This window comes from Acipenser ruthenus, chromosome 48, assembly GCF_902713425.1.
Source record: "Acipenser ruthenus chromosome 48, fAciRut3.2 maternal haplotype, whole genome shotgun sequence".
NCBI lineage: Eukaryota > Metazoa > Chordata > Actinopteri > Acipenseriformes > Acipenseridae > Acipenser > Acipenser ruthenus.
This window is the reverse complement of record NC_081236.1, coordinates 3,844,125-3,907,335: the sequence shown is the minus strand read 5'-3', so window position 1 is coordinate 3,907,335 and position 63,211 is coordinate 3,844,125. Positions and strand designations below refer to the sequence as shown.

General features: G+C 43.0%; 1 protein-coding gene across 7 annotated transcripts; it reads right to left on the bottom strand.

Annotated features, from left to right (window-relative positions):
* Window positions 1-24,861: 24,861 nt before the first annotated feature.
* On the bottom strand, window positions 24,862-51,789 carry LOC117407873 (zinc finger protein 79-like). Of its 7 annotated transcripts, none has more exons than XM_059014675.1 (5): window positions 51,506-51,789; window positions 44,912-45,004; window positions 36,775-39,058; window positions 28,525-29,035; window positions 24,862-28,191 (listed from the first exon to the last, which is right to left on the bottom strand). In XM_059014675.1, exons 3-5 carry the CDS (start codon window positions 36,919-36,921, stop codon window positions 27,572-27,574), a joined length of 1,278 nt encoding a protein of 425 aa, XP_058870658.1. In that variant the 5' UTR covers window positions 36,922-39,058; window positions 44,912-45,004; window positions 51,506-51,789; the 3' UTR covers window positions 24,862-27,571. The 7 variants fall into 7 exon arrangements, with proteins under 7 accessions (XP_058870658.1, XP_058870659.1, XP_058870655.1 ...); XM_059014676.1 differs by having other exon boundaries at window positions 28,525-29,032; XM_059014672.1 differs by having other exon boundaries at window positions 38,456-39,058.
* Window positions 51,790-63,211: the final 11,422 nt, after the last annotated feature.

The following is a 63,211-nucleotide window of genomic DNA, read 5'->3' as shown; positions in this document are numbered from 1 at the left end:
TAAACTTTTACAATTTTTAGGAAATCAAGAGCAAATACCTTTGAAAACCACCCTTGTAGTCTTTACTGAAAGCAAATGTTTTACTGTTTATTTAATGTTGTTCAGGTTGTCCCAGGTGTTTAATGCAATCCTGTAGTTTTTGGTTGCAGTTTTAAACATTAAACATAAAGGATGATGAAAGGATTGCCAGCAATATATTTACATCTTTATTCATTTAGGTAGATTGACAATCTGCAAAAAGCTGGACGGGCTGAACAACCCGAGAACTACAAAGGAGATGGAAGGAACAAAAAAAGCAAAGGAACTCATACAGAAATGATGGATTGACAGCATGACATGAGGAAAGATGATTTCACCTGTCTAGTGCAATCTTCCAGCACAGAAAACCTGTGGTACATGGTAGTACTTCCTGAGTACACATGTGAATGCTTCTTGTTGAGGTATTTAAAAAGTGTTTCAATGTATGCATTTATTACAAAAATATGATCAGATGAAATGTTTTGGTAAGGAAGATTTTCAAACAGTAATAGTTTAGAGCATAAAGTTTTGCCAAACATTGAAAATGTTTTCTTTCTACATTTGAAGCAATACATAAGTTAAAATTGAGGTTCTTAAAACTCCAGTAGTAAATTATCTTTCAAGCTATATTTATTCAGCTTTTTCCATATGAATATAAATGTTTTAATTGTACACCAAATAATTCAGTGATTATTATCAGAGAGGTTACAAGATATTTCTAATGTAAGGTATTGCACTGCACTATAGCTTATGTAAATTAGTGAATCTGATCCTGTTTAGTATAATACCTCCTTTGACAGAAATTGGCCCATCTTTTTTTTGTTTGTTTTCTTCAATTGTTTGAGTTAAATTTCAAGGTCATTTATTTTTGTTACAGGTTTTTGTAAGCATCTCCACGTAGCTTTTGAGGCAGCTAACCATAAAGGACTTGAACTGAATGACATGCAAGAAAAGGTTGTCCAAAAAGTTGTTCAACAGGGAAACACATCACAGAGCAACATGTGTTTTGTGCCTAGTTTGTTTTCAAAAACATATACTCACCAAAATGTGCTCATGTATAGCTGCAAGCCATGGAAACACAGGTCATAAAATCTGGCCAACAGTACCTATAGTCTCCCTGCCTTAATTAGGGTTGAAGTCTGTTCCTGCCGACACCCTCTTTCCCAGGATCCCCTTGTAATGAAACCTCAGTCTCAGTGGGTAAATCTCCTGGTTGAATGAATGAATGAATAAATAAATAAATAGTCTCTGTAAAGTCGCTTTGGTTAAGTGTCAGCTAAATGACCAAGTAATGCATTTGTATAAATTGCATTAAAAACTTCATACCCCTATTGGTTATGTAATCTTCAGTTGGATTATTTGTTTTAAAAAAGCTTAAGTCCCAATATATTTAAGATTTGAAATTAACTATGCTATTTATTTGATATACAATGATCCGGTCCTCCTTCATGCTATGTAATAAAATGCATGTTTGACTGATAACAGTTATATTTCATTTGTAATGCAAATTAGTAACTTCCTGAAATACTGTATATGCAATGTTTAAAGTAAAATAATACAATTATTATTTATTTTATTTTTGTTACTTACTGAATTTTTAAAACAGCTCCAATAGAAGTTTGGAGCCTTTTGATTAAACAGATCAAATGAACACAACGAATGACAATCAAGACATTCTGAACATCTGTATTTTATTATACCATGTGTGATGGGGGAGAGATCTGTGCTGACTCTGCTGGCGTGTTCATAGTGCTGCAGGAAGGGGGCGGCAGTCATCCAACAACCGCCTGTCAGTCATGGCCGTGACACGGGGAGGTGGGAGAGTGTGTGTGGACTCTCCCTCTCTCTGAATGGCTGGGAGGCGGGTTGTAACAGGGCGAGCAGCCCTGTACATTGTTTATTTATTTTTAGATCGGGGTCTCCCCCTCCGCCCCTGTGCAGTGTGTTTTTCTTTTGTATTTAGTTTTATTGTATTATATTTATGACGGCGTAGCGCCGTGTTTTGTTTATTTTTTAAAACGTGTCCTGGCAGAGGCGAGATCAGTGCTCGTCCTCTGCCAGGAGTAATTAATTAAAACTCGTGCAGAAGGTGGCCATCTCCCGAATGAATTAAGTGGTTTAATTTGTTGCTAATCGGGAGATGGTCACCTGTTATAAAAAGCCTGCAGCTCTTTAGATCGGGGTGGGTGTTTGGAGTAGAGAGACGGAGAGCGAGAGGAATTTATTTGAAAGAAAACGAAACTAAACATACAGGAACAGTGACAGCGACTGCCCAGCCTGACCTGTATGGTTTGTTTATTATTTATTGTTTATTTTGTGTGCGAGATTTGTGTTTGTTTACTCTTTTATTTTGCTCGGTGAGCGAGTGTTTTTTTTGTTTAAATATTTTATTTATTTTTGGTTGCATTAAATAAAACGGCGCCCGCGCCACTGCATCATACCTTTTTGTTTTTGTTGTCCCTTCTTCTGCCGTGACGTCAGACCAGTCAGCCATTCCTGCCACACGTGGTGTCCTGCGTGGGATCGCAGCGCCTCCAGGACGCAGGCAGAAGTAGGGTACTGCATCTTTTTCATTTTTTTTTCGTTTTTTTGATTGTGTGGAGAAAAGGAGTGAAGAGGAGGATGGGAGGAAGAAAGATGAGAGGAGGAAGAGCTGCAGAAGGCAGCAAAAGGAGCTGCAACAGCGGCCACCAGGGGTTGTTGTGGTGGAGGAGTGGTGCCCTGGTTGTGGGGAGTTTGGACACACAGTGGCCATCTGCCCCACCCAATACCAGGGAGAGGAGTGGGCTGCCCAAGCGAGCCAGGACCAGATACCCCGGGGGAGACCCCAGAAGTGGGAGCTACCAGCCGCGGCCACCAAGCGGGAGAGCAGCTGGGATGCCATCCTCCGGGCGGTCATGCATGACTACTGGTGCCCCATCTGCGGTGAGCGGGGACATTCTCCACTCAACTGCCCTCTCCTGTCAGAGGGGTGCCTGCTATGCCCATTCCCACCAGCAGAGGGAGAGTGCCTGCTGGTCCCACCACCACCTGAGAGAGGAGACCTGGAGAGGGAGACTGAATGTCCTGCGCCTGAGTGGGAGGAGCCCGAGCGTCCTGCGCCTAAAAGGGAGGAGCCCGAATGTCCTGCGCCTAAAAGGGAGGAGCCCGAACGTCCTGCGCCTAAAAGGGAGGAGCCCGAACGTCCTGCACCTAAAAGGGAGGAGCCCGAACGTCCTGCGCCCAAGAGGGGGGAGTCGGTGCGTCCACGGCCCAAGAGGGGGGAGTCGGTGCGTCCACGGCCCAAGAGGGGGGAGTCGGTGCGTCCACGGCCCAAGAGGGGGAAGGCCGAAGGTCCACAGCCCAGGTACCTGCCAGCAGAGGGGGAATACCTGCTGGTGCCGCCTCCATCTCCATGGGAGAACTGTGAGTCACTCCCACCTCCGCCAGCAGAGGGAGCATTCCTGCTGGTTCCACCTCCACCGCCCTGGGAGGACTGTGAGTCGCTCCCACCTCCGCCAGCAGAGGGAGCATTCCTGCTGGTTCCACCTCCACCGTCGTGGGAGGACGACGTGTCGCTCCCACCACCAGCAGAGGGAGAATACCTGCTGGTGCCACCTCCGTCTCCGTGGGAGGACGACATGTCACTCCCACCACCACCACCGCCAGCAGAGGGAACATGCCTGCTGGTTTCCCTGTTGCAGCCAGAAGGGGAGAAGCCCCTGCCGCCTTGGCAGCCTGAAGGGGAGGAAGCCCTGCCGCCTTGGCAGCCTGAAGGGGAGGAAGCCCTGCCGCCTTGGCAGCCTGAAGGGGAGGAAGCCCTGCCGCCTTGGCAGCCTGAAGGGGAGGAAGCCCTGCCGCCTTGGCAGCCTGAAGGGGAGGAGCCCCTGCCGCCTTGGCCGCCTGAAGGGGAGGAAGCCCTGCCGCCTGAAGGGGAGGAAGCCCTGCCGCCTGAAGGGGAGGAAGCCCTGCCGCCTTGGCCGCCTGAAGGGGAGGAAGCCCTGCCGCCTTGGCCGCCTGAAGGGGAGGAGCCCCTACCACCTCGGCCAGAAGGGGAGAAGCCCCTGCCGCCTTGGCCGCCAGAAGAGGAGGAGCCCCTGCCGCCCTGGCCGCCAGAAGGGGAGAAGCCCCTGCCGCCTTGGCCGCCAGAAGAGGAGGAGCCCCTGCCGCCTTTACTGTCAAGAGGAGAGGAGCAGGAGCTACCTCAACCTCTACCTCCACCACCACCATTGGGAGAAGTGGAGCTCCTGCTGCCGCCTTCATGGCCAGGGGCTCCCCTCCCGCTGTCGGCATCGCCTAGGGTCGCCTGTGTCTCCCTTGCATCTCCTAGGGTTGCTGCCGGTCCTGCGTCGCCTCCCGAGGGTCCGCTGCCGTCGCCTCCCGAGGGTCCGCTGCCGTCGCCTCCCGAGGATCCTCTGCCGTCGCCTGGGGTCGCCAGAGATCCTGCTTCACCTGGGGTCCCTACACTGTGGTTGGAGCCCCACGGAGGGGAGCTGCCGGCCATTAAGAAAGGGGGGGAGGTCAGGAGACCAGCTCCCCCAGCCGCACTTTCGCGGCAGGAGAGAGTGTGGAGGGAGCCCCGGAAGAGGGAGCTGCCGGCCACGAAAAATTGGGGGGTGCCGGAGATTCCACCATGGCCACCCCCCGGAAACAACTTTCTTCCCCCTCTTCCGGGACATTGAGACTGAGGGGGGAGGTGGCCGTTGGGGCCATGTGTGCTTCGCACAAGGGGGGGGATATGTAACAGGGCGAGCAGCCCTGTACGTTGTTTATTTATTTTTAGATCGGGGTCTCCCCCTCCGCCCCTGTGCAGTGTGTTTTTCTTTTGTATTTAGTTTTATTGTATTATATTTATGACGGCGTAGCGCCGTGTTTTGTTTATTTTTTAAAACGTGTCCTGGCAGAGGCGAGATCAGTGCTCGTCCTCTGCCAGGAGTAATGAATTAAAACTCGTGCAGAAGGTGGCCATCTCCCGAATGAATTAAGTGGTTTAATTTGTTGCTAATCGGGAGATGGTCACCTGTTATAAAAAGCCTGCAGCTCTTTAGATCGGGGTGGGTGTTTGGAGTAGAGAGACGGAGAGCGAGAGGGATTTATTTGAAAGAAAACAAAACTAAATTTACAACATACAGGAACAGTGACAGCGACTGCCCAGCCTGACCTGTATGGTTTGTTTATTATTTATTGTTTATTTTGTGTGCGAGATTTGTGTTTGTTTACTCTTTTATTTTGCTCGGTGAGTTTTTTTTGTTTAAATATTTTATTTATTTTTGGTTGCATTAAATAAAACGGCGCCCGCGCCACTGCATCATACCTTTTTGTTTTTGTTGTCCCTTCTTCTGCCGTGACGTCAGACCAGTCAGCCATTCCTGCCACACGGGTCTTGGGGAGATTGTTGGCCCTATAAGATAATGATCTGCTGTTTCCTCAGGTCTGCCTTTTTAGACGCGCTGGATGTGCGGAATGTGCTGGCCGGGAGCAAGGATCAGCGGGGAGAAAGAAGCCTCCTGATAGAGAAATAGGGAGAGCGGGGAACCTTTGGGCAGAACCCCAAGTATTGAATAGGCAAGCATAGCGAGCCGGGAGAGTAGGACGGAGATCCGGGTCGTGCGGGTAGCGGCGACCGGGATATCGTTGCCAAGGGCAGCACCTTTTTCTTTGTAGGTTTATTACTGTGTTTTATTTTCTCTTTCTTTGGCCTTTTGTTTTCATTGTTTTGTTTGAAGCACCTGCGAGTGCTACTGCCCGATCCCTGGTTTACCAGACTCCTGGTATTCTCTGTTGGTTTGTTTACCATTGTTGGGAAGCAGACCACGGACCCACAGCGCCATCTGCGGGCTAAAGAAACCAAATACCTCCTCAAAACGAACAATAAAACTGGGCACCTGTGTGGTGACTCCAAATACACCTGTCTGTCTCTGCGTCAGTGAATTACCCACCACCCTTCCACACCATGTTTCTGTTGAACAAACATACATAGAACAGAAAGTTTACAGACGAGAGGAGGCCATTCGGCCCATCTTGCTCGTTTGGTTGTTAGTAGCTTATTGATCACAGAATCTCATCAAGCAGCTTCTTGAAGGGTCCCAGGGTGTCAGCTTCAACAACATTACTGGGGAGTTGGTTCCAGACCCTCACAATTATCTGTGTAAAAAAGTGCCTCCTATTTTCTGTTCTGAATGCCCCTTTATCTAATCTCCATTTGTGACTCCTGGTTCTTGTTTCTTTTTTCAGGTCAAAAAAGTCCCCAGGGTCGACATTGTCTATACCTTTTAGGATTTTGAATGCTTGAATCAGATCACCGCATAGTCGTCTTTGTTCAAGATTGAGTAGATTCAATTCTTTTAGCCTGTCTGCATACGACATGCCTTTTAAACCCGGGATAATTTTGGTTGCTCTTCTTTGCACTCTTTCTAGAGCAGCAATATCCTTTTTGTAACGAGGTGACCAGAACTGAACACAATATTCTAGATGAGGTCTTACTAATGCATTGTAAAGTTTTAACATTGATTTCAACACTTTTCACAATATATCCAAGCATCTTGTTGGCCTTTGTAACAGGGGAGATCTGGACTGACTGTCTAGCACATCCGTATTACTGCAGGTAGAGGGCAGCAGTCTCGTGGGATCCGCCTGTCGGCCATGGCGATGACACGGAGAGGTGGGGAAGAGGGTGTGTGTGCTTTCAATCTCTATGAGTGGCTGAGGGGCAGGCCTTGGGAGACTGCTCGGCCCATAAGAACTGGCTTGGTTATGTGCTCGGATGGCCGTGTTGGGGGAAATACAGTGTCGCTGGCAGAAGAGGCCAGAGTGAAACAAGGAGCAGGCGAGCCCGGCTGAGGGGACAGCCTTTCATAAAAAAAAAACTAATTTTCACAGAGCAATATAAATAAATATGTACCCGAGGGGACGTGTGTAGAGGTACGGGGAACCCAGGCCAACCCCAGTGTATAGGCACAGCTGAGTGTAGGACGGAGACCCGTGCTGACCGGCTTAGCGGCAGTGGGGGCACTGCATAAGCAGCACTTTTGTTTGTAGTTTTATTACTGTGTTTTATTTTCCTTTTTTCTTTCGCCTTCTGTTTTCATTATTATTTTTGAGCACTTGAAGGTGCACGGATTGGGATACCTGTGTTGGTAACCCCGTGGTCCTGGTTTACTGTCGGCAGTATCCAGACCACAGACAACAGCGCCCTCTGCGGGCTAAACTAAATAAAAAAATAAATAAGTAAAATAAATAAATCTGGGCACCTGTGCGGTGTTTGCAAATAAAATCTTCTGTCTCCCGTGTCAGTGAATACCCCCACCCTTCCACATGTGGTGTTAGAAGTGGGATTCACTGGCACTGCCTAACCCAAGCAGTGCAATAGCCAAGGGAGTCACAATGGACCCGCAGCAATTCGCCGCAATAATGGACCTCCTGCGCCAAACCCTGACTGAGATAGGGCAGGGGAGTGTACGAGCTGCTGCGCCCGACCCAATGCTACGGCGGCCAACAAAAATGACGGCAGAGGATCGGCCGGACGCTTACCTGGAGGTGTTCGAGGGGATGGCGATTTCTGCCGGATGGGCCCGAGAGCATTGGGCTAGCTACCTCCTGCCCCATCTGACGGGGGAGGCGCAGGCGGCAGCGAGCTCCCTGGATCCGGTGGCAAGGATGGAGTACCCCACGTTAAAAACTGCCATCCTCAACCGCGTGGGTGCTACTCCAGAGGGCTACCGCCGCAGATTCCGGGAGGAGAGCTTTTCTGCGGGGGAACACCCCAGGGCCATCGCGCACCGGTTGCAGGATTACGCACGGGGATGGTTGCACCTGGGAGCCACCACCACTGCCAGGCTGGTGGAGGTAGTGGTGGTCGAGCGGTTCCTGCAGTGCTTGCCTCTGGAACAGCGGGTGTGTGTGCAACAGCAGGCACCCGCCACCCTAGAGTTGGCGATCCAACTGGCAGAGCAGTACCAGGCAGCGGAACCAACGCCCGCTAAGCTGCCTGGAAACCGCGCTACACCAGCATCACCCCCTCTACTGGCCCCAGGGAGGGTGAAGGGGGGGAGGGGTAGCAAGGTCTTTGGACGGAGTGTGGCGGTGGGAGCTCCCGGCCCGAGAACTGGGGCAGAGTGGGGTCACCCACGGGCTGCTGCGGTGTTGGACCGGGGTCTCGCGCGGCCACCCTACCGACGAGCCCCTTTGATGGGTCCTGTGTTTCAACCTCCTGCTGAAGCTTCCTGGTGAGAAACCAGTTCACTGATGTGTGGAACAAGCTGGGAGGTGAGCCACATCGACCGGGATTGCCCCGCTATGGGATGTGACGTCATTCGACCAGGTAAGACTGTTCCATTCCATCAGTCACTCCAGCAGACGGGTTTTGTGATTCCTGTGTCAGTGGATGATCTACAAACCCAGGCTCTCTTAGATTCAGGGTGTAGTCAGTCCCTGATACAAGAGAGCTTAATCTCACCGGGGCATAAGCAAATAATGGGACAGGTGCATATAAAATGTATTCATGGGGATGTGCGCACTTATCCCAAAATGTATGTAAATCTGAAAATTGGCCAGCAGGTGACGCGAGTACAATTGGGTTTGTGTCCTCGATTGCCGGTACTGGTAGTTCTGGGATGGGACTGCGAGCTAAGAAAGAGGAAGTAATTGGCGATTGGTGAAGAGACTGGGGGGGGAGGCCGCAGAGTCAGCGCAGGGGTCTGGCTCTGCTGCCTCCGCTCAGGACCGACCTGATCCCGAGTTGGAAGCCATGGGTGCTGATTTTTTAGCTTGTTCCTGTGACTTCTGACTTGAGAAAGGGCATGACGACGTGCTGAGCAGGCTCTTTGACCAAGCAGCGGTGGTTAATGGTCGTGTGGTCGAGCCCAGATGCGCCGCCACGTACCCTCACTTTGAAATTGATCGAGACCTTTTGTACCGTGTTGAAAAATTACCCCAGACGGGGGAAGTGCGTCACCAGTTGCTCATTCCTCAGCCCTTTAAGGAGGATTTGTTGCAGCTTGCTCACGCTATTCCCCTATCTGGTCATTTGGGAAGGGACAAGACTAAAGCGAGGCTCGTGACACGGTTCTATTGGCTGGGGCTGGATGGTGACGTCAGACGTTTTTGCGAACGCTGTGGGGAGTGTCAGAAAGCTAGCCCTAGAGCCGTCCCGCGAGCTCCACTGGTGCCATTGCCCCTAGTGGAAGCTCCATTTGAGCGTATTGGAGTAGATAAAGTGGCACCGTTAGAAAGGAGTGCGGCAGGATACATACACCTATTGGTCATTTTGGATTATGCTATGCGTTATCCAGAGGCCATTCCCCTCCGAACTGCGTCTGCTAAATCTGTTGCCAACGAGCTTGTGAAGGTTTTCTCCCAGGTGGGGATCCCCAAGGAAATACTGACCGACCAAGGCACCAACTTTATGTCCCGGCTAGTCCGTGGAACATGTAAACTTTTGGGGATTAAGACCATTAGGACCTCAGTTTTTCACCCTCAGACCGATGGTCTTGTGGAGCGTTTTAATAAGCCCCTCAAAAACATGTTGCGCAGATTTGTAAACAGTGACGTGCACTACTGGGACCAGCTGATTCCTCCCCTTCTCTTTGCTATCAGAGAGGTACCCCAGGCTTCCACGGGTTTTTTGCCATTCGAGTTGCTGTATGGACGGAGAACCCGGGGTGTGCTCGATCTGGTCAGAGAGATGTGGGAGGAGCAGCAGGACAATTCAACCAATACTGTCCGGGATGTGTTGGACCTGCGCAAACGTCTTGAGTGGGAGTGGGAAAATGGGCACATGACAATTTGCAGCAGGCTCAGCACAGACAGGAGACCCAATATAACAGGGGGGCCCTGTTGCGCACGTTTCAGCCGGGGGATAAGGTGCTTCTGTTGTTACCCAGCGGGTGGCAAGGACCGTTTGAGGTTACATGCCGGGTTGGGAAGGTGGATTATGAGATCTGCCAGCCGGAGCGACGGAGAGAAAAGCACATTTACCATGTAAACCTGTTGAAGCCTTGGTTACAGCAGGAGGCTTTGTTAGTGGCGCAAGCAGATGACGTCACCGACCTGGGACCTGATCTTTCTGTGTTGGCGAAACAGGGGTCGGTACAGATTGCAGAGAATCTGACACCAACACAGAAATGTCAGGCGCGGGCGCTGGTGGTGGAATTTCCTGATGTGTTTTCTCCCGTCTGGGGCAGACTCGAGTAGCCCATCATCACATTGAGATTGAGCCGGGGGCGCTAGTTTGTCAGAGGCCGTATCGCATACCTGAGCGCAAAAGGCAGGTAGTAAAGGCGGAGATTGACGAGATACTCAGACTGGGTGTAATAGAGGAGTCCCAAAGTGACTGGAACAGTCCGATTGTTTTAGTGGATAAGCCGGACGGGTCAACTCGATTTTGCATTGACTTCATGCGGGTTAATGAAAAATCGAAGTTTGACGCTTATCCCTTGCCCCGAGTAGATGAGTTGCTGAAGCGTCTTGGCACGGCTCATTTTATGACAACACTGGATTTAACGAAGGGGTACTGGCAGATACCCCTGACCCCAGAATCCAGAGAGAGGACAGCGTTTTCGACTCCCTTCGGGTTGTACCAATTTAGGACCATGCCCTTTGGGTTGCACGGAGCACCAGCCACTTTCCAGCGGATGATGGATTGCATTTTGCTGCCCCATCAGCAGTACGCCGCTGCTTACATAGATGACGTGGTTATCCACAGCGAGGACTGGCCGAGTTATCTGCGTAAGTTAGCGGCAGTACTGTAATCCTTGCGGGAGGCTAGGCTCACTGCTAACACAAAGAAATGTGCCATTGGGAAGAGTGAGTCGGAGTATTTGGGGTAGCGGCCAGATCAGACCGCTGATTGCTAAGGTGAAAGCCTTGGCTGACTGGCCGGTCCCTACAACCAAAACCCAGGTGCGATCTTTCTTGGGACTAGCGGGCTATTACAGGAAGTTCATCCCGAGCTTCGCCACGCTCGCTGCTCCTTTGACAGACCTCACCAGGAAGGCTACCCCAAATACGGTTCAGTGGACGGAGCCGTGCCAGAGAGCCTTTCTCGCTTTGAAGCGAAGGCTGTGTAGCAAGCCAGTGCTATGCAGTCCTGATTTTAGTAGGAGGTTCACCCTGCAGATGGATGCGTCAGAGACAGGTCTCTGGGCAGTGTTGTCTCAGGAGGTGCGGGGAAGCGAGCATCCTGTCCTGTATATCAGCAGGAAGCTCCTTCCCCGCGAGATAAACTATAGTACCATCGAGAAGGAGTGTCTCGCAGTAAAATGGGCAGTCGAGTTACTCCGGTACTACCTCCTGGGGCGACACTTCACCCTGGTTACAGATCATGCCCCCTTAGCATGGCTTCACCGGATGAAGGATAACAACACCAGAATCACGTAGTGGTACTTGGCCCTGCAGCCCTATGCCTTCAGGGTAGTCCACCGAGCAGGGAAACTGCATCAAAACGAAGATTTTTTCTCTCAGGAAGGCATGGGGTTGTAGGATTTTCGAATGGACCGGTGGTGCCATTCTGAGGGGGAGGATGTGTAACAGGGGAGATCTGGACTGACTGTCTGGCACATCCGTATTACTGCAGGTATAGGGCAGCAGTCTCGTGGGATCCGCCTGTCGGCCATGGCGATGACACAGAGAGGTGGGGAAGAGTGTGTGTGTGCTTTCCCTCTCTCCGAGTGGCTGAGGGGCAGGCCTTGGGAGACTGCTCGGCCCATAAGAACTGGCTTGGTTGTGCACTCGGGTGGCCGTGTTGGGGGAAATACAGTGTCGCTGGCAGAAGAGGCCAGCGTGAATCAAGGAGCAGGCGAGCCCGGCTGAGGGGGCAGCCTTTCATAAAAAAAAACAACTAATTTTCACAGAGCAATATAAATAGATACGTACCCGAGGGGACGTGTGTAGAGGTACGGGGAACCCAGGCCAACCCCAGTGTATAGGCACAGCTGAGTGTAGGACGGAGACCCGTGCTGACCGGCTTAGCGGCAGTGGGGGCACTGCATAAGCAACACTTTTGTTTGTAGTTTTATTACTGTGTTTTATTTTTTATTTATTTTTCTTTCGCCTTCTGTTTTCATTATTATTTTTGAGCACTTGAAGGTGCACGGATTGGGATACCTGTGTTGGTAACCCCGTGGTCCTGATTTACTGTCAGCAGTATCCAGACCACGCACAACAGGGCCCTCTGCGGGCTAAACTAAATAAAAAAATAAATAAGTAAAATAAATAAATCTGGGCACCTGTGTAGTGTTTGCAAATAAAATCTTCTGTCTCCCGTGTCAGTGAAGACCCCCACCCTTCCACAGCCTTTTTTATAGCTTCCCCACATTGTCCACATGAAGACATTTATGAGTCAACATAAACTCCTAGGTCTTTTTCATAGATTCCTTCTTCAATTTCAGTATCTCCCATATGATATTTATAATGCACATTTTTATTGCCCGCATGCAATACTTTATACTTTTCTCTATTAAATGTAATTTGCCATGTGTCTGCCCAGTTTGATGTAAGACCATGCTGTGGAAGCCTATCTAGCAGTGCTTGTCTGTTTTATGGGGTTCTTTTCACTTTGATATATGTCATCAAGGAACGAAGAGACATTTTTTTCAGGAGAAGACCGTCTCCTTTCCACTTCATTAACAGACACCTTGTGCCGAACTGCTTTGAAACTTTTGATGTTCAAATCTAGGAGTGAAAACACATCTGCACTGTATCAGTTCTCCACTGGTCTGTGTCAGCTTTTTAACTGTTTCTTCTTCAACTCTTGACTGCTCATTTGCACTTTTACTACCTTTTCTAAATTTCAGAGGAAGCTTTCCTTTTTGTGAACAAGGTCTTCCTCCTTCAGACACATTATCCTCAGTATTCCTAAATTGTGTGTCAGTGGAGCTTTCTCTATCATCAAATATGTTATCCTTTTTTTATGGATTTGAGTGCTTTATCTTATCACTAATTTTTTTTCTTCTTTTAACTATGTCTGAACTCATTTTCTTTGTCCTCTTCTCCTTTCTTGGATGCTTTCCTCTGCTGCCTTTTTCTGCATTACCTGTCGTAGCCTCTCGAATTACATTTGGTTTACCACTATTCTGTCAGGTGTTGAGTGCATTCTCCAAAGTCTACACTGTTTCTCTTTCTCTGTCCTGCCCTCATATCCATCTTCCCTCAGCCTCTTTATAGCACCTCCACCTACTTTTCGGTTTCCACATTTATTTTCCTTATACAAGAAAACATATTTTTAGAAAAAATAACATTTTCAGTCTAACCACCAACCAGTAAACACACAGACACACACAAAACATAGCTCCACTAACCCCAGATCAGTACTCACACACACACACACACACACACACACACTGCTGGGCTGACCCCAGATCAGTACACTGCTCCACTGACCCCAGATCAGTACACTCACACTGCTACACAATACCCTATACTGCAGTCATTACACATCTAAAGCAGTTCATGTTTGGCAGTGAATAAAAGCTTTTGTTTCTTAAAAGTGACTGGAGGTGCTAATTTGAGTCAAGCGTCGGACATTTACCGTGGAGCCTCATGTGACCGAGTCAGACGATGAGAGCGCAGTGACGCATTAAAAGGGAGCATACCGGCATTTGAAAAGCACAACCGCATTTGAAAAGCACAATCTAAATCAAATCCATATTTGGTGTGACCACCCTTTGCCTTCAAAACAGCATCAATTCTTCTAGGTACACTTGCACAAAGTCAGGGATTTTGTAGGCATATAGTCAGGTGTATGATTAAACAATTATACCAAACAGGTGCTAATGATCATCAATTCAATATGTAGGTTGAAACACAATCATTAACTGAAACAGAAACAGCTGTGTAGGAAGAATAAAACTGGGTGAGGAACAGCCAAACTCAGCTAACAAGGTGAGGTTGCTGAAGACAGTTTACTGTCAAAAGTAATACACCATGGCAAGACTGAGCACAGCAACAAGACACAAGGTAGTTCTACTGCATCAGCAAGGTCTCTCTCAGGCAGAAATTTCAAGGCAGACAGGGGTTTCCAGATGTGCTGTCCAAGATCTTTTGAAGAAGCACAAAGAAACGGGCAACGCTGAGGACCGTAGGCGCAGTGGTCGGCCAAGGAAACGTACTGCAGCAGATGAAAGACACATCATGCTTACTTCCCTTCGCAATCGGAAGATGTCCAGCAGTGCCATCAGCTCAGAATTGGCAGAAAACAGTGGGACCCTGGTACACCCATCTACTGTCCGGAGAAGTCTGGTCAGAAGTGGCCTTCATGGAAGACTTGCGGCCAAAAAGCCATACCTCCGACGTGGAAACAAGGCCAAGCGACTCAACTATGCACGAAAACACAGGACCTGAGGTGCAGAAAAATGGCAGCAGGTGCTCTGGACTGATGAGTCAAAATTTGAAATATTTGGCTGTAGCAGAAAGCAGTTTGTTCGCCGAAGGGCTGGAGAGCGGTACACGAATGAATGTCTGCAGGCAACAGTGAAGCATGGTGGAGGTTCCTTGCAAGTTTGGGACTGCATTTCTGCAAATGGAGTTGGGGATTTGGTCAGAATTAATGGTCTCCTCAATGCTGAGAAGTACAGGCAGATACTTATCCATCAAGCAATACCATCAGGGGGGCATCTGATTGGCCCCAAATTTATTCTGCAGCATGACAACAACCCCAAACATACAGCGAAAGTCATTAAGAACTATCTTCAGCGTAAAGAAGAACAAGGAGTCCTGGAAGTGATGGTATGGCCCCCACAGAGCCCTGATCTCAACATCATCGAGTCTGTCTGGGATTACATGAAGAGAGAGAAGCAACTGAGGCTGCCTAAATCCACAGAAGAACTGTGGTTAGTTCTCCAAGATGTTTGGGCCAACCTACCTGCCGAGTTCCTTCAAAAACTGTGTGCAAGTGTACCTAGAAGAATTGATGCTGTTTTGAAGGCAAAGGGTGGTCACACCAAATATTGATTTGATGTAGATTTTTCTTCTGTTCACTCACTTTGCATTTTGTTAATTGATAAATATAAACTATTAACATGTCTACTTTTGAAAGCATTCTTACTTTACAGCATTTTTTCACACCTGCCTAAAACTTTTGCACAGTACTGTATACAGTGCCTTGCGAAAGTATTCGGCCCCCCTTGAACTTTGCGACCTTTTGCCACATTTCAGGCTTCAAACATAAAGATATGAAACTGTAATTTTTTGTGAAGAATCAACAACAAGTGGGACACAATCATGAAGTGGGAAGAAATTTATTGGATATTTCAAACTTTTTTAACAAATAAAAAACTGAAAAATTGGGCGTGCAAAATTATTCAGCCCCCTTAAGTTTGTAGCGCCACCTTTTGCTGCGATTACAGCTGTAAGTCGCTTGGGGTATGTCTCTATCAGTTTTGCACATCGAGAGACTGAAATTTTTGCCCATTCCTCCTTGCAAAACAGCTCGAGCTCAGTGAGGTTGGTGGAGAGCATTTGTGAACAGCAGTTTTCAGTTCTTTCCACAGATTCTCGATTGGATTCAGGTCTGGACTTTGACTTGGCCATTCTAACACCTGGATATGTTTATTTGTGAACCATTCCATTGTAGATTTTGCTTTATGTTTTGGATCATTGTCTTGTTGGAAGACAAATCTCCGTCCCAGTCTCAAGTCTTTTGCAGACTCCATCAGGTTTTCTTCCAGAATGGTCCTGTATTTGGCTCCATCCATCTTCCCATCAATTTTAACCATCTTCCCTGTCCCTGCTGAAGAAAAGCAGGCCCAAACCATGATGCTGCCACCACCATGTTTGACAGTGGGGATGGTGTGTTCAGGGTGATGAGCTGTGTTGCTTTTACGCCAAACATAACGTTTTGCATTGTTGCCAAAAAGTTCGATTTTGGTTTCATCTGACCAGAGCACCTTCTTCCACATGTTTGGTGTGTCTCCCAGGTGGCTTGTGGCAAACTGTAAACGACACTTTTTATGGATATCTTTAAGAAATGGCTTTCTTCTTGCCACTCTTCCATAAAGGCCAGATTTGTGCAGTATACGACTGATTGTTGTCCTATGGACAGAGTCTCCCACCTCAGCTGTAGATCTCTGCAGTTCATCCAGAGTGATCATGGGCCTCTTGGCTGCATCTCTGATCAGTCTTCTCCTTGTATGAGCTGAAAGTTTAGAGGGACGGCCAGGTCTTGGTAGATTTGCAGTGGTCTGATACTCCTTCCATTTCAATATTATCGCTTGCACAGTGCTCCTTGGGATGTTTAAAGCTTGGGAAATCTTTTTGTATCCAAATCCGGCTTTAAACTTCTCCACAACAGTATCTCGGACCTGCCTGGTGTGTTCCTTGTTCTTCATGATGCTCTCTGCGCTTTAAACGGACCTCTGAGACTATCACAGTGCAGGTGCATTTATACGGAGACTTGATTACACACAGGTGGATTCTATTTATCATCATTAGTCATTTAGGTCAACATTGGATCATTTAGAGATCCTCACTGAACTTCTGGAGAGAGTTTGCTGCACTGAAAGTAAAGGGGCTGAATAATTTTGCACGCCCAATTTTTCAGTTTTTTATTTGTTAAAAAAGTTTGAAATATTCAATAAATTTCGTTCCACTTCATGATTGTGTCCCACTTGTTGTTGATTCTTCACAAAAAATTACAGTTTCATATCTTTATGTTTGAAGCCTGAAATGTGGCAAAAGGTCGCAAAGTTCAAGGGGGCCGAATACTTTCGCAAGGCACTGTATATATATTTTTAAATAAAGTTAGTTGTTTGGGACGCACGGGTGCTGCAGACCCAGGCTTTGTTTACAAAACGAACAAGGCCGATTTAATTTAAATTGTATCAAAAATGAAGTGTGTTTTTTTTTTACACAAAAGCCCTTCAGCTGTGTAGAAAGAAAAGTAAACAAAGAGAAAAGGGCTTCTGTCCGAAACATCTGAATCATTTAAACCTTTGTGTACATAAAAAAAGTCAAATGTGATTTTCTTGAACGTGTTTTCATTTTCTTGTTGACTAATAAGTTATTCGAGCATCACAAAAGTGCAATACGACTTTTCAAGCATTATTTTGAAAATTTTCAAAGACCTAATTTAAGGATCGACAGTTTTCAATGTTGATAACTTATAACCAACTGTAAAATGATTTACTGTATAATACCAAAAATCTAAATTATACTCACTTTGAATGTAGATAAACTCTGGACCAGTAAACTTTCTTATTCAGTAACACTGAGTCAGTTTGGGTACCTATACCTAAAAGCAGACAACAATTCAGTGCATGTGAAAACATTTTTACAGTTTTCCACAAAAAAACATATATATACATATATATACATATATATAACATATATATATAATCATAGGAATGTACCTGGTGAGGCCATTTTGACTTTTTTACCCTTGCAGGTTAAGCAGTAATGTCTGTGCCTTCGTTGCCAAGTTCGTTACTTAGCAACTGTAAACAAACAAACAAAAGTCAGCGGAAGCAGCTAAAACAAAGACAGAAAACAAAACGGTAGCCTTTAACAACATATAGTGCAGTTCAAATAATATTAAACATTTTCTCAGCAATTTTTTTCATGAATTTTCCAAGACTTTTTGAATTTATTCTTTTTCCAGGGTATTTCCAAGCTTGGAATTTGGCATGTTCAAATTCTGTGATGTTTCCAGGATTTTCAAAACCGTACAAACCCTGTATATAACAATATAGCTTTGTGCATGGTAGGAATACCGGCATTCATTTTTTTGTCAGTTGTGGGCAGCACTGATTGTACTTACATTGCCTAGATGGAATCTGCGTGAGAGAGCAAGGCGCTGGAGAGGAAGGCTCTACCAACAGCACACAAGATGGAAAGGAAGACAGGCGGTCATATTCAGAATGCAGTCTAGCAGGTGAGTGACTTCCACTAGCTGTGACATTGTCGTTCTAGATTGTGTGATATCCACAGTGTGGTTGAGAGGGAGGGAGCATATACAGTAGGTAAGATTACTAGGCATTTGTTTTTACTTTTTTTGTTGTTGTTGCGCAACTGGAATGAATCTGACCAGTCAGAAGCAAGGTTAACACCCTTGACACACATCAAACACACACCTCAAAACACATCACGCCTCAAAACAGAAAAGTTATCAAACAAACAAAAATATTATCACGGTCCTACTGTTCTATACATTGTGAAACAAAGCCAGCAGTACGTTTGTATTCGATGTGACACATCCCAACATTACCAAGCTCATACATAGTTTTGAAGATTATGAGCCATATTTATAAAGCATTTCTGTCAAGTTCACCAGACTGTTTTAAAAAGAAAAACTAGATAAAGTAAAGGTAAGTTGTGACCTGTAATAACACGGTATTATTATTATTATTATCATTATTATTAATAATAATAATTTTGCTCTTTAAAAATACTTGAAGTTAATAAACAAAAATGATTAAAGAAGGAATTTGTAAAGAAACACAATTGAGATTGCAGTAAGTTGTATATATAAATGTATAACAATAAAATTATTTTGTTGAAAATAGCAGTTCAACTATACTGCTATTGTCCAGCTGTCTGCTGACAGTTGGAGATGTACCGGGCTTCAAATCAGACTACTACTACTACTGGTACCACGAAGAAAATAATAATAATACTACGAGTACAACTGTACAATTACAACTGTAATTTATGATAACAATAAAACTGTTGGATATATAGGGATGTTCAGTAACTCTGATTATTATTATTTGTTTATTTAGCAGACGCCTTTATCCAAGGCGACTTACAGAGACTAGGGTGTGTGAAATATGCATCACCTGCAGAGTCACTTATAACTACGTCTCACCCGAAAGACGGAGCACAAGGAGGTTAAGTGACTTGCTCAGGGTCACACAGTGAGTCAGTGGCTGAGGTGGGATTTGAAGCAGGGACCTTCTGGTTATAAGCCCTTTTCTTTAACCACTGGACCACACAGCCTCCTGATCTATAGAGTTGACAAGTCCAACCTTTATTTTACAACAGTTGCCGGAGGTCAGGGTGGTAACCTTTTATCAAAACGAGACCTGTTGTAATGGGACAGCCCATCTCTAGTATGTCAAATAGGAATGCATGGGCGGTGTCATGTATTTATTTCCAGTCTTTTTGGATTGTTTCCAAGTTGCGTCTGGCGTGGATTGACATTCGTCTACTTCGCTCGCGCGGCTCTGTCCAGTGTGGATGCATTTTAAGCTTTAAAGACACTCGCCTTTTTGACGGAGTGCAGCTAAACTGCACGTGGTTTGGAGTTATGCTCTGACCTCAATGGATTGTTCAAACGGGAGGAGTTCTAGTTATTTAACAAAAATCAATAAAGTAGGCTGTATAAAAGTGCTTATAACTTTCATCAGCATCAGTCTTTACTGACTTTGCTTTTACAGGCTTTACGTTTACTTTGTGTTTCTAAACTGATGTAACCCAGTGCAAGCCTCTACAGCTGAAATTAACATGCTTTAAGCCATTCCACCACCTAGCCACATGCCCTAAGCCTACAAGCAGTCCATTTTACTTTTATGTCCTGCTTATATTTTCCAGGTTCCAGTCCAGGTGCTAAAGCGAGGGCGGGCGGTTGGAAAGGTTTCAGTGACTCCAGAACTCGGAAAAAACACCAGCGAATTCACAGAGGAGAAAAACCATATTGCTGCTTTGACTGTGGGAAGCATTTCAGACAGTCATAACATCTGAAAACACACCAGCGAATTCACACAGGAGAGAAACCGTGTCTCTGCTCTGACTGTGGGAAGAGTTTCAGAGATTCAGGAGACCTGAAAAAATACCAGCGAATTCACACAGGAGAGAAACTGTATCTCTGCACTGACTGTGGGAAGAGTTTCATAGATTCAGGAAACCTGAAAAAACACCAGCGAATTCACAGAGGACAGAAACCTTAAAGATCATGTTCAATGGGACTTTTCACTTATTCGAGTCACTCATTATGAGTCCCTGTGTAATAATAATCTATTTATATCACTCTTAACAGCATGCATTTTAAATGGTAAAGATGCACTTGAGAAAGTGGGTGGTGATGTGGACATGTCTCTAGTTTAACTCAGGCTGTCAATGCAGACAGTGCCTGGGAGCAGGAATATACAGAAAGGAAACTATTCTGCAACTTATCCGATATACGAGTCAGGAGAAATCGGTAACTCGGTGGATTTAAATTTTAAATTTGATTAATTTGAAAATAAATGAATTGATCAACAATTATCCCGACTCCGGTATATAGCATCCAGAGACAAGACTGCATCATCCTTACTGGGCAATCAGCTGGATGATTTGACTTGTAAATTCATCACTTTTCTAAAACAAAGGAAAAATGATAGTGTCCAATGGCTGTATTATGACACGAATCACTGAATATTGCGTGACATGTAGGTTTGCAATGTGCATTGTCCATGCTTTTATTTTAGCCTGCTTTTAAATTGCCCCAAATAATACAAATGTGGCAAGCATGTGTATGGATCTTAGGTATAGAAAGGCAAGTAAACGCCTGGGGGGTCTATAGATTTTGCAATGGATTTATTTGCCTTTAGTACAGATAGCTATATACCAGTGCTAGACCGGGACCTTGTTACATTTTGTAATGAGGACGTGTGTAATCGGAGTTCTTGTGAGACTTGACTGTACAATTCACTCTTAAAAGTGTGCTGATTTAACTGATTAATAGGGCTGCAACGAAGGGTACATTTTGACCTTTGAAGGCTCAGAACACACTTTCCGAAGGAAGGTTTGAACCTTCAATGGTACTAATTTGCATAATTGACTGATGACGTCACCATAGCTACATCATATTTTATATTTGTTTATATTTGATTGAAAATCATGTTATTTTACAAGTAATCTATATAAATGGAATAAAACATTCACATGTAGTTTAAAAATACGTTCCATAGAACAGTAATCATGCTTTTATAATTTAAATACCAATAAAAATGCACATTGTTTATTTATACGTAATTGATGCTGCTTTGATGTTGTCCGACATCATCAAAAAGACGTAAAGCACAGGTCCCTAGTCATTGTTTCTCTGGAAAAACCCGAGAAAACTATTCAATGGCCATGTGAGACCGAAAGGGGTGGATCTGAGCAATACACATAGCCCCAGCACCACAGAGCTAACACGGCCATAAACAAACAAGATAGCTGCTTCTGCATCCAGCGTTCAAAGAACCTCACAGACATTTGCAGAGCTTTTTGAGATGTAACAGTAATAAAATAATGACGTGGATCGCATTATTGAGGAGTTTGGTGATAAAACGAGTGATCAGGAGATAATTTATCATTATGCACGACTATGAAGAGGTATGTGAAAAATACAGCAAACAAGGGCTGGGGTGGGGCTGGAGATGCAGTACTGAGTGTCCTGTTGATATGCAGTGCCTTTTAAACCTGTTTTACTGTGAAAAAATACTTTTAAACAACGCGTCTAAAACAAACTGTGCATGTGAAAATAAATTTGACCTGATGCGCCTGAGATGCTCTGAATAAATGGACTGCAAAGGGTTAAAGCTTAAAATTAAAGCAAAATTATTTCAAATTTGAAAAGTGAATATATCAACTTCTCCTCACTCCTCCTCAAGCATGCTGAAAGAAAAATGGCGCTGAGTCCTCTGCACTACTCGTGTTTATCTCCTGGGGCAGAGCCAATGACACCCGACGCATACAGGGCTCTTAAAGGAGCAGCTTTGATCGAAGTGCTCAGGTAATTCAGACTATATGAGATGTATCCCATTCAGTAATGGTTACATTTCGTACTTGAAAAGGAACATGAAAATATGAAAGAAAATACTGAATCGTAGGGCACTTCATTTCTTAATTCTTGAATGTGTAAAGGCACACTGGCGGATTTTAACTTAATATTGATTATCTGGGGTAAATTAAGTAAACCACATTGGTTAGTATATAAATTAATTATAGTATCTCAAAAGAAAATATGACCTAACCTATCAGTTAATGTAAATAAATTCAATTAAAATACCAAGATTAACTTACTTCAATATATACTTTATGTTCACTGTATATAGCTAACTTAATATTTAAAACACTATTCCCCATTAACTTAATAGATGGTATTTCTGAAAGTGCTTGAATAACATTCATAAATAAAAACAGACAACTCAGTTTAAAAATAAAATTACTTTTGTTTATTTCATTTTGTAATTAGTTAAGTTTGTTCAGAAAATCATTAAACCATATATTTGATCAGAATTATAAATAGAGTATATCTAAAACATTAATATATTCGATCAAGATATATTCGGTTCAAACAATGGATTTATTTAGAATTTCATTGTACACCATTTACAAATTAATCATATAATTTCTATGCACCATGGAAATTCAAAAAATATGCATATTTACCATATAGAAATAAGTTGAGAAGTCTCGGAATAAAGTTTTGACTCCTTGTGGTGAAGATGATTTTGCAAAGTCCAGAGAATGAGGTTTAGTTTTTCTTTGTCTGGTGATTTCCTGAAAGAAATGAATGCCTGGCTGTGTTTCTGTTTGGAAATTCGCAGTGATGTCCAGCAAGATAGAATCATGAAGCTGTCCTTTCCAACAAGCCATGCCGTGTTACAGAAAAAGTTACTCAGATGATGTAGTTTTCAAAGGGATCTCCCCCTTGAAACGTATCGATATGAGTATATAGAAAGATGAGCAGAGGAGAGATTGTGGACAGCCGATGTTGAATGGATGTCCACAATGTCAAACAATCCCCTTTCTATCCTTAGAAAACAGTAGGCAGTTTCTTACAAATTCTGGTCCATGATTGGACAGTTTGAGAACACCCAGAACTGGCCATTCCACTAGTCCATAGCAACTTTGCATCCTCTCCAGACAGTCTTGTTATACGAGATGGCTTTTCACTCCATACCTGAAGACACTATTTCCAGATGGCCATGGTCTGGTTCTGCTCTAACACTGTATATGTTAATGGGAAAATCTCTTCAATACACAGGTGGGACAGTCTTTGAAGTATCACCCAAAAGAGACTACAGTGCCAAGAAAAAGTTTGTGAACCCCAATGATAATTGTGGAAATTCCATAGTTTTACCATGGTAGCCGCCTTGAATCAAAACCAGTCTTTTCTTAAATATACAATAGAGTTGATATTAACCAATTCCATGTCTTTTGAAATAAAATGATGTATGAATTAGACAAACAATGAGTAATTAAGATTCAGGGTATATGAAAAAGTAAGTGAACCCCTGGTTTTATCAGCTCAGTTAAGGGAATAATTAGAATCAGGTGTTTAAATAATTAGGTAGATCTTCAGGGGTGTTTGGGAGGCCCCACCCTATATAAAGATCAGAAACTTTGTGAGTTTGGTCTTCATCATACAGGTGTGTGGAAACACATCACGATCAAAATAAATCTGTGAGGACCTCAGAAAAACAGTTTTGATGCTCATCAGTCTAAAAAGGGTTACAAAACCATTTCTAAGGATGTGGGGCTCCACCAATCCACTGTCAGACAGATAGTCTACAAATGGAGAAAGTTCAAGACCACAGTCACTCTACCCAGGAGTGGTCGTCCTACCAAAATCTCTCCAAGAACAAACCGGAAAATCATCAAGGAAGTCACAAAGAACCCTAGCAGAGTAACATCCAAGGATCTGCAGGCCACTCTCTTGGCTAATATGAGTGTTCATGACTCAACTATCAGAAAAAGACTGAACAAGAATGGTATTCATGGAAGGATAGCCAGGAGGAAACCACTGCTCTCTAAAAAGAACATTGCTGCCCGTCTGAAGTTCACCAAAGAGCACATAGATGATCCACAAGACTTCTGGAACAATGTTCTCTGGACAGACGAATCAAAGGTAGAACTTTTTGGCCTCAATGAGAAACGTTATGTTTGGCGAAATTCAAACACTGTGTTTGAACACAAGAACCTCATCCCAACTGTCAAGCATGGTGGTGGGAATGTGAAGGTTTGGGGCTGCTTTGCTGCCTCAGGACCTGGACGGCTTGCCATCATTGACACAACCATGAATTCTGCATTGTATCAGAAGATTCTAGAGGAGAATGTCAGGCCATCCGTCCGTGAGCTGAAGCTGAACCGGAAGTGGGTCATGCAGCAAGACAATGATCTTAAACATACAAGCAGATCTACAAAAGAATGGCTGCATTTTAGAATGGCCTAGTCAAAGTCCAGACCTAAACCCCATTGAAATGTTGTAGCAGGACCTGACGCGAGCTTTCCATGCAAGGAAGCCCTCAAATGTCACCGAGTTGAAGCAGTTCTGTAAGGAGGAGTGGGCCAAAATTCCTTAAAACCGACGTGAGAGTCTGACCAACAGTTACAGGAAACGCTTAGTTGAAGTCATTGCTGCTCAAGGGGGTGCCAGCAGTTACTGAATCTAAAGGTTCACATACTTTTTCACACATGGATATTGAATGTTATCATGTTTTTGTGTCATTTGTTTAATCAGGTTATCTTTATCTATTATTAGGACTTAGATTAAGATCTAATAACATTTTAGGTTTGAAATATGTGAAAATCCTAAGGGGTTCACAAACTTTTTCTCGGCACTGTAGATTTCAGTTTTTGTTTGGGTTTTGTTCAGCTACAATAAGGCACAAGTAAACCTCATGTTTTTACTTTATGAAAATGTGTCTATGACCACTGTTTACTGTGAAAAAACGGCAATGGCAAGGAATTAAAAAAATAAATAAATAAAATGTGACAAAGATCGCGCTAGCCTTTAAAAATGTGCATTTGTAAAATCATACCATGCGTTTTCAACCATAACATCTGCATATTGCATCAACATAGTTATATTATTTTCCAATATAACTATTTCAGATTAATGAAGTTAACATGCAAAACAGTACACAGTAAAAATAATGATAGTAGAAATAGACATAGACAAGATTACCATGAAACGTTTTTTATTTTGAAAGTCCCCCATTCACAACGTAAAAATTAGTGTTGCACCAAAGTCTCTGCGGGTAGCTGTCAACATCATAACTATTTACAGTTTTGCTATTTAAAAGTTCTTTAAAATGTTCCTTTTAGCACCCAAGTCAAAAAATGACTTGTGCTTTTTCCAAATCAAAGTCAATGAGCCAATATCCAAACATATAAATTCCGTGTTCGTCCCAGCACTAATATTAATCAATCATTAAATCTGCACACTTTTAAGTGTTAATTGTAGTCAAGTCTCACAAGAACAACGATTACATACATGTCTTCATAACACAATTTAACAAGGTCCTGGCCTTGCATCAGCATTTATTTATCTATACTAAAGGAACATAAAGCCTTTGCAAAATCTATAGACCCCCTCCTCCCCCTGTTTATTTCTATTACCAGACTGCATTTTAGATTTTATGCTCTGTAATGATAGCTTAATCTATTACAGTTGTAGCTAAGCTACATATTAATTTGTAATTCATCACAGTATAAAACTGTATGTTGTCACCAGAGTGTAAAATCTGTATGCCTTTCTGTACCTAAGATCCGTACACATGCTTGTTACACTTGTATTATTTGGGCCAACTTACAAAAGCAGGCTAAAATAAAAGCATGGACAACGCACATTGCAAACCCACACCTCACGCAATATTGTCATTCATGTCGAAATACAGCCATGGGACACTATCATTTCATAGGTTCTAGAATCATGATGAATTTACAAAATGAATCATCTAGGCAACTGTCCAGTAAGGACGGTGCATTCTTGTCTCTGGGATGCTATATACGAGGGTTGGGATACTCGTTCTGATCAATTTATTTATTTTCAGATTAATTAAGTTTAAATGGATAAGGGCGTCTGCTAAGAAATAAATAATAATAATAATAAATGCTAAACTCTGAAACTCATTTACCACACTGAGTTAACGATTTCTCCTGACTCGTATATCAGATGAGTTAAGGAATAGCTTCCTTTCTGCATATTTCCGCTCACAGGCACTGACTGCATTTAAACTGACTGCAGAGAAGCCTCTGTGACATTGAAATAAAGTCACAGCATAATTATTATTATTATTATTATTAGCAGACGTCCTTATCCAGGGCGACTTACAATCGTAAGCAAATACAGTACATTTCAAGTGTTACAGTACAAGTAATACAATAAAAGCAAGATAAATACAATGACTTTGGTTCAAGCAAGTACAAGTGTGACAAAATACAATTCAATAATACAGCAGATAACAGTGACAGTGATAGTTATTATTATTATTATTATTATTTATTTCTTAGCAGACGCCCTTATCCAGGGCGACTTACAATCGTAAGCAAAAACATTTCAAGCGTTACAATACAAGTAATACAATAAGAGCAAGAAATACAATAACTTTTGTTCAAGTAAAGTACAAGTTTGACAAACCACAAATCAATAATACAGCAGGTAATAGTGATAGTTACATCAGGATATGATTAAATAGTGATAGCTACATCAGGATGTGATTAAATACAAAGTACTACAGGTTAAAAACTTGGCAGATTACAGTATTCTGAAGTACAGGATTAAATGCAGTAAAATAGGGGCTGATAAGAGCAAAATAAAGCACATTTACATGAAGGGTGATAGTGTCCCAGGATACAAACAGAGGAGTTCTACAGGTGCTCTTTGAAGAGGTGAGTCTTAAGGAGGCGCCGGAATGTTGTCAGGGACTGGGCAGTCCTGACATCTGTAGGAAGGTCATTCCACAACTGCGGAGCAAGGGTGGAGAAGGAGCGGGCTTTGGAGGCAGGGGAGCGTAGCGGTGGTAGAGCTAGTCTTCTAGTGCAGGCGGAGCGGAGAGGTCGAGTGGGGGTGTAGGGAGAGATGAGGGTCTGGAGGTAGCTGGGTGCAGACTGGTCAAGGCATCTGTAGGCTAGTACAAGAGTCTTGAACTGGATGCGAGCGGTGATCGGGAGCCAGTGGAGCGAGCGGAGTAGTGGAGTAGCGTGGGCGAAGCGAGGCAGAGAGAACACTAGGCGGGCAGCAGAGTTCTGGATGAGCTGGAGCGGACGGGTGGCGGACGCAGGGAGGCCAGCCAGGAGGGAGTTGCAGTAGTCTAGGCGGGAGAGTACCAGGGCCTGGACCAGGAGCTGGGTAGCATAGTTGGTGAGGAAGGGTCGGATTCTTCGGATGTTGCTCAGGAAGAATCGGCAAGTGCGTGCCAGAGTGGAGATGTGCTGGGAATAAGAGAGGCAGGGGTCCAGGGTGACTCCGAGGTTCTTAGTGGAGGAAGAGTGTGGTAGATTCCAGAGGAACAGAGATAGAGAGATCAGAGGAGGGGGAGGAGGAGGGAAAGAAAAGGAGGTCAGATTTAGAGAGGTTGAGTTTGAGGTGATGCGAGTGCATCCAGGAGGAAATAGCAGACAGACAGGTAGAGATACGGGAGGAGATGGTGGAGTCACAGGTGGGGAAGGAGAAACCTGTCTTGCAATCTCTGGTCATTTCAAAATACTGTATCCCAAATAACAAAGTGACGTCCCAATTAAACAAATAGCATTGGGAAGAACCACCCCCAGAATTCTGTCCCATTTAAGTAGAAATACCGATTATCAGTGTCCCGATTAGGTTACACAGGGACTCAATACAAGGTTAATGCTTTTCCTGAATGAGTGAAAAGTCCCATTAATATGCTCTTTAAGGTTTCTCTCCTCTGTGAATTCGCTGGTGTTTTTTCAGGTTTCCCGAGTGACTGAACCTTCTCCCACATTCAGAGCAGGAATACGGTTTCTCTCCTCTGTGAATTTGCTGGTGTTTTTTCAGGTTTCCCGAGTGACTGAACCTTCTCCCACATTCAGAGCAGGAATACGGATTCTCTCCTGTGTGAATTCGCTGGTGTTTTTTCAGGTTTCCCGAGTGATTGAAACTCTTTCCACATTCAGAGCAGGAATATGGTTTCTCTCCTGTGTGAATTCGCTGGTGTTTTTTCAGGTTTCCCGAGTCTCTGAAACTCTTACCACAGTAAGTGCAGTGATACGGTTTCTCTCCTGTGTGAATTCTCTGGTGTCTTTTCAGGTGTCCTGAGTCATTGAAACTCTTCCCACAGTCAGAGCAGTGATATAGTTTTTCTCCTGTGTGAATTCGCTTGTGTGAAACAAGGCTGTGTGACTGACTGAAACTCTTCCCACAGTCAGAGCAGTGATATGGTTTGCTGGTGTTTTGCTGGTGTTTTTTAAAATGCCCTAACTGAGTGAAATCTTTCCCACAGTCAGGATATTCTCCATCGCCCGGCCTCACTTTAGCTGCTGGACTGGAACCTGGAAAATATGAACAGGAAAGAAAGTAGAGGGACTGCTTGAAGTTTTGGGGCATGTGACTTGGTACTGGAGTGGATTAAAGCATTTCAGCGGTGGAGGCTTGCAGTTTAGAAAAGCCAACGTAAACTTAATACCAAAGCAAAGTCAGTAAAGACTGATGTTGGTGAAACTGATCCCTGGGATCAAAATCTGACTTCAAAGTTTTTTCCCCGGTACAGGAAAAACAAATGTCTAGTAATCTTACCTGCTGTATATGCTCCCTCCCTCTCAACCACACTGTGGATATCACACAATCTAGAATGACAAATGTCACAGCTACTGGGAGTCACTCACCTGCTAGACTGTATTCTGAACATGACCGTCTGTCTTCCTTTCCATCTCCTTGCATGCTGTTGGGAGAGCCTTCCTCTCCAACTCCTTGCTCTCTCATGCATATTCTCTCCAGCACCACACTACACTCCCGCAGGAGTACAGGCTCCAGCTCAGGGATGTTTGGTTTGAAGTCCTCGGATTCTTCCTTCCCTGGTTCCATGTGGTCAAACTCTACTTCAGGAGGATCCTGTTTAATACGGACAGTTTCCAGCACCTCTTCTTGTTTAACAGGAAGGTGTTCTTCGGTCTGTGGGATCTCCAATTCATTGTGCTCAGCTTTAATCTCCAAGACCTCTGGCTGACTGCTTTCACATTCCATCTCATAGAGCACCTGTTTAATAGGGAGGAAAACCAGCCCAGAGAACTCCACTCTAATGGGGGCAAGTTCAATTTCAGGGAACTCCTCTTTAACTGGGATAGATTCCATCTTCACACTGTCCATGACATCACACAGGATGCTGTTTAGTAGCTGCTGAAAAAAAAAACATTCCAATTATTTATTTATTTAGTGATTGATTTATTTATTTAAATATGGTGTTAATAAGGTCATTCAAGGGGCTGACAAAATCTTGCCTTAATAGCAGGGGTGGCTTTACTATTGAAGGGACACAGAATTTCTCGTGATAAGCTTAAAATACCAAAAGTTTACATAATTTCACCATATATATATATATATATATATATATATATATATATATATATATATATATATATATTGTAACAAACCAGGAGAGTACTCCCGTGTGTGACTCTCCTTTTGCTTCCACCGACTGGCACAGACACAAGGAATGTTCAGGTAAGTAATTCTTTATTTACAATATTTACACAAATTATCACTTTCTCTGCGTTGAGTAAAGCCCTGTACGGGTCACTAACTAGCTCACTTCTTCGTCCCTCACTAACTGATTCAGAAGTACCGAGTCCAGCAGGCCGAGGCCTTTGCAAGTCCTTTCCCTGTGGAGTATTCCTGCTACACAGGTAAGTATGGACCCGGTGCCCTCTGCTGGAGTCTCTCGGCCACACAGGTAAGAAGAAGGAACGCCCTCTGCCGGAATGTCTCTGTAACACAGGTCAGGACAACGCAGACTCCCTCTGCTGGAGCCTTGTCGTAACGCAGGTAGGAACACAAAGACACCCTCTGTTGGAATGCCTCTGTAACAGGTCAGGGTAACGCAGACTCCCTCTGCTGGAACTGGCTGAAACACAGACAAGAACAGAGAGATTCTCCTCCCCCTGTTGGAGTATCCTTGAACACAGGTGATAGGTAAGAACAACGTGGACACCCACAGCTGGAGTATCGCTGCAAGACTGGTAATAATCCACAAGAATGCAAATGGAATTGTATCCTGGTTGTGGGGGTGAACCCCTGCAACCAATGTCCCAGTGCTTCACAGGAACACGGGGGTATCCCAGAGTTCAAACACAATATCCTTGTTTGTTTACACCGCCTGTGGAAACTGCAGTTCCTGTCTGTACAATAAAAGCCACGTCCCAAAACTCCAGACCGTTGCCTCCGTTCTTATTATTACAGTTCGCTAATTGTGCTGCGTCTTCATGCGCGCTTCCCTCTGAGTCCCGAGACAAACATACACCCATATACAAACGGCAGTTGTGACGGTCCCAACCGTCACGGAAACTGCGGAATTGTTTTAAATTCGTCACCGGTAGCCAGCGTCTCTTGTCCGGTATTTCATAAAAATAAATTAAACTTTAACAAAACAAAAGACTACCTCACAAAGAGGATAAACGCCCACAGTAAAACAAAATACAGCTTTACTCAAAACGAAACCAAACGTTCACTTTAATGCACTTTCAATTCTCTGAGCCCTGTTCAGCAGTACACACCGGCGGTGCTCCCTACGATCACCCCCTGCTGTACCGCTCCACTTCCCTTTATACCCAGAAACCCCGCCTTCCTTATTAAAGCTTAGGTTCCTGGGTTGTATAGTTTTTCAAATGGCGTCGCCATTTCTTAAAGGCGACGCCGCTCTTTCTACAATATATATATATATTTAGGGCAGCAGTGTGGAGTAGTGGTTAGGGCTCTGGACTCTTGACCCGAGGGTTGTGGGTTCAATCCCCAGTGGGGGACACTGCTGTTGTACCCTTGAGCAAGGTACTTTACCTAGATTGCTCCAGTAAAAACCCAACTGTATAAATGGGGAATTGTATGTAAAATAATGTCATATCTGTATAATGTGAAATAATGTATAATGTGATATCTTGTAACAATTGTAAGTCGCCCTGGATAAGGGCGTCTGCTAAGAAATAAATAATATATATATATATATATATATATATATATATACAGTAATCCGTCACATATCCACAGGTCACATATCCGCCCTAACCGTTTATCCATCATGATCAGCCTCTTCAGCAATGTTAGTTTATTATTGAACAGAGAAGATTAGTTTAGATATTGTAGATCCTACCTAAGTTTTCGTACACTGGGTTGTATGTGCTCCATGCGCTGCCATTGATGGTAGTGTCACATGAGCTGTGTGTTGATATGTAAACAAATCCAGTTCACCTGCGGGGGGCGTATCAACTTCAACCTCCATCTCGATCACCTGCCTGTCACTCAGCAGCGAATGCACTCACCCACACGGCAGATGGCTACTCTGTCACAAGCTTTAATACCCTGTATCTTTCTAAACAAGGGATTTAGGGGAGCTCCCAATAAAAGCTGAATCTCAAATCAATAATTGTATGAACATATTAATTGTTACAGCTGTGTATAATGGCATTTAAAACAGGATTCATTCATCTGACTTTTTACATATCCACCCTTACTCTGGTCCTACCACAGTTGGATATGTGACGGACTGCTGTGTGTGTATAATTAGGGCTGGTACAATTAAATCGAAAATTGATTCGTCATTACATACATTGAGATAAATACTGGATAATCAGTTGAACAATTATTTTTTTGTAACGCTCATAGTTCATTATTTAGTTTATCAATGAAATCGCACCAAACTCGTATTTCTGCCAAAGGCAAGAAGTGGGCGTGTTCTTTTTTCCTGCTCAAGTGTTAACTATCATCTGACTTGCTGGTCCCATCCGGACAAACAGCAAATCCATTTTGAAAGTGCTTTGTAAGTATTCAATGTGAACACAAAGCCTGACGCCTTGGATGCAGAGCAGGTCGACAGGCTTGTATTCCTTGCAAACAACATGTAGTGTGCACATTGAGGAAAAAGTTAGGTTTTTGTCATAACCCTGGTTCCTTGAAACAGAAATGAAATCATTACCAAATGGGTATTTACCTAAAGACCTAAACCTGATTAAATATATCACAGCTGCTCAGCCGAGCCTCTGTGACGCAGTCATGCCCGCCCCCGAGAGTATAAAAGGACTGCACACACACACAACTCAGCGTCATTTTTCCTTCAAGCCTGCTTCAATCATGGATGCAGCAACCTTGAATGTTAATGGTTCCCTTTGAAGTACAAAAATTGAGGGAGAACTCACCTCTCTGTCTGTGTTGTAAGGTTGACTCGGAAGCAGCCCTTAACACTAGTTCCATAGCCAGGGTTTTGAGGATTCACGACATTCAGTCTGTAGAACCTAGTAAAGGTATGGGGAGTAACCCACACCGCTGCATTGCAAATGTCCTTGGCAGATGTACCCTGGAATAAAGCCCACAAAGTTGCCATGCCCCTGGTGGAATGGGCAGTGAGCTTCTTTGGAGGGGGCAAGTTGGCTATTTGGACAGCCTCTGTTTAGACAGGGCTTGACCTTGGGAATTAGCCCTATAGCAGACAAACTGTTCGGACTACCTCCAATTTTTCGTCCTATCAATATAATACACTAGTGCCCACACAAGACAGAACGTACTGTATGGAGCTGCTGCTCTCTGTCTGACTGGAAAGGAGGTGGATGGAAAGCCTCCAATTCCACAGACCGGTTGACATGAAATGCTGAGATAATTTTGGGCAAAAAAAGCAGGTTTGGTTGCTTCTGCAAAAATTAATCAGGCTTTTGCAATTGAGATTGCCTGCATCTCACTCACCTGCTTTGCAGAAGTGATTGCAAGCAAGAAAGCTGCTTTAGCAATACATATTTCAGCATAGCTGAATGCAAGGGCTCAAATGGAGGCTTCATAAGTGCTTCAAGCACCACGTTAAGCCTCCAGCGAGGAACAATATCCTTCATAGGCAGCCAAAGCTGGGGAGTCTGTCCATTTTGACATGGCAAACTGAAATAGGGATTTCCCCTCGTCAAACAGGTACTGCACAAATTGCAGTATAATTGCCATGGGACAGGCCATGGGGCCGAACCCCCGAGGCAGGCACCACGTCTGAAAGACGTCCCACTTCTACCAGTACTAGGAACGCGTGGACGCTGCTCTGGCATTTTGCAGGGTGTCAATAATCCTATTGGAAAGACCCAGACGGCTCAAAGGCAGACGTTCAGGGACCAGAGCCAGAGCTGCAGGCTTGATGAATTGGGATGCCATAAACTCCCCTACGTCTGCCTGAGCAGGTTGCGGCGCTTGGGCAGTGTCCACAGCTGGCCTCTCAGGAGATGTATCAGCTGAACACCAGTCTCCTGGGCCAATAAAGGGCTACTAAAAGTTCCTTGGCCCGGTCCTGGCTGATTTTCTCCAGACACAGCGGAGCACCCAGAGCAAAAGCTGGGAGATCTGAGGCCGTCCTGGTGGTTGATGTATGCCACCACTGTTGTGTGTCTGTACGGACAAGCACATGTCTTCCTCAAACCTCCTACAAATATTTCTGCAAGTAAACTGCCAAATATTGATGTGGACCCCCCTGCCATTCCACACAGTGCCGCAGCCCAGGCTGGATGCGTCCATGGAGATGACCTCCCTTCTGGTGACACTGCCCAATATTACGCCAAGGTGTAGATGGGCAGGCTGAGTACACCAAGAGAGTGCCTTTAGAGAGTGATGAGACACTGCCAATGGTTGGTGCTGTTGAACCATGCCAGCAGAGTGCGCATGTGCAAGAGACCCAAAGTTAGGGTCTGTGAAGCTGATGCCATCAAGCCCAGAATTTTTTGGAATGTCACTACAGTGAATGCTTTGTTGAGCTGAAAAAGCTCTAAACAGGTGGCTATTTTCTGCACTCTTCCATTCAACAGAGTGGACAGCATGGACCTGGAGTCCAAGCACACTCCCAGATAGCATGCTGTCTGAGAAGGCATGAGCTGGCTCTTCGCATGATTCACCGTAAGACCCAACTGATGTAAGGTGACTGTGTGAGCGTCTTCCTGAGCTGGAGACTGGGCACAAGAGCTAGTCGTCCAAATAATTCAGAACTCTGATGTCTTTGAGTCTCAATGGGGCCAGGGTAGCTTCCATGCACTTCGAAAATGCACAGGGAACTAGAGAGTGGCCAAACAGCAAGACCCGGAACTCGTACGCTGTTCCCTGAAAGGTGAACTGCAGGTACCTCATGTGTGCTGGTTTCATGGGGATGTGGAAATAGGCATCTTTGCGGTCCATCGTGGTGAACCAGTCGCCTGGCCTGTTTGAATGCAGCTGCTGTTGAACCTCCGGCTCAGATAGTGTGCAGTAAAATGTATGATAAAGTAATTGTCAGCATAAATCATTACACTATCTTAAGACAAGTACACATCATTTGAATACCATCTATAGACACGCCTGTATTTATGTCAAGCCAATATTTTTATATAAATTATGTATGTTTTTTTTCATAATATTCTTCGATATCACCATTAAAACTACATTCATATTTAAGTGGAATCAAAGGTTACACTGAACATATGAACATGTATTCTACAGCAATCATATAATTCTGGCTATAAAATATGATTCACGTGACATATGACTATGTTTTAGACAGTATTCAGCTTTGGTTCAATTCAATGTTATCGTATGTCAGTGCTTATTTGACATGCAAAAACAAAACGGATAAATTTTGTTGAAAGTTAAAATACTTTTATTTTAAAAGTTACAAAAATAAGAAAAAGATTCTATTAGATTGTGATAATTTGTTTTCAATGTATAATAAAGTATGTCTAAGAAAAAATAACTATATATTGAGTTGCAATTAGGATTCTGAATATATTTTAACATTTAGTAATGTATTCATATATTTTATCATGACATAATTCAAAATAGGTTAATAATTACATCATACACAATTTAAACAGAATTAATCATACAATCTATTTATGCACCGTGGAAATTCATAAGTTGTTTAGTTACCAGTACTTAAATGTGAAGAAAGCGGGAACAGTCTTGAAATGAAGAATTATATGGCTTTCTGAGCTTGGTTAAAAGCGCTTGGTTTTAAAACTTGAGATCTGAGATTTAGTATTCTCCACACTAGTTAGTCAACGTATTTGAAAAAAAATCAATGTGGCTTCTTCTTCAGGACTCAGTGACCCACAATGCAACGAAGCCACACACAAAACGGTTTCCTTTTCCTCCACATTGTGTTACAATGTTGTTTGTTCCCGCAATTCAGCGCCGGCTCGAGCAGATTTCTAAAGTAGTTTGGTTTTAAGTAACTTCAGTATTCTTTTGTTTACTTCTTTGTGTATTTTAGCAGACTTTTAGATTTTGTAACAACAAAGTTTTCTTTAGTAAGCAATGTTAAAAACATTTATCTTAATCTGATTTCCAGGAAACAGTTTCACTGAGGAACGGCTTTTTCTTCATTAAGAGGTGATTTATCATGTGATAACGTTTTAGAGCTTACATTGTTTATTCGTCGTTTGAATTAAGATTTTTTATTCAAGAAGTCCTGTCCTTGTTGTCTCCAGCAGCAGTTTTTTTGGTCCGTGAAGTTCTATTCTTCTGATGTGATTTCACACAATGCAGTACCAAATTAAATCATAAACGTCCAATATTTATCATTTTAATTAATTATTAAATGTTACCTCATCTTCTGAATGATACAGTAAGGCTTTTAATGAAAATACCAGTAGGAGAGATCTCTTATGATGCTAGCCACGGAGCTTTGGCAGAAACATTTCGATCAGAAAACTGCAAAGTGGCAGGGAAACGCAGCTCAACCTGGATACAGTGCGCAACAGAAAACAATGCCAGGTAGGTAACTAAATATCTGTGCCCAGTGTGAAAGAGCAGTATGTGGTAAATGCACACACGTTGATAAGCGTTACATCTGTGTGGATTGTGCGAATACTATTTTGAAGTATGTTTCCCTGAATGCGCATTCCCGTTACACAACGGGAACTGAGTTATTTTCTTTTTTATGTTATTTTTTTTTATAAATAATTATTTCGATTTTACAGTTGTGTATGTAGGCCTACATATAACAAGTTTACAGTTTACACAATATTTTCTTTTGAAATGTTTATTTTATTATAGTTTTTAATTTTTTTACGTCATGCATTATATGCGCTCATTTAAAAAATAAAGCCTTTTATGTTTATTTTTTCATTTAAATAGAGTGTTTCTGCTATACAAATGTTAGATATGATGTTCATAAATAAAACTTTTAAGTTGTATCTGATAGTTTGTGTTTCATTTTCATATCAAAGCTGTTTAAAATGTACCCGTCAAAATGACTACTGCTGGCGGTTCTAGGTAGTAGCATAAACCCGGAGGTTCTCGTGTTAACTTAACCACAACTTAAGATGTAAAAATGAAACCCCTTCCCAGGTACCAGATTTTGAAAATAATAATAATAATGATGTCAAACCTCTAATTGCTATATAATGTTAACATATGATGAATAAAACACAAATAAATAACCTAAACTGTGTTTTTCATTAACCCTTTATGCTCCTGTGTACTACATATCCATATTCAATATAGAGATGAAAACACTTTTTGTTTTGTTTTGTTTTGAACAATGAAAACAAAAATGCTGCTAATAATAATCAGTAAACAGTAATTATCAAATAAAAATCAAACTAAATCAAAACGTGTGCCACTATCAACTTGCTCTGTGCCATTTATTGAAATGTTCAATACAACAGAACCCGGGGTTGCCTTCGCAACTACTGCACATTTTTCTTTTGTCTTTTCTTTTGTTTTCATTTTCGTAGCAGACCCTGTACCTTTTTTTACGGTCTCTGCTTCCCTCGTGTTGGAGGGATAGTCATAAATGCGTGTACGCAGCTACTTTGCACAGGCATTGTGATGGATCTGGCTGCCTTATTCCCTGTATCCAGTGCTGTGTTTTGATAGTATTTCGTCACAGCACTGCCATTTCAAACCAAACAGCTTCCCGTTTGCAGCTGGCTTACCTGTAAAGTAGCTGCATGCTCTTCTGTTTGTACAGTTTGTACTGTTCTTGGCTCCACATCCTCTTCATCATCATCGCTGAGTGATAAGTCAGCATCACTGTCGCTGGTATCGAAATCCTCCGAACCAACTTCACTCCCGTTGCTCATTATAGAAAGACCACGTACGTTGCCATGTTTAGCTTTCGCTAAAAACTATATAAACTACAACTAAACAAGTTAAACTAATAATAAAACTTGTAAAAGTTGAATGGTTTCCCGCAGTATATCTCAGTCTTCTAAATGCCCACAGCTAGATTGGAATCGCTACATGACACGCAATTGGATACAAATGTCACCTGACCCTCCTCCGACTTTCATTGCACATTCCACAGTACTAGCACTGCCTTAGAGAATTAATACTAGCACTGCATTAGAGAATTAAACTTTAACACTAGACTGAGAAACTGATCATAGAATAGAATGGGAAACTTGACATACGCAGATATGGCATGGTACTGTAAGTTTTCATTCGACGTATGTGCATACGTCATGGTGTTGAAGTGGTTAAATCTTGAAAAATACCAATGTATTTAATTCCAGACTGAACCATCTCCATCATCCACCAGAGGGCAGTATACCCTTAGGGTTTGCTGCTCACCTTGTAGTTTGGCCTGAGGCAGAACTTAATATAGCCTCCGTGGTGAACAGCTGCAAGCTGGTTCTGAATACCACCTCTGGCAGCAGGTGCTTGTGGTGAGAGCGTTGCAGCAACTCATCCACCGCAGGACCAAAGGTATACCCTGGTGTAACAGGGGCAACCGACAGCTTCGCTTTGTCCCCATCAGGCACGAAAGCCTGGGAAAGTCAAAGTTGCCTACGTACGGCTGCCAACACAGCCAGGTTTCTACCCACCGTCTGCCCATTCAGTTTAGACAGACAGAGCAGGTTTTTATTAAACAGACGCAGTGCATCCAGCTGTAGTAGTGATTCTCAGTGGTTGTCGGAGAGGGACCGCAGCAAATGTGACTGGTCAGCTACCAAAATGCTGCTAAAGTTGCTCAGCAGTGCGTCGAATGCACTGTCTGACTGTCTGAATAGGCACGCTTAAGGATCACCTCCGAGACCCGACACTGTTGTTGGGGCAGATAGCATCCTGGGACAGGAGTGCTGAATTAGGCACCTGTAACAATGCAGCAATAGAAGCCTCCGCTATATATAGGGTGTCCATAGACCGGGAAACAGCCGGAGCTGTACCCGGGTGATCCCAGGGTGACTGGATCTCAAAGAGAAAATGCACTGGGGGGGGGGGGGGCAGGGGCAGGTTCGTCATCAAAGATTGACTGCCATGCCTCGCCTTCTGTAGACCACAGCACCTGCAAAACTGCAGTGGCCCTCTTGATCAATGGCTCTCCCTGCTGACAGGGAGAGCCTAAAAGCAGGGGACGTGCTGTCTGACACATGCGGGAGGTCCTTCCCATTCTTGGTTAGCACTGGATCTTTCTGAGAGATCTTGCCTTCTTCACCATGTAAACAGATTCTGCTTGGAAACTGTTTGGATCATCTTGTTCTTAAGGGCATCTATCAGACCTTGCCTGTCCATGCCTGAATTATCAAAAATGGCTGGTGGGATTTGTAAACCTGTTGATAAATGTGAAACTGCAGCTTCTTTGGCTTCTGCTGCTTTTCTCTTTCCGTCACCTACCTCGTCTCTCCGACTCGCCTTTATCACTTTCACAGGAGAGAATCCTGCCTCTGTTAAGCTGGTACTCATATTGCCTACTGCTTGTTCTGCAAGACTACTGATGGCCGTGGCATCTTCTCTAGAAGGCCCTGCAACTAGGTTAAGATAATCCATGTTGTCTTCATCAGACTCCTCTGATGGTTCAGAGTGAGCTTGGCTGTGCATTCTACACATTGGACAGAGCTTCTGTCCTGGATGGACATTGCTTCCAGTGATGCTGCTGATTTGGTCTGCTGTTTGAAGATTAATGGCCCGCAGGGACTTTTTCCTAGAGGAATCTGCATGAAGACGGAAAGGATCACAACAGGCCTTTTGCAGGAAGGAGTACTTTCCAAGAAAAAGTTTCTCATGATGATAACACACAGTTGTAGTAGAGTCTTGATTCTTGAAGTTGCTTCTTCTGAGTAGTAACTGGCGTTTTTCAAGTGGAAGTTCCAAAAGTTTTAGGATTCCAGTATTCTTTGTGTATGTTGTTTTATGGCAGTCTTCTTCTTGGCCACAGTGTGCCCCAATGCTACAACTGTCCATGGTTCCCAGCGACAATGCTCACCAGTACCGATTACCCTGCAAAACAGCAAGAGGAGTTTATAAATTAACCCCATGCAAAAAAAAAATATATTTGTAGTAAATAAGTGCACAAAGATCTCAAAAATTGATGTTGGCATAAAATAAAAAAGTGAAAGACAAGCATAAAACCTGTCTGTATTACTGATCTGGTTCTTCAAATTAATTATTAAAACTTAAACATGAGACTTTACAGCATAGAGATTACAGCGCTAAATAAGATTAAACTGGTAGTGGCGCCATATTTTTTAGTAAAAGCCATCACGAGACTCACTCAAAAACATGTCGTAAAACTCATTCCTGTTCTGCCCTGCAACAAATATATGTGTTGCAGAAACCTGTAATTTAGACATCCAAAAATTGCATTAAACCTTAGCGGTCCATTTATTCAGTGCGTCTCAGACGCGTCAGGTCCAATTTATTTTCACGTGCGCAGTTTATTTTAGACGCGCTGTTTAAAAGTATTTTCTTCACAGTAAAACAGGTTTAAAAGGCACTGCATATCAACAGGACACTCCGTACTGCATCTCCAGCCTCGCCCCACCCCTCGTTCACTGTATTTTCCACATACCTCTACATAGTAGTGCATATCGATAAATCATCTCCTGATCACTCGTTTTATCACCAAACTCCTCAATAATGTGATCCAAGTCATTATTTTATTACTAAAGAATCTAAAAAAAAGCTTTGCAAATGTCTGTGATATTCTTTGAACGCTGGATGCAGAAGCAGCTATCTTGTTTGTTTATGTCTGTGTTATCTATGTGATGCCGGGGCTATCTGTATTCATGAGATACGCCCCTTTTTCGGCTTCTCTTGGCTCCTATTGGTCTCACTCGGCCATTGAATGGTTTTCTCAGCTTTTTCTGGAGAAAAAACGACTAGAGACCTGTTTTTTTACATGTTTTTGATGATTGGACCGGAAAGGGAAAATTGCAATGTCCAGGTCCGACATAGGACCTCAAAGGGTTAAATACCTTTTCATATACCATTGGAAAAAGAATCTTGCAGACAGATTACCAAGTCAATGTTTTTACCACAAGTCCTTCAAACCCTCATCTATAAGTTTGGTAGCTTGTGTTCCACAAGGTGTTTCAGGCCTTCAAAGATGTGACTATCTTTGACATTTTCATTCTGAAGCTATTTTGTGGGGTCATTAAATCAGACAGTAAAGTAGGTGACAGCTGCATAAAGAACACCAATTACATTATGAACACGCTTAAGCAATTTGAAAGCAATATCTGTACTACTTTAGAAGGAGCAAGCACTTTAATTTCTTAAAAAATCACTCAGAAATGTGACAATTGAACATTTTTCAATTTTGAGGCCCCCAGCACCGAAATAATACCATTCTGATATGTATGTTGTAAGTATTCTATAGAAAGCCTAACTGCCTATCTGTGCAGAAGTATTCATAGGGCTACTGAGGTGGAAATCTTCCTGGATTTTGCTTGAGTGACATGGAATGACCCCAATGTGTTCAAAACATCTGCCCGTATCTCGAAAAATGATGTGAAACAAAGCCAAATAGCTATTTCTTTCTGCAGGCGACTTTAAAGCTACCAGTGGGTTCCTTTGTTGTGGTTTTGAAACTGAACCGAAAGGACCGGTATTTCTGTGTTTAAAAAGAACGTGAGTGTTTTGTTTGTTTTTTGTCAGTCTGTCTATATCGTCTTGTTTGTCTTGTGTAGTATTAGACTAAACGGCTAAACACGATCTGGAGCTGTCGCCCATGACCAGCACAAAACCCGGACAACAACGCACTGACTGTTCACTAAAATAACATTGTAAATTCATGACCAGCACTACAGTACTCACTGGGAGATGTGACCGTGTTTGTGTTTGGGTATTTGCATTGGGATTATTGTTCTTGTGGGATAATTGTTTATTGTAAACGGGACTGCAACCTATCATAATTTACTGTGCGATACACATCGTTGTGCATTGCCAGCCATCATTGTTTGTCTCTGTTTGGTCATCAGACCCCTGGATTAAAATAAACAGAAACCTTTTCACCCGTACTTTGTTTGTCCATCGTTTCTTGTTGGATTACTGCACTGCACGCAACACTTACCACTTTGCCACACACCCCGATCCATGGAGCCTGCACTGCAGGGTGACAATGCCGACAAGGAAGAGAATTGAGGCTATGTCTCAATCAATATTTCTCGAGTAAGCAGAATGAAAAGAAAAGTATGCCATTGCACAACATGACTTTTATTGTATATGCATTAAAGGAGAAAGGCTTTTTTTCTTTTTTTTTTCTTTACATCAGACAGGGAATACATGTTGAGTGCTGTGTCTTTTGATCAGGGAGGCTGTGTGGTCCAGTGGTTAAGGAAAAGGGCTTGTAACCAGGAGGTCCCCGGTTCAAATCCCACCTCAGCCACTGACTCATTGTGTGACCCTGAGCAAGTCACTTAACCTCCTTGTGCTCCGTCTTTCGGGTGAGACGTAATTGTAAGTGACTCTGCAGCTGATGCATAGTTTACGCACCCTAGTCTCTGTAAGTCGCCTTGGATAAAGGCGTCTGCTAAATAAACAATTAATAATAATAATTATTAGTGGCTCCTCCTCCTCCCTCCTCTATCTCCCCTGACGACTTTGCCTCCTTCTTCTCTTCTAAAATCTCAGATATCCGCAAACTCTTTAACACCTCTCCCTCCCCCGCACCCCCTCCTGCTCCAACCCCTACACCCACTACATCCCCTACTAACTCGCCCTCCCTCTCCACCTTCTTGCCCCTCTCAGACTCTGACCTCTCCTCCCTGCTCCAGGGTCACAAACCCACCACGTGTGCCTTGGACCCCCTCCCCACTCACCTCTTTCAAGCTGCTGCTCCTGCTCTACTCCCCTTCATCTCCTCCCTCCTCAACACCTCTCTACTTTCTGGCATCTTCCCCTCTGCCTTCAAAAAAGCCTCTATCACTCCCCTCCTCAAAAAACCTACCCTCGACCCCACCTCCCTCCAGAGCTACCGTCCTGTCTCCCTCCTACCCTTCCTCTCCAAAACCCTCGAGCGGACTGTACACCGCCAGCTCTCTGCTTTCCTGTCCAACCACTCTCTGCTTGACCCTCTCCAATCTGGCTTCCGCTCTGCTCACTCCACTGAAACCACCCTTCTCTCTGTCACCAACTCACTTAAGTGTGCCCAAGCTGCCTCTCTCTCCTCTGTCCTAATTCTCCTCGACCTCTCTGCTGCCTTTGACACTGTTGATCACTCTATTCTACTATCATCTCTTGCTGACCTGGGGATCTCTGGCACTGCTCTGGCCTGGTTCTCCTCCTACCTCTCCAACCGCACTTACCAGGTAACCTGGCGTGGAGCAACCTCCACACCTCACCCTCTCTTGACTGGAGTCCCCCAAGGGTCAGTCTTGGGTCCTCTCCTGTTCTCTCTCTACACCCGCTCCCTGGGCCCCCTCATCGCATCCTATGGTTTCTCATACCATTTCTATGCTGATGATGCTCAGATTTTCCTCTCCTTCCCCACCTCTGACTCCACCATCTCCTCCCGTATCTCTACCTGTCTGTCTGCTATTTCCTCCTGGATGCACTCGCATCACCTCAAACTCAACCTCTCTAAATCTGACCTCCTTTTCTTTCCCTCCTCCTCCCCCTCCTCTGATCTCTCTATCTCTGTTCCTCTGGAATCTACCACACTCCCTCTTCCTCAGCTAAAAACCTTGGAGTCACCCTGGACCCCTGCCTCTCTTATTCCCAGCACATCTCCACTCTGGCACGCACTTGCAGATTCTTCCTGAGCAACATCCGAAGAATCCGACCCTTCCTCACCAACTATGCTACCCAGCTCCTGGTCCAGGCCCTGGTACTCTCCCGCCTAGACTACTGCAACTCCCTCCTGGCTGGCCTCCCTGCGTCCGCCACCCGTCCGCTCCAGCTCATCCAGAACTCTGCTGCTCGCCTGGTGTTCTCTCTACCTCGCTTCGCCCACGCTACTCCACTACTCCGCTCGCTCCACTGGCTCCCGATCACCGCTCGCATCCAGTTCAAGACTCTTGTACTAGCCTACAGATGCCTTGATCAGACTGCACCCAGCTACCTCCAGACCCTCATCTCTCCCTACACCCCCACTCGACCTCTCCGCTCCGCCTGCACTAGAAGACTGGCTCTACCTCCGCTACGCTCCCCTGCCTCCCGAGCCCGCTCCTTCTCCACCCTTGCTCCGCAGTGGTGGAACGACCTTCCTACAGATGTCAGGACTGCCCAGTCCCTGACCACATTCCGGCGCCTCCTTAAGACTCACCTCTTCAAACAGCACCTGTAGAACTCCTCTGTTGTATCCTGGGACACTATCACCCTTCATTTAAATATGCTTTATTTTGCTCTTATCTGCCCCCTATTTTACTGCATTTAATCCTGTACCTCAGAATATTGTAATCTCCCAAGTGTTTAATCTGTAGTATTTTGTACTTAATCATATCCTGATGTAACTATCACTACTTAATCATATCCTGATGTAACTTTCACTATTATCTGCTGTATTATTGAATTGTGGTTTGTCACACTTGAGAATTATTGTATTTCTTGTTCTTATTGTATGACTTATATTGTAACACTTGAATGTATTTGTATTTGCTTGCGATTGTAAGTCGCCCTGGATAAGGGCGTCTGCTAAGAAATAAATAATAATAATAATAATAATAATAATAATAATAATAATAATAATAATCGCTCATTTTCAGTCACCTCCTTATACAACGCGATACCCAGAGGCAGTTCCATTGAGGTCCACTAGTGCCGCTGCAATAGCCACAGAGTTAGTGCAGATTATGGCTAGAGTATGGATCCCCAAAGAGATCTTGACTGATCATGGAACTAACTTCTCGTCTAACACGTTACAGCAGTGTGGAAGGGTGAGGTATTCACTGCCACGGGAGACAGAAGATTTTATTTGCAAACACCGCACAGGTGCCCAGATTTATTTATTTTACTTCTTTATTTTTTCATTTAGTTTAGCCCGCAGAGGGCGCTGTTGTCTGTGGTCTGGATACTGCCGACAGTAAACCAGGACCACGAGGTTACCAACACAGGTATCCCAATCCGTGCACCTTCAAGTGCTCAAAAATAATAATGAAAACAGAAGGCGAAAGAAAAAGGGAAAATGAAACACAGTAATAAAATACTCTTTTATTGAGATTTTACCATTTTTTTCCATTTACACCCATTCATTTCATTCATTTTACATTTTTTTTTAAAGAAAGTAATAAAACTACAAACAAAAGTGCTGCTTATGCAGTGCCCCCACTGCCGCTAAGCCGGTCAGCACGGGTCTCCGTCCTACACTCAGCTGTGCCTATATACTCGGGTTGGCCAGGGTTCCCCGTACCTCTACACACGTCCCCTCGGGTACGTATTTATATTGCTCTGTATAAAAGGCTGCCCCCTCAGCCGGGCTCGTCTGCTCCTTGTTTCACTCTGGCCTCTTCTGCCAGCTACACTGTATTTCCCCCAACACGGCCATCCGAGTGCACAACCAAGCCAGTTCTTATGGGCCGAGCAGTCTCCCAAGGCCCGCCCCCCAGCCACTCAGAGAGAGGGAAAGCACACACACCCTCTTCCCCACCTCTCCGTGTCTTCGCCATGACCGACAGGCGGATCCCACGAGACTGCTGCCCTCTACCTGCAGTAATACGGATGTGCCAGACAGTCAGTCCAGATCTCCCCTGTTACAAGCAGGTATATAAAATATAAAAAATACGTCCAATCAGGACATCTGTTTATCATCCACAGACAGACAGTTTGGTGGAACGATTTAATCAGACCTTGAAGCAGATGCTGAGACATTTTGTAACACAATAGCAAAAACATTGGGCATCGCTTCTTTCCTACCTCCTTTTTGCAGTGAGAGAGGTGCCGCAGAGCTCAACACGGTTCTCCCCCTTTGAGCTCTTGTACGGCCGACAGCCTCACGGCATCCTTGATCTGTTGAGAGAAGGGTGGGAGGAGCACAAAAGGTTCGTCTAAAAACATAGGTCAGTCGTTTGGCCCAGGACAACATCAAATCGGCTCAGATAAAAATGCATTAATTCGAACCTTTTGACCAGGAGACAAGGTAATGCTGCTGCTTCCCTCCTCAGAATCGAAATTATGTGCTAAATGCATACAAAGTGATTCGGATGATAGGAAAAGTGAATTATGAAATTAGACAGCCCCATTGCTGTAATGAACATGACATTTATTGTGTAAATTTATTAAAGCCCTGGCAGGCAAGCAAGGTCTTATTTATAGCCCCAGGCAATATAGAGGATGATTTAGGCCCCTGTCCAGAGACTCCTAGCACTAAAATAATTTCAATGGGGGAACAATTGGTTCCAGATCAGCAACGGGAGCTGCGTAAGCTTATTGAGGAGTTCAGCGATGTTTTTTCTGACTTGCCTGGCAGAACTAACTTAGTTGAATATGACATTATCTTTCCACCAGGTGTCACAGTACGAGAGAGACCTTACCGGATCCCAGAAAGTCAACGAAGTGCCGTTTGTAAAGAGGTATTGGACATGCTGGAACTTGGGGTGATTGAACCTTCCAGGAGCGAGTGGTGCAGTCCTATTGTCATAGTGGCCAAGAAAGACGGCACCAACCGCTTCTGCATGGATTTCAGGAAGGTAAACGCTATTGCCAAGTTCGATGCGTATCCTATGCTTCGGGTCGACAAACTTCTAGATAGACTGGGAAAGGCGAAGTTTATCTCTACTCTGGACTTGACAAAGGGATACTGGCAGATCCCCTTAACCCGCAGTTCTAGAGAGAAAACCGCATTTTCAACACTAGAAGGGCTGTTTCTCTTTAAAATCATGCCGTTAGGGCGACATGGTGCGCCCGCTGCCTTTCAGATACTGATGGACAAGGTTTTATGCCCACATCATGAATATGCAGCAGCGCATATATTGATGATGTGGTTATTTACAGCTCCACCTGGCGAGAGCATTTGGCTAGGATCACAGCCGTCCTTCAGTCTCTAAGGGTAGCCTGGCTGACAGCTAACTTGCGAAAATGCAAGTCCGGTTTCAGTTTTATAAATAGGTATGTTGTAAACCGATGTCTGTTCAAATGCTTATTTACATTTTCTTGTTTTGATTTGTAAAATAAATATTCATTAGACGGACCGGTGATATACTCACACCTAGAAGCCCGGCAGCTGTCTTTCTGACAGCTGTATTCAAAACACTGTAAATTGTATAACGAAAGGAGAAACAGTCGGATGTGATTATTATTATTTTTTTTTTTATTGACTACGTCACAAACATCTGAACAACTGAAGCATGTATATATAAATAAATAATAATTACATCCGACTGTTGTACGATTTAAAGTGTTTTGAATACAGCCGTCAGAAAGATGGCTGCGGGACAGAGGCAGAAGTGTTAAAGGGACTAGGAGCTCTTAAAATAAACAAATCCCCTGGACTGGATGAGATCCTCCCAATAGTACTCAAATAAATGAAAAAAGTGATTTACAAACCGCTAACCAAGATCATGCAACAGTCTCTTGACACAGAGGATGTACCAACGGACTGGAAAATTGCAAACGTAATACCGATCCACAAAAAGGTTGACAAAACCGAACCAGGTAACTACAGACCAATAAGCCTGACTTCTATTATATGGAAACTTATGGAAACTATAATAAGGTCCAAAATGGAAAATTACCTATATGGTAATAGTATCCTGGGAGACAGTCAGCATGGTTTTAGGAAAGGGAGGTCGTGTCTAACTAACCTGCTTGATTTTTTTGAGGATGCAACATCAACACTGGATAATTGCAAAGCATACAACATGGTTTAATTAGATTTCCAGAAAGCTTTTGACAAAGTCTTGCATAAAAGATTAATTCTCAAACTGAATGCAGTAGGGATTCAAGGGAAATGCATGCACATGGATTAGGGAGTGGTTAACATGCAGAAAACAGAAAGATAATGTGTAGCACAGGGTACCAGGATGCATACTACTAAACTGCACAAGCAAAAGAGTTTTATAATTATAAAGACATTTAAAAAGTGTGTGTGTAAGTTGAGGAGAAATCAGCCAATCAAAAGCCCACTTTTAAAATGGGAGAAAATAATTACTGAATAAAGAATGAAAAGATTAACAAAGCCTGACATTATTTCTGTTTGTGTTATTTTTCTGTACATCCGAAATGATACAAAATACAAAATTTTGGCAGACACGATAAAAAAAAAAATACTTCTGATTGGTTTATATTTGGGGAAACCCCCAATATAGTCCATATATGGACAGTATTGATCACATGATTTGAATTAATGTATAATATGATTCAGAAGGATCCCCTAAAACAGTCAGGGAGCAGACTACTTCTTTGTAGAAAACAAATTCATGATTTCAAAGTACAGTTTAATAACATAATACACATTCAAACAACTCACACGTTAGGAATTTAAGTTTCTACCACTTTATTTATCAGTAGTCTAACATAAAATAAAAAATGTCTTTTATATATTAGTGCTAAAATGTTTCTTATGTTCTTAGCTTGTTCTTTTTTTTTTAGCCAGTATTTTCTAAAACAAAATAGCATTTTTTTTTTAATAGACAGTTTTTTCGTATTTTTTTGGTATTTTTTTTAATTGAAATGAATGGGTAGAAACTTTGAACTTAAAACATAAACAAATCAAGTGTAGAGACAACATCATATTTGTTAAGTAATTGTAAAAATAATTGTGTTTCTTTGCTCCATGTCTGCCAACTTGTTTTCCTCATCAAAGCGTGCGCGTTAAACAATCTGATGTCACTGGAATGGCGAGGAAGACGCTAGGACCAGAAATACGCTCGTTACGGTTTCCATGCAAGTAAGTAATAAATAAAAACAACGAGCGAGCGAGCTTGTCATGCGAGTAAAAACATTAGGTTACTTCCGTAACCCTGGTTCCCTGAAAGAGAAGACGACCACCAATGACATTACTGTCCCGTCCACCGAGGGGATAAAACTGTCATCAAGAGGAAGCCATTTCTCTTTTTCCATCAAACCCGTGAGGGCGACCGATGCGACCTCGCGGTTAGTGGTCGTCTTCTCTTTCAGGGAACCAGGGTTAAGGTAAGTAACCTAACGTTTCCTTTCAATTCAAAGATGACCACCAATAACATTACGCAGGGGATAATGTATACCAGAGCCGTTGCGAGGGAACGACAGCATATGAGGGACGTATTGCATTGTTGTGTATATGTATAGCTAAATATATATATATATATATATATATATATATATATATATATATATATATATATATATATATATATATATATATATATATATATTATATATAATTTAAGTGTGCACTAGATATGGCAGGTTTTTGCAGTTGAACATAAAGTTGTAAAGTTTTGAATTTAAGTTTGGCAGGGATGGGGTTAATTCCAACTCTGCCAAATCCATGTGCGGAATGTGGCTGGGGCTTAATTGACTAATTGATGATCAGTTAAGCCCAGCCACATGGTATAACAAAGGAGCTGGAAAGCCAGTTTTTTTGTTCTAGTTCCAGCAAGCATGCAGCCTCACTACTGTGTGGAGAGCCAGGGTGAGTAGATTGTGTAGGGATTAATTTAGGGGATTTTGATCCCACAACAGTTTATTTTAGTGTGTCACAGAGTAGGTTCTGGAGCGGGACCTCCCTTTTAGTGGGAGCAGCGCTAAGCCAGTGTTTGGCAAACTTGTTTTTAGCTGTTTTCTCAAGGGGCATTGAAGCACCGGGGGGCGCTACACAATTGTGCCTACCCTAACCACGAGGTCACACACATCTAGTCAGCGTGTAGCATGCACCAGGGGGACACAAGACCGAAGCCGCGGTGGGCGAGTTGAAGCAGACAGCAAAAACACAGTAGAAAGATAGTATAGGGGAGAGCACACATTTACTTTGAACTTATTCTTTCTTTTGGTCATTCTTTAACAAGCTTTAAAGAACTGCATTAGCTCGCAACCACATGTGTCTGTATAACTGTGTATAACTGCAAACTGTTTATTCACCGCCTGTGAGCCGTGTGGCTATATTTTATTATTGCTGTCAGCTATAGGGTTGGTATTTTCAAATCGTTTCTCTTTGTGCTTTGATATGCCCTTTGATTAGCTAAAGCATTTCAGCTACTGTGTTTCGGTCTATATGTAATACTATAGTGATTATAGTTTTTTTCTGCAGATTTACTTAATTGTTATGCTTTGGTACTAGAATTCATACTATAGTTGTTATTGCAGACGTTTTTGGAAATTAAGCCTATGCTACTAGAGTGACGTTTTCTAGTTTTTTTTATTTTTTATTTTATATCCTCAGAATTATCATTTAACTTTGAATACTTAATACTTATTGGAGGGCTTGAGTACTGTTTAATGCAGTGTTTCTCAACTGGTGGAAATGAAAACATTACTGTTAGCTAGCTAGCTAAAGTTAGCCTAGTTAGTTAGCTAACTTTACATTTACATTAAGCCCTCATACACGTTTGAAATACGTAGCTAACGTTAGCTAATACAATGTTGCTCACAATTAACTCATCATACACACGCATTTGTATTGTAGATTTAAAAAAATATAATAATCAGCTACAAGAACTTTACGCTAAGTAGGCCGATAGCTAGCGGTGTGTTTGTCACGTAAGACGTAACTATAGCGACAAGCAATTTTCGACAACTTACATGTCTGAATAAAGTTTTTCAAGCCTTACTTACATCAAGAACAAACAAAGAGAGCGGCTGCGATCTGTGGAACAAGAACTCCGAGTGTCACTGTCAACGATTCCCCCAAGGATTAAACACGTCTGTGCCACAAAACAGGCACAGGTGTCGCACTGGTTTTTTTTTTTTTTTTTTTTGCCTTTCATAACAGACTATGAATAGCGGCACGCACAACACTGTCAACCAATTGTTTTTAATTTCACTTCTATCTTCAATTACAGTTTGAGCACAAATAATTTATTTTAAAGTATTAATACATATATATGGATGGATGGATGTTTACCGTGTTAAGGACAATGTTTTCAGTTTTGAGCATTCTGACATTTTTTCTTGTCTTTTATAATGCCTAATTAGCAACATAAATTGAAGAGGTTAAACTAGTTTTTATTTGAATTAATAGTTTGATTAATAATTTAAAATGAACACAATGCTGTATTATCTTAAATCAGTTGTTTGTCTTATACTAAGTGTTTTGTTCTCGATTTGAATAGGAGTGCTCATTGCAATGTTTAAGATTGTCATTTGTTACATTTTAGTCCATGTCTTTAGTCAAAAACATGGATACATTGTTTATCCTGAAACATGATGATGCAATTGCAACAGACAATCTGAAGTTTAAACCTGAGGTTTAAATCCAGTTTAAACCTTAATCATCAATCTGATTCAGATGGTCCGTTGCAATTGTACCAATAAGTTTATAATGGTATTTTTTATTATTTTTGTCAGTTATGATTTGCCCGTTGGGAATGCAGTGCCCATAATGCACTGATTGCCTATGTACAATTAGTAATATAAAAAGCAATACTATCTGTGATTAAACTACAGTTTCAAGATTATATAATGTGGTGTGCATCAGACTAATTTCAAGTGCCAGATTATATAATGTGGTGTGCCTCAGACTAATTTCAAGTGCCAGATTATATAATGTGGTGTGCCTCAGACTAATTTCAAGTGCCAGATTATATAATGTGACGTGCCTCAGACTAATTTCAAATGCCAGATTATATAATGTGGTGTGCATCAGACTAATTTCAAGTGCCAGATTATATAATGTGGTGTGCCTCAGACTAATTTCAAGTGCCAGATTATATAATGTGGTGTGCCTCAGACTAATTTCAAATGCCAGATTATATAATGTGGTGTGCATCAGACTAATTTCAAGTGCCTGGGTGTGCCTTCCCTAAAAAAAGGTTGAGAACCACTGGTTTAATGGTTGTAGCTCTCTGTGAGCTGAGCAATAAAATAACATTGTCATTTACCTGATTGCAATTTTGGATTTTTTTTCTTTATCGCTGTATCTAGTTACTGCCCAAAACTAAAGTAATTTGTTACAACGTGTAGTCTCGGGGGTTATCGTGCATATTAAATTATTGCTCGATTCATATTGTGTCTGCTGGCTAACTTCATCTTAGAGAAGACTTTGGCTATAAAACACTTCTCCTGCTTCCCGAGGGGTGTTCTCTTAACTGGTGACTACTGTATTGCAAAGACTTATAAATCCCACCACCAGCAGACAACACAAAACAGAACCAATTAATGTGGACTTCTTTTATATAATTGAATAACAGCAAAGTTTAGACAAGGAAACGACAAATAATATATACCATATATACAAGGAAAGTTCTTAGCAAACAGTCCAAGTTGCATTGAGCAATGAACATCGCGATTGAACAACCAAAAAAAAAAAAAAGTCAATAAATTAAAAAAATAAAATAACAATCCACAAACAGTTATGTTTTAAGCAGATCTTACCCAAAGATGAAATATTGTACGACTGAGATGCTTCTTCGGGGAATTGCCCAAAAAAAGGAAAACCCATGAAAAGAAAAAATCCAAAAAGGGAAAAAATATATTTCACAGGATCGGGCTCAGGTTCAGCAAACTATTCAGCTGAATAATTGAAGATTTGTTTTATATTTTTTATAAACTTTTATATTTTAAAGAAAACAACAGAGGTCATAAACTGCACTCTGTATTGGATTGAAAGCTAGCTATTACACATCTGCCTAACAGCCTTTTAACAAGGTGAAAACTGGAAAAACAAGCTCTTCCCCCTAATCAGTACACCTGCTGTCAGACGAGGAGAATGGGGGGGAAAGTTCAAGAAGCGATGGTTTCTCTTAAAGGAACATTTGCCTTTTGTTTCATCTTATTCTTTTTTCTCTTTAAGTAAAACTTACGTAACGGTGTTACAACTTGACCGCAGTAATACAGCATCAGTGGCAATACAAGTCTTTTGCTATTTTGTTCAATTTCTTTTTATTCAGATTTTAGTAAAATGTAAATTTTTATTATTAAAATGCCACCTCAAAGTCATCAGAGGGTTAAATGTCATTATTGTACAAAACACAGCATTAAGAGACTTTGGGCTTTGCTTCTGTCGCAGATGAATGCGATAAGTCAGGAAAAGACAGATATAAATGCTGTGCAGCTTCACTATTTGCTGTATGAAGGACGCATTGTGTCGCGCCCCTTTTGACTGTAGCTGTCGTTCACACTACAAACTGCGTTCGCGTAATTGGAAAAATGTAATTGGAAAAGTACAAACTTCATTCGCGTAATTGGAAAAATGTACGTTTTAGGAGATGTGTTGAGTTTGTACCTCTTATAAAAGAGGCTTTAAAAAAATCTAGATGGACGTTTTTGGTACATCGGTACTATAACCCTGTGACAGGATGACAGAGGTTGAGGCTTAGAGACAGTGTGAAAGTTCAAAAAATAAAGCTTTTAATATACAAAAAATACAAAATAAACCTGCATGAGGGCCAAACAAAAGGTTTCTAAAAACACAAACAATTAACACAAAACAAAACTTACAACAAAATAAGGCTTCCAGGCTGGGCGTTGCCTTCACTAGATCGCAAAACATGAAAAACAAATAACCAGCACACACAGACAAACACTCTTGCTTCCTCTCCTTCCAGAACTCTCCCCCCTACTGGGAGGCTGAGTAATAATTGAATAATTAATTGATTGATTGGTCCTATCTGATGCAATCAATCTGGGCAGGGAGGAGAATTTAACTCCATCCCTGCCATTATTTCCAAGGGCAGAGCCCTGCTCTGCCACAAACCCTAATATGTTTCAAATCTATAATTAAGGCTACTGATTTTCTGTGTTTACTGTGACTTTTATACTCTCCTTTACAAATTCAATTGATACCTGTTAGCAATTAAAAGAAAGAGATTGCAGTCTCCTTAATCTATTCTCAGATGTCATTTACACAGCACAATTACGATAACTCCCTCTCAGCACACACTCGCTTGTGCTACAGGACCCAATTAGAGCGTGTGTGTGTTATACATGCTGTAGCAGGGCTGAGATCTGTGCTGACTCTGCTGGCATGTTCACAGTGCTGCAGGAAGAGGGCAGCAGTCGTCCAACAACCACCTGTCAGTCATGGCCGTGACACGGGGAGGTGGGAGAGGGGGTGTGTGGACTCTCCCTCTCTCTGAATGACTGGGAGGCGGGTCTAAGATATTGCTTTACTGTTTCCTCAGGTCTGCCAGATTTTAATGAATGGGCCAGCAGAGACCCTACGGACGGACAGAGCGGGGCTGGAAGAGAGCCACGCGCGACTTGGGGAAAAAAAAGAAAAGACAACGCCGAAAGAATAAGTGTAGCAGGGAAAATAAATGGGCAGACCCCAGAATTGTATAGGGTAGTGAGAGAACAGGGTGAGTGTAGGACGGAGTCCCGGGCCGTGCGGCTAGCGACGCTTGGGGTTTGTTTTGGCTGCCGAGTGCAGTACCTTTTATTTTGTAGTTTTTTGGTATTTGTTTTGTTTTCTTTTTGCCTTCTGTTTTTCATATGATTTATTGCAATGGCGTGTGCGCTATAGGTGAGCACTGAGACACCTTTACCATCGTTGGTAGCAACGGTGTCCCAGTGCCACCTTGTGGCGAGAAATAAATAGTGCACCCAAGGGGTGTTTAGAAACCCAGCTTTCTGTCTCCGGTGTCAATGATTTCCCCCACCCTTCCACACATGCCTTTTTGTGGGGGATTACATTACTAATGCTAACTAAAATAATAATAATAATAATAATAATAATAATACATAAAAACTAATTATAATGCAGTTCCCTAAATTTAGTACAAATATTTTTTTGATTATTTTGGATATTCTGTTACCCTGTATTACACCGGGGTTAATTTGTTCCGATCGCCCCAGATCTCATTCCCTACATTTTTGTCTCCAGGTGTTATTAGCCACACACACCAAATACAATTATAAAATGAACCCCTGATTTACCCAATATACATAAAATGTTTTCTTTAGTTACACAAAATATGTACTCTAAAGGCCTTGAAAAAATTTAATGTAATCCTATTTATATGAAAGTGACCCTTTACACGTTGGTAACTGAGATCAATAACGAGGTGCTGATAACTCCAGCAAGCTCCTTAATCCAGCAGTATTTAAACACTGAAGCTGCTCACTACATTCATCTAATTCACAAAGTAGGTGATCAGATATTATCTAGGTGTATCATAATGCAATACATGTTTATTCCCTTGTTATGTTCTCAAAAGGCAAAGATAATATTTGGATTTGAAATTCATGAGAACTAAACGTGTTCGGAATTACACATTGAAGCAAAACATGTGTTTTGTTGAATGCATGATGGATTATGTTGCAACTCTGGATGACACTGTGTTGGGGTATTCCCCTCCCATGTGCATATTATGTTTTGTGTTATTTTGTATTCGTTGTATTATTATTTAAATGTACTGTTTTGTGTATTTAAAACATGCAGTTTTATTATTGTTTACAGCCTGGATGGGGTTAAAATGCCCCATCCAGATAAAATCGTGAGAATGCGTGGTCTCCAGCGAGTGCTTATTGATAAACTGGCTGTTCACCACGCATATGATAAAACCTGTACCGAATGTGGTTGAGGTGTAAATTAGGTAATTGATAGCCAGTTGACCCCTCAGCCATAATATGAAAGACCTGCAGCTTTGGCTGAACGGTGTGGGTTGTCCAGAGGAGGAAAGAGACAAGTAGAAACAGATACTGAAAGTAAAAAAAAATTGCTACTCGTGCTAGCTGAAACCAGCACAATATTAGTTTGATTTAGTGTTCCCTTTGTTTTGTGTTTTGTCTGTTTTGGTTTGGCCAATGAGCCGTTTTGTTTTGTAAAGTGTTTCTGTTTTGTTAAATCTTTTTATTTATAATTAATATGCGCCGTAGCGCTTTCATACCCTGCAGTATCTGTGTGTGTGCTATTTTCTTCATGACCTGACATCACCACGAAGCCAGCCTGTTCACAGTCACCCACAAGGATTGGATCTCCATACAATTATTTCAGGTTTGCCGATTTCTAGTATTGTCACACATATCTTATGAGTAATTACTGGACTGAAGTAGCAAGTTAAATGCAATCTTGTCAGTAGCCCTTCTGTGGCCCTGTGGTTAGTGTCACTTTAAATAATAAAAAAAGAATGTCACTGTAGTAAACCTATTAGAAAGCAGCATACAAAAGTCAGACCACTAAGATACAGCGAATTAGAAAGAAGTAATGGGTAGCGGGGATGGGGTGTCAGAAAAATAAAAAAGTGTGTGAGAGACTAGAGTGCGTGGCTCAAAGAAGTATAATTAAAAAGTTATCAGCGAAATCAGCTTGATTTCTACTTATAGCTATCCACCCAGTAGTCTTTCTCGTCCTCCTTCAAGGACGCTAGTAGGGAAAGAAGGGTCTGGTTAAGTCTCTCGCACGCCCCATTCCCCTGTGGATGGTAGGGGGTAGTGCGGCTCTTCCGGAAACCGTACATCCTACTTAGCTCCTGGACGAGTTCCGTCTCAAATGCCGCCCCCCGGTCGGAATGGATACGTTCCGGGCATCCCAATGGTTGGATTATGGTTCTCCATAAGGCCTTTACTGTGGTTGAAGCAGTCCCTAGTAGGTACTGCCCATGCAAATCTGGAAAATAAGTCAGTCATTACTAGAACATATGGGTAAATATCCCCGGCTCAGCCCAACGACAAATAGTCAACCGCAATAACCTCTATAGGATAGGAGGTAGAAATGGGAACAAGAGGGGCTGTCACCTCCGTCCAGCTTTGCTGCACACACACTGGAGGCACTCCATGGTCCATCACTTCACATCTCCTCCCATACCATACCAGTAGAATCATGGTCGTAACACTGACAAGAGCTTGGCACTGGTAACGTGCCCCAAGGCTTCATGGTACTTCGCGGAACCACGATGTGTGTCTGAGCTTCCCCGGTAGCCTGCCCGACAACCCTCCTTAGCCGTCCCACTCCTGTAACAGCCTCCAAGCCTCCAGGGGTGCCATCTCTCGGGCCCGGTCCTCGGGGGGGGGGAGGGGGGTATCTTGTCCGAACCAGGTCCGAACCAGCTGAACAGCTGGATCCTGCTCTTGCCACTCTGCCCACGAGAAGTCGACATCCAAGGTCCCTTCATTCCCCGTTCTTGGTGTATTCTGTCCTTCCTCTGGGGGCCCATCTGGATTTGGGCGACCTGGACCCCAGTCTCTCTTGGGAGCCTAGAGAGAACATCTGCATTTCGATTAGCCACCCCTGGTCGGTATTTAATATCGAAGGTGAAGTTAGCCAATTGAGCCGCCCATCGCTGCTCTGTTGCCCCTGAGCGGGCCGTATCTAGATGCACCAACGCGTTGTTATCCGTAAAGGCAGTAAAGGTGACCCCCCACAGATAATCCTTAAATTTTTCTGTTACACCCGACTTCAAGGCCAATAGCTCCAATTTAAAGGAGCTATAGTTCTGATCGTTCCTTTTGGCTGGGTGTAAACTTCGGCTAGCGTATGCAATAACCCTCTCTCACCCTTCCTGTACCTGTGCCAATACAGCTCCCAACCCGTCAAGATAGCATCCGTGTACAATCAGAAGGGGGTAGTAAAATCTGCATATGTCACCCGATGCCCCAGATAATGGACCTCCCGCTGGAACAACTTGCACTTGGTGGGCTGCAGCTTCAAGCCATGGTCCCACAGCTTCTGGAACACCTGCTCCAGGTGACAGAGATGTGCTTCGAAAGTAGGAGAGTAAATTATCACTTCAACCAAGTAGATCAATAGGGAATCATGTACCTGACCTCCTAGGCAGCGCTGCATCAACCTCTGAAAGGTGGCTGGGGTATTGTACAGCCCAAATAGCATCCGGTCGAATTCATAAAGGCCCAAGGGGGGTCGTGAATGCCATCTTCTCCCGGTCACGGGGGTCCACCTCCACCTGCCAGTATCCGCTGGCCAAATCCAAGGTGGAATACCACTCTGCCTTAGTAAGGTTGGTGAGGGATTCTTCTATCCGGGGGAGGGGGTACACATCCTTATGGGTCAACGCGTTGAGCTTTTTATAGTCCATGCAGAACCTCCAGGAACCATCCTTCTTCTTGACCAGGACGATAGGGGCTGCCCAGGGCTGCTACTTTCCCTAACCGCACCTTGATCGATCATACTCTGTAATAATGTCCTCAGTTCTGCATACAGGGTGGGTGGGATAGGTCGATACCTATAGGGATACCGTAGGGATGCTATGGAGGACGGCATCAGTCCACCCACAATCATCCTTATGTGAAGCTAACACTTTCTTCAACCATCATAATAGGTCATCCAGCCCCCTCTGCTGGGCAGGGGAAAGCCCATCCCCCTCAAAGGCCAGGTCTGGTTCCTGTTCGGCCACAGGCGAATGTACAGGACGGACATCTACTTCCACCACATCTGGTTGTAGATACTGCAAGACAAGGTCACAGTCACTGTGTAAGATCAATTTTAAACACGGTCGCTAAAGGGCGCCTTTGAGGGATCTTAATGGGATAGGGGTTCACTTTACGCAGCCTGAGGGGTACCTTCCCTTGCCTTACCCAAGCGAGGGTGCGAGCTACCTGCCACTCAGTGTCCTCCTCTCTCACCTCCACCAAAGCGAAGTATTCGATCCGAGCTGGATGCTCAGTCACCTGGGTCCAAACCACCATCTCGCTCTGTGGAGGGATCAGCACCAGCTGCTGTCTGGTCAACCGCGCGGTCCCCACTTTCCCATCGGGGGCCTCTTCCCACTCGACTCTCCTACAAACGGCGAAAGCCCTATCCCACTCATCCCTCGCCTTGGTCGACACAGACGATTTGAAGCTCCTCAGTCTTGGGCTGGCTCCCCTGAATAGTTCCTCCCAGCAGTGGCTAATCACGTTCATCCCCAGGATCCCCCGTTCCGCACTCAGGTTACTATCCTCCACAATGACAACCCCCCGATCTGGGACCTTCACTCCCCCTATAATGAAATCCAGGACCGCGTAGCCAATATACGGGATGTGCAGCCCATTCGCAGCCTTTAGTTTCAGCCAAGAGATATCGGTGGCCCCTCTCATGGACTCCCGGCCCAGCCATTTCTCAAAGAAGGATTTGCTAAATAAGGTCATCTGGGACCCCCTGTCTAGCAGTCGAGCAGTTAGTAGCTTATTGTTCCCAGAATCTCATAAAGCAGCTTCTTGAAGGATCCCAGGGTGTCGGCTTCAACAACATTACTGGGGAGTTGGTTCCAGACTCCAACAATTCTCTGTGTAAAAAAGTGCCTGCTACAGACATGCTCAAATTTGTTGGTACCCCTCCACAAAAAAAGAAAAATGCACAATTTTCTCTGAAATAACTTGAAACTGACAAAAGTAATTGGCATCCACCATTGTTTATTCCATATTTAATAGAAATCAGACTTTGCTTTTGATTTTTTATTCAACATAATATTGTAAATAATAAAACAAATGAAAATGGCATGGACAAAAATGATGGGACCGCTAACCTAGTATTTTGTTGCACAACCTTTAGAGGCAATCACTGCAATCAAACGTTTTCTGTAGCTCTCAATGAGACTTCTGCACCTGTTAACAGGTAGTTTGGCCCACTCTTCCTGAGCAAACTGCTCCAGCTGTCTCAGGTTTGATGGGTGCCTTCTCCAGACTGCAAGTTTCAGCTCTTTCCATAGATGTTCGATAGGATTCCGATCAGGACTCATAGAAGGCCACTTCAGAATAGTCCAATGTTTTGTTCTTATCCATTCTTGGGTGCTTTTAGCTGTGTGTTTTGGGTCATTATCCTGTTGGAGGACCCATGACCTGTGACTGAGACAGAGCTTTCTGACACTGGGAGTACGTTTCGCTCCAGAATGCCTTGATAGTCTTGAGATTTCATTGTGCCCTGCACAGATTCAAGGCACCCTGTGCCAGGCGCAGCAAAGCAGCCCCAAAACATAACCGAGCCTCCTCCATGTTTCACTGTAGGTATGGTGTTCTTTTCTTTGAAAGCTTCATTTTTTCATCTGTGAACATAGAGCTGATGTGACTTGCCAAAAAGCTCCAGTTTTGACTCATCTGTCCAAATGACATTCTCCCAGAAGGATTGTGGCTTGTCAATATGCATTTTAGCAAATTCCAGTCTGGCTTTTTTATGTTTTTCTTTCAAAAGTGGAGTCCTCCTGGGTCTTCTTCCATGGAGCCCACTTTCGCTCAAAAAGCGACGGATGGTGCTATCAGAAACTGACGTACCTTCACCTTGGAGTTCAGCTTGTATCTCTTTGGCAGTTATCCTTGGTTCTTTTTCTACCATTCGCACTATCCTTCTGTTCAATCTGGGGTCGATTTTCCTCTTGCGGCCGCGCCCAGGGAGGTTGGCTACAGTTCCATGGACCTTAAACTTCTTAATAATATTTGCAAATGTTGTCACAGGAACATCAAGCTGCTTGGAGATGGTCTTGTAGCCTTTACCTTTACCATGCTTGTCTATTATTTTCTTTCTGATCTCCTCAAACAACTCTCTCCTTTGCTTTCTCTGGTCCATGTTCAGTGTGGTGCACACAATGATACCAAACAGCACAGTGACTACTTTTCTCCATTTAAATAGGCTGAATGACTGATTACAAGATTGGAGACATGTGTGATACTAATTAAAGAAACTAATTAGTTTGAAATATCACTATAATCCAATTATTTATTATCTTTTCTAAGGGGTACCAACAAATGTGTCCAGGCCATTTTAGAATATCTTTGTAGAATAAGCAATAATTCATCTCTTTTCACAGCTTCTTTGCTTTATTCTATGACATACCAAAGGCATGCAAGTATACATGATAAAATAGCTTTTAATTTCATCACTTTTCAGGAGGAATGAAGCATTATTTCAATGAGCTGTAAGGGTACCAACAAATTTGAGCACGTCTGTATTTTCTGTTCTGAATGCCCCTTTATCTAATCTCCATTTGTGACCCCTGGTCCTTGTTTATTTTTTCAGGTCCCCTGGGTCGACATTGTCAAAACCTTTTATAATTTTGAAAGCTTGAATCAGATTGCCCGTAGTCTTTTTTGTTCAAGACTGAACAGATTCAATTTTAGCCTGTCTGCATATGAGATACTTTTTAATAATTCTGGTCGCTCTTCTTCGCACTCTTTCTAGAGCAACCATATCCTTTTTTGTAGCAAGGTGACCAGAACTGAACACAATATTCTAGATGAGGTCTTACTAATGCACTGTAAAGTTTTAACATTACTTCCCTTGATTTGAATTCAACACTTTTCACTTTGTATCTGAGCGTTTTCCTTTTTTATAGCTTCCCCACATTGCCTAGATGAAGACATTTCTGAGTCAACATAAACTCCTAGATCTTTTTCATAGATTACTTATTCAATTTCGCTATCTGCCATATGGTATTTATAATGCACATTTTTATTATGGGCTTGCAGTACCTTACATTTTTCTCTATTAAATATAATTTTCCATGTGTCTGCCCAGTTCTGAATGCTGTCTATATAATTTTGAATCACTTTTGCTGCTGCAACGGTGTTTGCCACTCCTCCTATTTTTGTGTTGTCTGCAAATTTAACAAGTTTGCTTACTATACCAGAATCTAAATCATTAATGTAGATTAGGATTAGCAGAGTTCCACTGGTTACCTCGCTCCATTTTAAGGTTTCTCCTCTAATCAGTACTTTCTGTTTTTGACATGTTAACCACTCCCTAATCCATGTTCATGCATTTCCTTGAATCCCTACTGCATTCAGTTTGAGAATTAATCATTTATGAAGGACTTTGTCAAAGGCTTTCTGGAAATCTTTTGCAGCTCATGCGCTATATCTTGCCTCAAGAAAAGGGCTCTGTCTTACTTCCTCCTTTATCCTCCTGGGACGTGGCCCTCATACTCTGAGTGCTCGAGTCTCATAACTATCAATTATTTGTGTGTTTCAGATTCTTTTCTTCCTTATGTCAAGGCTTCGTATGAGCTGTTCTGTCCTCTGAGGGTCGAACCTGGTCCGTAACTGGGACCCAGTCGTGAGGCAACGCCTATAACGACTCTCCAAGAAGTCAGAAGACTCAGGGGCCTGGAGGCCGATAGGGCTAGCTTTGACTCCATAGGGAAGTCTCTCACGGCTGGAGTCCGAGCCCATACTTTTCTTTCTCCCCTGTTTTCGAGGCCGAGCCTCCAATCCTAAGTTGCCAAAACACTCCCTTTAACTCTCAGCCCTAAGTACTGTGTTGTATAATGTATTGTGTATTCAGCTGGGAGGAGGGTGTTAGAGGAGAGCTGCGAGGAATGCAAAATTGCTATTTGTGCTGCTTACCTGTTTTCCCACCTTCCTGAGGGTGCTTGTATTCCGTTTCTTTGTGTTTGGTTATTCTGGCCATCAAGCCATTTTGTTTTGTTTATTATTTAAGTGTTCTTATTTAATAAATCCTCAGTGCAGCCAGCGTTTCATTTGCCCGCACTGTACTGCCTTGTGTCCATTCATTTCCTGGATGTCACAACAAAGCCGTTCTGTCACAGCTTCACAATGAACTTCCAACAAAGTTTGCAGATGACATTCAAAGCCACCTGCTTTACCCATTTAGTTTGAATGACTGTTTTAAAAAGAGTTGTTTTCATATATCTGCAGCTTCATTTATTGGAAGTGTACCCAAACTGGAACGGCAGCATTTTTTTGTATACAATTGAGAGTTTTGTTACTTTGATTTAAAGACGTGATTAGCCTTCTGTAACAGGGCGAGGAGCCCTGTACAGTGTTTTCTTTATTTATTTTTAGAACAGGGTCTCCCCCTCCGCCCCTGTGCAGTTTATTTTGTATTTGTGGTTTATTATTATTATCATAATTGTTATGATTTATTATTGTATTCATATGATGGCGAAGCGCCGTCTGTATTGTTTTTGTATTTATTTATTGTATTTAAATATGACGGTGTAGCTGTGCGTTTTGGTTGTTATTGTTTTATTTAAAATGTGTTCTGGCAGAGGCGAGAGTGGGTACTCGTCCTCTGCCAGGAATAATTAAAAACCTCGTGCAGAAGGTGGTCATCTCCCAAATTAATTAAGTGATTCATTTGTTGCTAAATCGGGAGATGGTCACCTGCATATAAACCTGCAGCACTCTCAGTTCCAGGTGGATGTTCAAGAGGAGGAACGAGAGGGGAGGGAGCGAGCGAAAATGAAACTAAACTTAAAAGAAAATACAGAATCAGCTAAGGCTACTGACCTGGATCATTTATTGTTTATTTTGTGTTCGTGATTTTGTTTTGTTTAAACCTTTTATTTTGCTTTGTGAGCAAGTCTTTTTGTTTAAACCTTTTATTTATTTTTGTTATTTAAAAATAAAACGGCGCAAGCGCCTTTGCACCGTATCTGCAGTGCCTGTGTTTCTTCATGCATTCTGGCCTGACGTCACCACACACGACCATCCTGTCACACCTTCATATAGAACATGTGCATTACTTTACCACCATCTCTTCTTAGGTATTAAGTCATTTGTGGTTTATCAATGGAAAAAAATAAATAAGTAAGACTGCTCTCCCTTTGATTCCCTCCCATATTTTCACAGTATTGAACATTGGTATTACTTCTTAAAAGCAATACAGTATGTCCAAGCAAGATCGACATGTTAAAGAAGGTAGCTTGTGAAGAAGGGGGGGGGGATGCCTTACCAATCTGTTTTTGACATGTACTTTGTACATTCTCATACTGGTATCTGTATTATGCCAGCTTGTTGTTGTCTGGCTACGTTGGGAGGTGCACTTCAGTACAATCCTGACAAGGTGTGCCACATCAGGACTGCATGCATAGATGGGATTGGGTTCCAAAATGTGGGATGGGGGCAAAACAAATTCACAGAGGTTTCCCGCAAAAACACTTTCCAATTACTAATAATGTGTTTTTGTCTATTTGCTTTCTACAAAGTTTACCACTAATCCTTCTGTGCAATTTCTTTGAAAAGTGACTTCAAATCATTGTACCCAGTGCTAATTGTTTGCATTTTTGTGGTTGACACAATAAAATGATTGAATCATTTTTTGCTTCTTTTGGGGGAACATTTGTTTGGTATTTGTTTTAAATTGTTTTGTGATTAAACTATTGATTTTAATAAAAGGTTCTGACTCCTTACTGCACTGTACATGTGTGTGTTGTGAAGCTGCGCAATACAAAGTTACCTGTGTTACATAAA

What these genes read in the sequence shown, in the direction of transcription:
- LOC117407873 (XM_059014672.1), bottom strand. Translation starts at nt 39,022, where the DNA reads ATGGACAGTTGTAGCATTGGGGCACACTGTGGCCAAGAAGAAGACTGC. An exon ending in AGGCGAGTCGGAGAGACGAG is followed by an intron (nt 29,036 to 38,455) that starts GTAGGTGACGGA and finishes TTTTTTTTTCAG; the next exon opens with CAGCTACTAAACAGCATCCT. An exon ending in TTCAGAATACAGTCTAGCAG is followed by an intron (nt 28,192 to 28,524) that starts GTGAGTGACTCC and finishes CATATTTTCCAG; the next exon opens with GTTCCAGTCCAGCAGCTAAA.